At 41.3% G+C, this 72,089-nt stretch overlaps 3 long non-coding RNA genes across 3 annotated transcripts; 1 reads left to right on the forward strand and 2 right to left on the reverse strand.

Annotated features, from left to right (window-relative positions):
* Positions 1 to 5,539: 5,539 nt before the first annotated feature.
* LOC115577873 (uncharacterized) lies at positions 5,540 to 10,951 on the reverse strand. Its single transcript, XR_003983291.1, has 3 exons — positions 10,898 to 10,951; positions 10,467 to 10,592; positions 5,540 to 5,596 (listed from the first exon to the last, which is right to left on the reverse strand). It is a non-coding gene; the product is annotated as an uncharacterized LOC115577873 (long non-coding RNA).
* A 39,629-nt stretch (positions 10,952 to 50,580) lies between these two features.
* LOC115577875 (uncharacterized) lies at positions 50,581 to 52,043 on the forward strand. The gene is made up of 3 exons (XR_003983293.1): positions 50,581 to 50,765; positions 50,871 to 51,087; positions 51,651 to 52,043. It is a non-coding gene; the product is annotated as an uncharacterized LOC115577875 (long non-coding RNA).
* Positions 52,044 to 58,606: 6,563 nt separating this feature from the next.
* On the reverse strand, positions 58,607 to 59,426 carry LOC115577874 (uncharacterized). Its single transcript, XR_003983292.1, has 3 exons — positions 59,363 to 59,426; positions 58,908 to 59,081; positions 58,607 to 58,640 (listed from the first exon to the last, which is right to left on the reverse strand). It is a non-coding gene; the product is annotated as an uncharacterized LOC115577874 (long non-coding RNA).
* Between the last annotated feature and the right edge of the window lie 12,663 nt (positions 59,427 to 72,089).

The raw sequence follows: 72,089 nt of genomic DNA on the forward strand, positions 1-72,089 counted from the left end.
TGTAAATAAATAAACATTTTGAGGACTTCAGAATCTAAGACATGAGACAAAATAGTAGAGAAGTTGACATTGCTTTTTTACCATTATTTTCTTTATCATTATATATTTTTGATAGACATTAATATTCATATAAAATAGAAGAAGCACTAAAGTACAATAAACATAGCTGTGTCTCATTCGTCCAGTTTACTAATACAATCTGCTGCTGGAGTCACTGGGCCCCATGACATGGAAGATATTGAAAGAACTGCAATTATTTTGTATTAATATATTTATGCTAAGTAATTTGATGACAGTCCCTAAATCAGTTTCCAGTGATTCAGTGCCATGTTCTGGGAGGTGAGCTAACCGTCCTCCTGCTACTCACACTGGGTGAACCTCAGTAAAGTCGCGGCTGGACCCGAGTAGAGCTTAGAATCAAGCCCGACCCGAGCCCGTGCACGTTGTGTCTGAGCCCGGCCCGACACATTAAATGTAATTATGAGCCCGAGACTGATTTAAACCCGACAACTGTTTAATACGTGGGCTGTTATAACTGACGTTCTCGACTACAATTGCAAGTTGTTTGAACTACAGAAATCTTAATGAGTAATGCAACAAGTGCCGCACTTAATGCACTCGACAAAGCCGACAAATGTTATCATCACGGTCCACGACTTGTTTAAAATGGGTCCACACCTCCGACTTTCCTCCAAACTTGCTCAAAGTTAATTCTACTGTTTTTATTTATTTCTTTACATCTTCATGCTCCATGTTGCACTTAAGCTACACAATCAGTGATGCCGGTAACGTGTTACTAGTTTTGTCATTTTCCTTAGTAAAAAATATATATTTTTGCTTTCTTCTTGCATTTCGGGGAGTGACGTCACATACGCGAGAAGTCACGTTTTCCAGCATGAGGACACTCACGTGTCAGACCACGCAGACACACAAATGCAAACAACAATGGAGGGAGGAGAGAGATGTGCGTTTTCTAGCTGGAAATACAGTCATTATTTGGAGTGAATAAAAAACAAAACACAAATGTTTGATCAATGGACCGGCCTGGCCGAAGACAGTGGCCTGTTGCAGCCTTTGAACGCAGCATCATTACACAAACTGTCCGCGACTCACAGCGAGAGTGGGTTCACTTGATTACTAACCTGGCATAGCTGGTGTTGCATCAGCGGGCGGAGTTTGCCATCAAATTAATGTAAAATGCACATCGGTATACGCCGGGGTAGATCAATCAAGTGGACCTAACATGTCCCCTGTCCCTAGTGGTATTATGCCTATGACACTGAATATACCGACATGGCCAAAATGACGTCGGTTATCGTCGTAAATTTTGGTATCGGTAAATTTTCGGTTTATCACCCAGGCCTAAGTGAAGGACCGACATGCGCCGATCAGCATTTGTATCACAGGTTGATCTGGACGTCTCACGCTTTGCTGCAGCTGACTGACCTCACGTTGAGTTCGGGCTGAATGTCAATATACTCTGCAGGCTGTATGACAGTTTTCACATCGACTTGCCTTCAGCTTAATAACAATGTATGCGGCTCGGAACGATGGCTTTAAGTAACCATTTGAACGCAGTGTGGAATGAAAGAAATACTCAATGAAAACAGGTGTCACAAGTTAACCTGGACGCTGCGCACTCAACGCCACAGCTAACAGCGTCTCTACGCTGCTCTCAAGCCTCTCGCCGTGAACAAATGCCTCAGATTGTTCCACCCACGAGTTCTTTGTGAGCACAGACATACACGACAAAGATATAAGACTGACAACATGCACTTTCAGACGATTTATAGACAGTTGCGTTTTTTCAGACAGGCATCGACACAGTCACCTACACTGTCACTGTGTGCTCTGTAACGCTCATCTACCAGTGGTTTGCAGGTCGCAGATCCCGGCATCTCCGTGTGGAATAGTAGTGTTCAAGCCACGTCAAAATTAATACACATATACATGACTTGGATCAATAAGCAGGGTGATCGGAATGTTTTTCCTGGTTAGTGGACATGGCCAAGGACCCCTCTCGAGATGGTATTCTCAAACCACACCTCCAGCACACCTGGGACTGTCGCCAGTTAAACTGTCACACTGGAGCGAAATTTCACCCCTCACTACCTCCGAAACATTCTCACGGAGGCGGAGGTGGAGAATTGGCACGGCAGTATGAATGGGGCGACTGACTGTCTGTGGCTGCAGCAGGACTCTACATACCTGAGAGTGTCCAGTCTCCAGCCTGGATCCTCCAGTCGAGCAGATAGCTGCTTCACTCCTGAGTCTCCTGGATGATTGTAGCTCAGGTGCAGCTCTCTCAGATGGGAGGGGTTGGAGTCCAGAGCTGAGACCAGAGAAGTACAGCCTTCCTCTGTGATCAGACAGCCTGACAGCCTGCAGACACACAAAACAACACACATCGCAGATCAGCTGAGAGTCCTGATAATTCAGTGCACATCTGTGTTAAAGGGATTAACGTTTATTATATTCATCATCTTAGTTTTCAATAATTTACTGATCAGCAATGAACACAGAGTCTAACTGGAGCTGATGGAAATGCCATTAGGTTTGCAAATATTTGGTCATGAACCAACGTATTGTACAGATTAAAATGATGATGATGAAAAGTCAGAGGATCACTAAAGTAATTACAGTTCATCCTGAGGGGAGCATGAATGTCAAAACCCACATGACAACCCATTCAGATATGCAAGTCAGGATTAGTGCAGAAGAGACTGACTGACCCACATTTTAAATATACTGTACATAAGGTTCTCTAAAACACAGAATTCATGAACTCAGAGAAGCTGATGTCTGAGTTTATAGAACTATATAAATTATTCACAGAAAGCAGTGATCTGACCTTAAACTTCCCAGATTGCAGTGTGGACTCTTCAGTTCAGCAGAAAGTAGCTTCACTCCTGAATCCTGCAGGTTGTTGTTACTCAGGTCCAGCTCTCTCAGACTAGAGGACTGGGAGCTGAGAACTGAGGACAGAGCTTCACAGCTTCTCTCTGAGAGGTTACAGCCACTCAGTCTGGATAAAGAATAATGAGCAGAACAAGACAGTTATTTCTATTTGGGTCAATAACAGCACATTTACTGCATTCTACAGAAACTTCTCCACACTTACAGAGCTTTGTTGGAGGCTTTGACCACTGGCAGCAGCTTCAGAAGAGCCTCCTCTGAAGCAGAGTATGTTTTCAGGTCAAATACATCCAGATCTTCCTCTGATGACAGTAAGATGAAGACCAGAGCTGACCACTGAGCAGGAGACAGTTTATCTGTGGAGAGACGTCCTGAACTCAGGTGCTGCTGGATCTCCTCCACTAGAGAATGATCATTCAATTCATTCAGACAGTGGAACAGACTGATGCTTTTCTCTGGAGAAAGATTCTGACTGATCTTCTTCTTCATGTACTTGACTGTTTTCTGATTGGTCTCTGAGCAACTTCGTATCTGTGTCTGCAGACCTCGTAGGAGTGTCTGATTGGTCTGCAGTGAAAGACCCAGGAGGAAGCGGAGGAACAAGTCCAGGTGTCCATTTGGACTCTGTAAGGCCTCGTCTACAAAGCTCTGGAGGTACTGTGTCAATGCAACTTCGTTTTTTCTTGCTTCAGACTCCTGGGAGTTGATGAGATGTGTTGGGTCAGGTTTGTATCCAAATAGTTTGGACCACCAGGATGTTGACTGCTTTTCTTCTACCGGCAGATTGACTCTAGAGTTCATGAATGTCAGATGGACATGAAGAGCAGCCAGAAACTCCTGAACACTCAGATGGATGAAGCAGAACACCTTGTCCTGGTACAGTCCTCTCTCCTCTTTAAAGATCTGTGTGAACACTCCTGAGTACACTGAGGCTGCTCTGATATCGATGCCACACTCTGTCAGGTCTGATTCATAGAAGATCAGGTTGCCGCTCTGCAGCTGCTCAAAAGCCAGTTTTCCCAGAGACTCAATCATCTTCCTGCTCTCTGGAGTCCAGTGTGGATCTGTCTCAGCTCCTCCATCATACTTGACCTTCTTCACTTTGGCATGAACCACCAGGAAGTGGATGTACATCTCAGTCAGGGTCTTGGGCAGCTCTCCTCCCTCTCTGGTCTTCAACACATCCTCCAGAACTGTAGCAGTGATCCAGCAGAAGACTGGGATGTGGCACATGATGTGGAGGCTTCGTGATGTCTTGATGTGGAAGATGATTCTGCTGGCCTGCTCCTCACCTCTGAATCTCTTCCTGAAGTACTCCTCCTTCTGTGGGTCAGTGAACCCTCTGACCTCTGTCACCATGTCAACACACCCAGGAGGGATCTGATTGGCTGCTGCAGGTCGTGTGGTTATCCAGAGGCGAGCAGAGGGAAGCAGTTTCCCCCTGATGAGGTTTGTCAGCAGCACATCCACTGAGGTGGACTCTCTAACATCAGTCAGGATCTCAGTGTTGTGGAAGTCCAGAGGAAGTCGACACTCATCCAGACCATCAAAGATGAACACAACCTGGAACTCTTCAAAGCTGCAGATTTCTTTGGTTTCAGTGAAGAAGTGATGAACAAGTTCCACCAAGCTGAACTTCTTCTCTTTCAGCACATTCAGCTCTCTGAAAGTGAATGGAAATGTGAACTGTATGTCCTTGTTGTCTTTGTCTTCAGCCCAGTCCAGAGTGAACTTCTGTGTTAAGACTGTTTTCCCAATGCCAGCCACTCCCTTTGTCATCACTGTTCTGATTGGTTCATCTCTTCCAGGTGAGGCTTTAAAGATGTCTTCTTGTCTGATTGTTGTTTCTGGTCTGTGTGGTTTCCTGGATGCTGTTTCAATCTGTCTGACCTCATGTTCATCATTGACCTCTACAGTCCCTCCCTCTGTGATGTAGAGCTCTGTGTAGATCTGATTCAGAAGGGTTGGGTTTCCTGCTTTAGTGATCCCCTCAAACACACACTGGAACTTCTTCTGAAGGTTAGATTTAAGTTTACGCTGACAAACTGCGGCAAGATTTTCTAAATGAACACAGAACAAAAACGATCAAGACATTTATAAAGAAAATATGACAATTTCCTTCCCCTAAAATAGCACATATAAACATGTTTTCCATGTTTTTCCTCCATCTGTTGAGATATTACAAATTGTCTCATTGATCCATCATGTTAAATCTTTAGAGAAATACTCTTACTGCTCTGCAGACAGTCAGCCAGCTCCTCCTGCTTCATTCTCCTCAGGAAGTGAAGTGTGATCTTCAGAAATGCCTCTCTGCTGCTCCTCCTCTGCTCTTCATCCTTACCATCCAACACCTCCTCATCCTCCCTCTGACTCTCTGAGCATTCTGGGTAATCTGAACTCAGAACCTTCTGGATCTTCTTCAGCTCGTTCTTCACAAAAGTGACAATGTTCTCCTCCAGCAGCTGAAACAGAATATTATGTGAATGACAACATTTAACATCAGATCCATGTTGGACAGATTCACCACTGGTCTGTAAAGTGCAGCATGGAGATTATTGTGAACAGACTGGATGTAAAAGTAGTTGTTGTTCATGTACAGACCATAAATATGGAGTCCAGGTGTGTCTGATGCTGCTGGACAGACGGACCTCTGGGAAACTCTGAGCTCTCCTGGTCGACTCTGTGGAGGAATCATGAAGAATCAGTGACTCTGCGTCTGCAAAACTTTGAATCAGATACCAAAAAACTAAATTACTGGTTTGTTTTTCGTACAAACTTGATTTTGATATTTAATTTGTCTGATTTATGACCCGAAAGTCATTTATTGACTATTTTGTGTGTTGCTTTTGGGTGATTAACCCTCTGGCCTTGTTCGTTTTTACTACCCTCTCAGCTTGTTCTTGGCAAAAAATGGCCACCAACCGATTGAGTCTGTAATTTTTGGGATTTTGTATGTTTTTTGATGCTTTTACTGCATAAAATGTTTAATTAATATCAGTTCTTGTCATAAGTACAAAAAATTAATTCATTTTTAATTTTTTAACCCCTCAAATGCCAATTTGTTTGCACAATGCGCTTGTTGGAAAACTACCACAAAAATGATCACTGCCTATCTTCTTAGTGCTACCGGTTTATCTTGTATTATCAATAACACAGTCTGAGATATGTAACTGATTAACACCAACATTGATTATTATGCATTGTTATTTTTGTGCAGGGAAGGCAAAGTAGAAAAAACTCCCTCTCTGCTTGTTCGTGGCCAAAAGTGACCACCTCTTGTTTACATTTCTAAAATGCTATAAAACTAACATATATATTGAAAAAATTCAATTTTTTTTTACCAGTTTTTTAAATTTGCATCAGTCCTTGTCATGAAAACTAAAATTTCATTCAAATTCAGAATTTTAACCCTTTAAATGCCTATTAGATAACATAATGCTGATGATTTGTAAGGGAGAATAGCATTAAATCAGCATGTTTTTACAAAATAATACATGCTACCTAAATTATTCTTTAACCATCATTGCAGCTTAATGTGTGTCAATAATAAGCAGTATCAATGATTTTTATGCTTCATTAGTTTTTTGTGCAGTGACAGAAAAACATAAAAACTCCCTCTCAGCTTGTTCGTGGCCAAAAGTGTCCACCTCATGTTTACATTTCTAAAATGCTATAAAACTAATACATATATAAAAATAATTCCACTTTTTTTCCCAGTTTTTTTAATTTGCATCAGTCCTGGTCATGAAAACTAAAATTTCATTCAAATTCTGAATTTTAACCCTTTAAATGCCTATAAGATAACATAATGCTGATGATTTATAAGGGATAATAGCATTAAATCACCATGTTTTTGCAAAATAATACATGCTACCTAAATTATTCTTTAACCATCATTGCAGCTTAATGTGTGTCAATAATAAGCAGTATCAATGATTTTTATGCTTCATTAGTTTTTTGTGCAGTGGCAGAAAAACATAAAAACTCCCTCTCAGCTTGTTCGTGGCCAAAAGTGTCCACCTCCTGTTTACATTTCTAAAATGCTATAAAACTAATACATATATAAAAATAATTCCACTTTTTTTTCCCAGTTTTTTTTAATTTGCATCAGTCCTGGTCATGAAAACTAAAATTTCATATAAATTCTGAATTTTAACCCTTTAAATGCCTATAAGATAACATAATGCTGATGATTTATAAGGGAGAATAGCATTAAATCACCATGTTTTTACAAAATAATACATGCTACCTGAATTATTCTTTAACCATCATTGCAGCTAAATGGTCGTCAATAATAAGCAGTATCAATGATTTTTATGCTTCATTAGTTGTTTGTGCAGTGGCAGAAAAAACATAAAACCTCCCTCTTTTAGCTTATGCATGGCCAAAAGTGTCCACCTCCTGTTTGCTTACAAAATGCTATATACAAACACTATATACTGAAAATATTTGCTCCTTTTTTCAAATTTGACATCAGTCCTGATCATGAAATCCAAAATTTTAATCAATTCCAGAATTAACTGGGTCGTTTTCCCATGTAAATCTCCATGCTCCAGGCATAGGAGGTTGCCACATCACAGGTGAACCAGATTTTAATGCCATACTGTGCAGGCTTGTTGGGAATATATTGTAGATGTCAGTGGTGTGCATGGGGGGGTGGGCAGTGGCCTGATTGTTGGAAAATGCACACTAAAGTGCCCTCTTGGGTGCCAAAATGCTTGCAAAGTGCCCTCTTGGGAGCCAAAATGCGCGCTGAAGCACCATCTTGGGAGCCAAAACGCGCGCTGAAGCGCCCTCTTGGGAGCCAAAAAGTGCGTTAAAGTGCCCTCTTGATTGGCAAAACACAACAAACTGCCCCCTTGGCTGGTTAAAACATGATAAACTGCCCTCTTGGGTGACAAAATCAGGCACTAAAGTGCCCTCCTCGGAGCCAAAACGCGCGCTACTGTGCCCTCTTCAGTCGCAAGAACTTGCTGTATGTGCCCTTTTTTTGCCTTTCGCCCCTGCCTTTCAAAAGGTCTGTGCACGCCACTGGTCGAAGTCCACAATGACCTATGAATGCAACATGCTGCTCGTCAACACACACACATCAACCCCTGGATTAAATAAGAGGGGGAGGCAAGCAACCCACTTTTCCCACAGGATGCGAAATGCAGCGAGTTTATCATTCCTGAAGCGTCCTAGGTGGGAGAGCCTGTCATCAAAGCAGATGTTAGCGCTGATCTGAGTGAAGCTGTAGAGGGGCATCATGGCACAAAACGTGGCCCGTCCTGTCTTGGCATCCCACATGCCACGTGTTGCTTCATGTCTTGAGCGGTAGACGCCAGCCAGAATCAGAATCCCAATGTAGACTCTCATCTCCACTTCATCCACATTCTTCCAATCCTCACACCTTCGCCTCCCATGCAGGTTTGTGTTGGTGCACAGCAGCTGAATGATCTCCTCTGTAATAAAATGGTCAAAGGCAGACCTCAGGTTGCTGATATGGGCAACTGCATACAGGGTGGGCCCTGGGGTGAAACCAGTGGATACTGGATTGTGGTGCAGGGTCTCTTCAGCAGTGGGAAACCACATTATTTTCCCATGACGAGAAATCCACTCACCCGCCAGCCCCTCTGTCTCTGCCATCAGCTGATCGGCCTCCATCGCTGTGTCTGTACTGTCCTCTTCCCCTGAGGAAGAGGAACCAGGCACTGGCTGGCAGTTGTCATCAGTGGTGTTGCTGTCATCCACTGAGGAAGGTGTCCCATCATCTTCAGGAGAGGACGTGTCCTCATCTTGGGTAGAAGATTTCTCCTCCTCAACCGCAGAGGATTTCTCTCCATCTTTACTCTCTGAGCCAATCACATACTCACGTGCTTCAGTCAGGGCATATGACCTTCTCGCCATCCTACAGATAAAGAAGGATCTGGGAGCTGATAGGCTCACTTATAGCATTAGTACTGACTGCACCTGCAAAAACTCCAGGACAGATTTATAAACAGTGTCAGACGTTGTTTTTGTTTCCCCAGAAGCCAGAGGTCAAGATGACCTGTGATCCTTTTTTTTGGAAAGCAGCTATTTGAGAATGTAAAGGCTATTGTGTAGTTGTGTGTGGCATTTTTTTATGAAAAGATCAAAGTTACAGGTGTTTTCAACCTGTGCATCACAGCCAGGTTTGCCTTGGAAACTCAAAGCTCAATAACCTGTACCAAGAGTAATTCACCAAAACTTGTATGGTATGATACACTGTAATTTATGTCACTTTATCTTGCTAATACAAAATTTTTTTTTCATGCACAAACACACATCATTACCTGACATCCTTAGGATCACACCTATGTCAAAATTGTGTCATTCATTTGCTCCATTGGAGTGCAGGAAGCCATCATACGCCCCTAGTGGAAACTAAGAATATTAACTGAAATTGCTCCCTTGCCCAAAAATGGACAAATGACACAATCTGGTAAAAAACATTAAAAACTAAAATTTTCAAGTGTTGAGTTTAGAATGAAAGCCATTTTACCTAAATTATATGATTTTATACTGTAAATCACAAGGAATTAAAACATGTGGTTTTAATGGGTTTCAATTGGCCAAAAGTGTCCACGATAGAGCCATAAGGTACAATTGTAGATACACAGTATAATATTGACATATTTAAAGAGCAGGTTTTGAAAATTGAAAGATCAGCCAAAAATCCAGACCCTTGGGAAATATCATTCCATATGCATTAACACAGCTAAAATGATCAACAAAAAGGAAGTGAGGTGGACACAAATGGCCAGCATAGAGTCCAGAGGGTTAATGACACAACCGCCTAAATATAAAGACTCTAATGAATTCATCATTTGTAAATATAAGCAATATTCATGTAGACATGACTTGTAGTAAGAAAAAATACTTAAAGTCTGAGTTTAAAAATGCTCCATGTAACTTTAGACCTGTTTGTATAACTTTATTATTTTTGCATGTATAATAAATATTGTAAAACTGTAAAATGTTCCATCTTCAGTTCATATCTTTGTCTCAAGTGTTTGAACTATATTTAAGAGATCAGAAAATAAGTTATTTGTTTTTTTACATTTTATATCTAATCAGCGGATATATCAGTTATCAGAGTTTTTTACTCCTTAATATGGGTTTTGGTACCAGCCCCATGAAGTCCAGTTGGGTCGGGCCCTTGTAACATCAGATATAACACACAGCCCTTCCTCTCCTCAGCAGCAGGCTCAGATTTCAGCAGGAGGTGAGTCACTGCTGTTTGTCCACAGGAGGAACACTGTCCTGTCAGAGTTGTTTAGGGACGGACATGAAGAAATGTGAACCTGTCCTTTAATACTAATCCTGCTCTGACCTCCATCATCACTCTGAGAACATGAAGACCATCAGGACAACTGGTCAGACTGGATTTAATGAGGACAAACATCAACAGAGAACAACAGGACAACAACTTACTGTCTGTCTGAGGAATGTTCATGTTTGAAATCAATGATCTCATCCATTGATCGGGACAAGCAGGATCTGGTGTGAAAAGCATGAATCAGGTATATTTAAATGTAACAGCTCACCTCTTTACAACAGGAGGTGGTTGTCCTTTAAAAAGAATGAAACAATCATTTGACTGGTCACTCTTGAAGGACACACAGCTGGGCTCAGGTCCAGGTTCCAGTCCAGGTCCAGTAGAGGCTGGTCTCCTGTTGGACAGAGAAGAAGAACACCAGAGATGTTAATTCACTTTCTAGTCTTCAGACACAGAAGCTTCTGTCCATAAAATAGTGGAAAACATCAGGAATAAACCTTCAGAGAATATTGGACCAAACTAATTCAATAAAGTGAAATGAAGAGTTGAAGACTGGTTCTATTGGGCAGCTTTCTAAAGTGAGAATATAAATTAAAGTGAAGAAGAACAAAGCTGAAAATAAATATCAAGTTTCAAAAAACATCTTTCTCCACAGTTAAAACATGAATCAGTCACATATTAATGTTATTAACAGCTCACCTCTTTACAGCAGGAGCTGGTTGTCCTTTAAAATCAATGAAATGATGATTTGACTGGTCACTCTTGAATGAAACACAGCTGGGCTCAGGTCCAGGTCCAGGTTCAGGTCCAGGTCCAGGTTCAGGTCCAGGTCCAGTGGTTTTAGAGGGAGGGCCTCCCTCCTCTCTGTCCTCACACTGATTCATGCTGCTCATCTCTCACACACTTTCATCTGGAGAGGAAACACAAATCATTCATCTGCACATCAACTGAAATCAGCCTTTGGGTCAGAAACACTCTTGAAGGACAAAATGTCTGAAAGTCGACTTCCTCTTCTAACATTTAAACTCAGAGCGCATTATTCCAGAACTCACTGACTCTATTAATACATATTTCACTAAATGGCTGCTACAGGACATCAAACCAAAACTAAATCGTGTCATTAAATCATTTGTATTCTGTTTTGTTTTTTTCACTGTTCTCTACTAATAAAGTCACTCACAGCAGTGACATGAAATCTGGAGACAAATGTGAAAATGTCTTCTGACAGAAAAGAGACAGTGGATTGATCCAGGACCTGTCTTCACTGATCTGCAGGAAGGAAAGTGATGTCATCAGTGTTAGTTTTATTTCAAAATAAAAGACTTTTGTCACATAGTAAGAGAAATTTGTTCACGTCATTTCTACATACATATTATCACATTTTAAAGGGTATAAAAACAGCCACAGTTTTGTCTGTAGAGGCTATGACGTCTCTCACTGACGTCACGTCTCCTGTCAGAACATCAGCTGCTGGACTAGGATCAGTCCACTAGATGACGTCATGACACTGTGGTGGAGTCAACACACACGTTTCTCTGATATCTTTTAATCTAAAAGAGTCAATCTGGTCATCTGTTGTTTATTTAAAACGTTTATCTGCAAAGTAAAAATTAGAATCTCTTCCTCTGAGAAGTAATCAGGAGCAGAAATACTCGAGTAACGTAACAGGCACTTTAAGTACTGACACTGAGAGCCGACGTGTTCCTGCTGACTGTTGCTCAGTGATGAAGTTATATTTGTATTAATCAAATAAAGCTTCAGACTCCTGGATGTGCTCTTACTGCCTCCTCATCAGTCCTGGACTGTAAATACAACCACAGATTATTCACCGACACCAACAGCTGCTCTCCAGCCGCGTTTAGTGCGTCACACAGCGGGAGAGCGGCGGCTCGTCTCGGCCTCCTCCACAGGCTCATTCAGGCAGGTGTGTGTCCGGACGCCCCGAGTTTAAACTTGTGAGTTCTGAGAAATAAACAACCGAGCTTCACTTTTTGTGCTGTTTCCGAAAAGTTGAACTTGTGTTATCGAGTCGAACATGTCAGATTATTTACATTACCTTCAGCTGGAGGTTCAGACGGCCAATACAGAGAAATGAAACTAAACTTTGAGGAAGAAACACCCAGAGAAGCGTGTGACTGACTGGGAGTCACATGCCGAATTTACAAGAAGTCCCAAATAATGAAGAATCAGTCACAAACAGCTTCACAGGGTTTATAAAGTGTCTCCTAACTCAAAAACTCACTAAATGGAGAGATTTCATAAGGGAGTCTGGGGGTTGTCTCTCTCTCTTTGTCTCCTGGATGTTGATGTGATTGTAATATGTTGGTGTTCGTGTTTGTCCTCTGCTGTCGTAAAAAAAACGTTCTCAGATTGTTGTAAATGATTGTTAACAACCACAGGAAGCATCTAAAATGTGTGCGGGACAATCTAACGAGGTTCTGGAGGTCCACATCTCAAATCGACAGGCTACATGTCAGTTCATGTGTTCTGGTTCCTTTTAATACAGCATGAAAACAATATTAATTATTTGCACCTGGACACATATTAGAAGAAGAAATTCATTTGATGACTAATTATAGTAAAAGTACTCGATTACTTTCCACCAGCGCACTGACAGAGACAACATGATGATGATACAAGTAGAATTTTATATTTAGCTACTTTAGCAGAGGAGAAACATTTCAGTGATCGTGTGTCATGTTTTCAGTCATCTCATCTGATCTGATCTTGTGTGTTCTGATCCAATAACAAATCAATAAATTCATATGTGTTGAAGAAACAGGTTTGCTGTTGTACTGACTACTTTACTGCAGCAAAGGATTGTGGGTATTTCTGCCTATGTTTATTCTTACCAAACAGATGTGGGCCAGAATAAGTTTGTCCCTTTTTTATTGTTGTGGACATCAAGTTGATGAATCAGTCTTAAATGAATCACTTACTTTGAGCATTTCACTTTTTTTGACCACAAAATAATTGTGTGAACACCTCAAGGATTTGGACTCAGAACTTTAACAGTGGAAGTGACGTCATCAGATACTCGTCCTTCCTTTCTTACTGGTTCTGACTCCAGGCTTGAACCCACGACCTCAGAACTTCACAGAACTTCTTCAGCTCACTGAGCCGTCGAGTCGGCGGCTTGTTGGTTCTGTGTGGACTATTTGGTCTCCGGCTCTTCGGTCCGTCGCCTGCTGTTGGACTTTAAAACTGGTCTGTAACAAGTGGAGCCACCGGGTCAGACAGAGAAAGACTTTTCTCACAGCTGTTTAGTTTCACGGACGAGATTCGAATCCAACAAACGTCCTGAAAATACAGCCGGACTTCAACAGCCACAAAACACTGAGAGAAACACAATGATTGTCATTAAAATGTGTTTTCTTCTCATATGATAATCACACAGAAATGAACAGATGTTGTGCAGTTTATCACGTCACTACAGACATAATTACATGTGTTAACCAACACCATCAAACTTTTAGTTTCATCATTAGAAACACACGAAACAAGTCAGAGTGTTTCAGGTGGAGTGTCGAGTACATTTGATCAGATTTTACTGTCCATTCACAACTTTGTTCACAATGATTCTTTACAATTAAAGCTGCAGACGAGTCAATGTTTTCTGTTTCTTACATTTCACTAATAGTTCTGGATTTTATTGGAACAAGAGCCAGAATTCAAAACAACACATGACAGAAAGTACAAGTCAACGCAATTTACACAATTCAATGGAAGAAGTTTAAAATGTAAATGAAGAATCTTTTCAATCAGTTTGAATCATTTTGTACAAAGTTGACTGATGAATTTATGACAAGAAGCTGAAAGATTGATGTGACTGTGATCCTGTACAGACTCAACTGTTCAGCACTGACAATGTTTCTGTGACAGGAGGAGACTCTGCACACTAAACACCACACAGACTCACTGAGGAACCAGAACTGGACCAGAGGAGTCCAAATCCAGGATAAAGAGGTTCAGTGAATGTGGTGTTGAAGGTGTGGAGGTGGATCAGTGAGTCAGAGGAGACTCTGTAGAAGGACAGAGTGCCAGCAGGACAGTCCACATACACTGCTACTCTACCAGAGGAGGAGGAGGAGGAGGAGGAGGAGGAGGAGGAGAGGACTGTTCGTCTCTTATTGTGCCAGACAGAGTAACGACCATCAGAGCACCTCAGACGCCAGGACTGATCATTCCGTCCAAACCAACAGTCATTACTGTCTCCTTTCCTTCTGATTCTTCTGTAACTCACTGATATAGAAACATTTCCTCTCCACTCGACCTCCCAGTAACAGCGACCAGTCAGACCAGTTCTACACAGCAGCTAAGGATACTCAAACCTCTCTGGATGATCAGGATATGACTGATCCTCCTCCACACGTGTCATCTTCCTGTTGTTGTCAGACAGTTTGATGTTTCTGCTGACTGTGTTTGTGTCGACTGTGAGCTCACAGGAATCTGATGGAGAGAAAAAGACACAACACAGCTGCAGTTATTAATGTGTCATCAGTGTGATGATGACGTCACAGATGTGAATGAGTGATGTCACAGTGTTTTCAAGAATGAAAGTAAAAAGACACTCACACTTCCTCAGACCTGGTGTCAACCATCGGACTCCAGCAGGCTCCACCCTGAAAGGAGGAGGGGGGTCAGAGCAGCACATCCTCTTTCAGCATGCAAACATGGACATGACATGACTCTCATACACAGAAACACAATCTGTCCATCAGGCTGCTTCTCCCTGTTCTCCCTGAACCTCTTCACCTCTGCCACTCTCCTCACACACTGAGAGTGAGCCACAGGATGTTGGTGTGTGTGAAAGAGGACGACAACATCTGAGAACACACACAAACCTCCTGTTGGATTTATCACTTCATCTTTATTTTATTGGATGTTGTTGCTGTTTCCTGTGGGCGACCTTACGCTTGCTGTTTGATCCAATGTCAACTTGTGCTTATGTTTCTATACTATAGGACTTTTGGATTTGGACGTCAGAACTTTTGAGGTCCGATTCCTGTTTGAAGCTTGGAGGGCTTTTCTGAATCTCAGCTGCACAGTCTGCTTTTTGTTCTTGCTGTGTTTCTGCTGCTTTGTTTTACTGTGCAAAGAAACAAATACAACTTATACGTAATAAATCAATCAGAAAACATTGGACGTTGGTTCCTGACCTCTGCCACAAAACCAAGTGACAGAGACTCCCAGACTGTTTCCCTCCAGAACCTCACAAGTGTCACTGAACCTGTTTGTGATAGAAACAGTTTCATGGTTTCATGTGTTGACATGTTCATGTTACTATAGTTTGGTCCTGGATTGATATCTGATGTATATTAAAGCAGTAATAGTTACTGTGAGGAGAACTTCATGTCATGTTTGATGCCATTAAAAGCAGAATAATGACAGAAAATGTCTCTTAGTCTGAAATCTGCTGTGGTGAACATGATGTGTCCAGTCAGTGTTTCCCACAGGATTTTGTGAGACTGTGGTGGGTGGATGTACGGGGGTCCATGTTCCCCCGGAAGATTTTTTTAACATTTTAAAGTTAAATGCATCAATCTGGTGCACTTTGAAAGCAAAATTAAGAGGCTAGATCTATGAAGAACTGTGTGCTCTTGTACACAATTTAATCACAAACACATTGGTTGTATAGATACAAATGGTGAAAACACAAAATCAACTGTCATAATCACACCTGCTTGTCATCATCAACAGTGTCAACAACAGAGTTTTTGGCCACTAGTGTTGTAGAAGCGTGTGCAGTTGAGAGATGCTTCATTAGATTAGAGTTGCTTAAAACGGACGTGGACAAAGGAGATTAAAGTAGTGTCTGTACTTCCACTTTGAAAACGTAAACTTTCCCTCTGGACTCGCCATTTCTGCAGCTCACCCCTGCTAGTTTGTGTGTGCGAGGCTGTGTGGTTTGTGTGTAAACCGAACACAGCCTGTGATTGGCTTACGAACTCTCACCTCTACCTTAAAGAGCCAATCATCACCTCCGCCTTGTCCCGCCCCTCCCTCCTGCCTCACCGGAGAAAAATAAAGCAGCCCTGCTGCTCCGGTGGCTGAGAGCCGAGTTGGATGACTTCAATGAGAAACTTCAATTTGTAACGCGCTACATTTTATAGTCGGTAACGGTAACGGGCAGAGCCGACTGACCTGGAGTGAGAGATGCTTTGCTGAAGCGCGAAACCCAAGTTACAGATCTTTTATGTTATTATGAGAAGTGTACGAATTTTTTCGGTTCACTCTGAGACTGTGGCGGGACAAATTAGACCATGGCGGGCCGCCACAGTCTAAGTAATTAATGGGAAACACTGCCAGATGTGACCAGAGGAACAATTGAATATGAAGCCAGGAATCTGTCTTTCTTTCTGTCTGTCTGTGGTTCACATGTCTCCAGAACCGTTCATCCAATCTACTTTATACTTGGCAGGTTTGTTGCTGAGGACACAAAGAAGTGCAGTGTTCAACTTGAATTCAATAGTAGAAGTTTTTAGGGCTGCATCAACTAACCCATTAAATCAATTATAAAAATAGTTGCCGACCTGTTTCATCGCGGATTAGTTGGTTTATGTTGTGATGCAGACGCTTTGACACGGAGCGAGCTACTTCACTTCATAGTAGGGCTGGGCGATGAAACAATAACGATATCTATCGCGATAAACAAGTGATCAATATCAATAGAAAATATGTTCGATAGAACGTTCGATAATTTCACTGAACTCCGTTAGAAACAGATGATCTGCGAGCAGCGAAATACAGTGTGAGGCCGGACAAGAGGATTATGCATGCAACTCTCTTTTCTTTCGATGAAAACAAACTTGACAATTTCAGACACAGACCGTGGAACCTCCATATATATATATGGATACGGAGGTTCTACGGTTGAGAAAATGTAGTGCCAAAGGAAAGGGCGGTCTGACGGCGATGTAAAGCGTTGTGAATTTTCTCTATACAACGTACAATGCAATAATATAGACTTTTTTAGGTGGGCCTTGTTTTAGGTGGTTAAAATTCGCTTTGCATCTGGACTCCGTTCACTGCAGCACTGAGCTGAGCGTCTGGGCTGGAGCGGCTCTCTGCTCCTCCAAACTTTGGCTGCGCTGATCGGTGATTACGGAAGGGAACAGATTGACTACAGCTATGTATTTATATGACCCCACTTCAAAAAACCCAAACTATCCCTTTAACATACTGTCAAGCAGCAATGTCAGCTTCTACTCTATTTTGTCGCTTTTTTTTTCTTCAAAAATCTCACCTGTAGTCACCATTTAAGTGTTTATTTTTCAAATTTATCTCATTTGAAATGGGTAAAAAAAAAAAAATTCAATAATTATCGATATCGACTGATATGAAACACTTATATTGTGATACATTTTTCAGCCATTTCGTCCAGCCCCTACGTCATAGTCAAAGACGTGGAGCGGAAAATACATCTGGAAAACAATTCAGTGCTGCAGTTCTTGTCTCCTACATTGGGGAGCAGCAAGCCAGCAATGGCATGCCTCGTGTAGCTCAGGTGATTAAACAGGAAGCTACTCAGAGTTCTGCTGTCTCCTTTCTGAATCGGCTCCGTTCCACATTTGCAACATAGTGGAGGCCACGGAGGAACAAAAACTACAAACATTATAGAAGAGAAAAGTGTACGAACCAAGTCATCAAAAGTGTGGCAGCACTTTATATTAAAGTCTTCAAAGAAAACAGCTACAAGATGTGCAGAGCTGATCTCACATGGCCCGGTAGCACCACATCACTGAGACCTGAAGAGAAAGCAGGTCGGAGCCACTACGGGTGAAGGAGACTAGGCACGGTGACTTAGTAAAGGTTTCAAACCCAGAACCTGTCTACACTGATCTGTAGTGTCTGTCCCTTTAGTCACTTATTGTTCAGAGTTTTAATGAGCAGCAGGATTTGTTTGTTGGACAGGCTGACTGACAAAAGTTTGGACAGAATGAACTTTTGGACCTGATCCACTTCATCCATTAGTAAACCTGTTGTTCCTGCAAACACAAGATTAGGGCCCGGCTACATTACAGGTTTCAATGTAACAACCAACGTTTCAGACAGAAACAGCTTCCGTCTGTGCTCTCAGGTCTGTGATGTTATTTCTTTTTCTAAATTCAAATCCAAATTCAAAATGTCCTTATTGGCACGAAACACGCATCTTCTTGCATTTAACACTTCCTTTAAATACTTCACAATAAAAGTCCTGCATCATGTATTTATTTGAAAACTTTTATTTTGAAGCAGCAAAATCAGGAAACATTGGATTTCCAGCAGCAGAACCTTAACACACCTCCAGAACAGCTGAGAGTGAAACTGAGTCAGCAGCTATGAGCCAGGCTGAAGTAAATGACAAAAGCATTAAACCAGTGGTCCATCAACTACTGTAGAGAGCTGCAGCTCTGCACATATCATGTTAATCAATTGAGCAGATGATTGATCACTGAATGTTTTCTTATGTCTTTTGATTTGTTACAGTCTGTAAATCTTTTCACACTGAGGCACAAATACACTGTCAGTGATGATCTAGAATATAATTACTCCAGTGTTGATAAAGATCCATGTTCAAAGTCAAGAACCTTGGCCAGAACACTGATTCTTCAGTTCAGGGAAAGAGTTTCTAGGACATTCAATGATTAAATTAATGTATGTGTCACAGAAATCTTTTGAATTTGAGGTTCAGTATTTTCTGATCAGACAGCGAGTCTATTGTTATTTGTTATCATAATATCCTAACACCGCAGTGAAGTGGTGGAAATTCGACTTATTGTTAAAGTTTTGATAATCCTTTGCAATCAGTGTGGAGTGTGAAGTAGTTTGGACGAGTGATTCATCAAGCAGCAAAACCAGAGGACAAGAAATTAAACAGGGACATTATGAATGAGCACTCAATTAGTCTGAAAAAAGAGGTGTAACTTTAGTGTTTGCCAAGGCTCTCCTAGCTGCTGACCTTGGTCTCTTCTCTCCTTGTTCCTCTCTTCAATAGTCACTCTTGGCTTTAAGCTATGCTGCCTTTTCTCTTGAACTGAACTGAACAACTGGAGGTACAGTTATTAGATAATAATTAGATAATTACCATCAATAAACTCAATGCTGTCTGATTCTGACTCATGGGAACAGAGGCTGTTTTCTGGGGGAAAGTTCACTGAAGTCTCGGTCTGGAGCAGAGCATGTGAATGGAGCTGAGCAGCGACAATTTCCGCTCCCCGCTAACGTGGGTGTTCGCTCCTTTGCTCCATCACTCAAAGTTATTCCAGACAGCTCCGCTCACCTAAAATTTCATTCAGCTCCAGTGAAATCGCTCCACACTCACTCATATTTAAAAAAGGGAGCAATTTCTGACTTGGTAACCAATATGACCTCTCTGCTTGCTTTTCGAAATATTTTACAAACTCCATCTCTCAACGAATGACCTCTGATGTAGGCTAACCCTTGAAGGCAGACGTGAGTCTGGACTTGTGCATGCCCTCGACTCTTGAAGAGAGGTATCGGAACGGAACTGGAGTGAAACGGAACCATCGCTCTGGCCTTTGGATTAAAACACGCTCTGCGCTCCGACTATTTCGCACACTCTGCTCCCCGCTCGCTCTGCGCTCCGCTCCCATGCCCTGGTCTGGAGGCCTGATTGTCGTGGAGATTTATTTTTCAACACAAACACTTGGTAAGTTTAAGTTGTTGCTTAAAGTTTTTTGTCATTGACAGACGCTGTTTTTCAGGCAGAGATGTGATTTAGAGTCGGAAGGACGAAAGAGACGACAGACGGAAGGACAGATGCTTCTCCACCTATAACTGCAGTATTTATTTCCTCATATAGGCTGCCAAAGACAGTTACAGTTACTACGTTACTTTTGCTTTTTGCTTTGTGAGACATTTCTATTTATTTAGTTGAGTGAAAGACCTGAGTTAGTTGAATGAAGGACTGACATGTGCCGATCAGCGCCGGAGTGAAATTTCACCCCTTGCCGCCTCTGAAAAATACTGCAGAGAATTGGCGCAGCAGTGTGAATGGGGCTACTGACTGTCTGTGGCTGCAGCAGGACTCTACATACCTGAGAGTGTCCAGTCTCCAGCCTGGATCCTTCAGTCGAGCTGACAGCTGCTTCACTCCTGAGTCTCCTGGATGATTGTAGCTCAGGTCCAGCTCTCTCAGATGGGAGGGGTTGGAGTCCAGAGCTGAGACCAGAGAAGTACAGCCTTCCTCTGAGATCAGACAGCCTGACAGCCTGCAGACACACAAAACAACACACATTACAGATCAGCTGAGGGTCCTGATGATTCAGTGCACATCTGTGTTTAAGGGATTCAACGTTTATTATATACATCGTCTTAGTTTTCAAGAATTAATGATTAGCACTGAACACAGAGTATAACTGAAGCTGATGGATATGCCATTAGTTTTGCAAATATCTGGTCATGAACCAACATATTGTACGGATTAAAATGATGTCCTGATGATGGCATCAGATGAAAAGTCAGACGATCACCGAAGCAATTACAGTTCATCCTGAGGGGAGCATGAATGTCAGAATCCACATGACAACCCATCCAACTGTTTTTGATAAATGCAAGTCAGGATTAGTGCAGAAAAGACTGACTGACCGATATTTTAAATATATACATAGATTAGGGGTGTCATTGGTTTTGTTTTCTTACTTTGATGAGTGAGGGATCTGTTAAGTTGTCAGACTGTGAACACTGTCAGAACATCACACTCCTGTCCACACAGATGTCGTCTCACCTCTGTTTCTACCTCTGTTTGAGGGTCAGAGGTGGAATGAAACCGTCCCCCCATTCCACCTTTGTAACTTTCACACCTACAGTGAGTTGGAATATCGAGATATCAAGAATCCTGCCTTGAAGAGGCAGTGTGAATGGGGATTCTATGTCTCTATCTCTCAACCCAACCAGTTGAGACAGATGGCGGACAACCACTAAGTCCGGTTTTGCTCAAGGTTTCTGCCTGTTAAAAGGCAGTACTTTCACAACACTGTGGGGGAAATGTTGGGTCTTTTAAATAAATTGAATTATATTAGGAGTGTGACCAAGACCTGCTCCAATTGTTAAGTTACATAAAATAATGAAATAAAATAAAGAATCCTGACCTGAGAGTTTCAAGGACACAGTGTGGACTCTCCAGTCCAACAGAAAGTAGCTTCACTCCTGAATCCTGCAGGTTGTTGTTACTCAGGTCCAGTTCTCTCAGACTAGAGGACTGGGAGCTGAGAACTGAGGACAGAGCTTCACAGTTTCTCTCTGATACGTTACAGACACTAAGCCTGAAGTGTGAACAGTAAAAAAAGACATTTACATCATTTATAATAACATTGTAGCACATGTGAACTTGCTTTCTGTTTTACTCTAAAATGTCAGAGATATGAAAAATCACCAAGACTAAATCTGGACTAAACAGACATGGAACAATAATAAGCAGCATACTTTCAAAACACAACAGTTCTGACATGAGAGAGAGAATTGAATTCAAACATTAAATAAAAACAAAAATAATCTGAGACAAAATATGGACTATCTGACCTGAGAGTTTCAAGTCCACATTGTGGACTCTCCAGTCCAACAGAAAGTAGCTTCACTCCAGAATCCTGCAGGTTGTTGTTACTCAGGTCCAGTTCTCTCAGACTAGAGGACTGGGAGCTGAGAACTGAGGTCAGAGCTTCACAGCTTCTCTCTGAGAGGTCACAGCCACTCAGTCTGGATAAAGAATAATGAAGTAAATTATTTCTATTTAAGTCAACAACAACACAATAAGTGCATTCTGAAAAAACTTCTCCACACTTACAGAGCTTTGTTGGAGGCTTTGACCACTGGCAGCAGCCTCAGAAGAGCCTCCTCTGAAGCAGAGTATTTCTTCAGGTCAAACACGTCCAGATCTTTTTCTGATGACAGTAAGATGAAGACCAGAGCTGACCACTGAGCAGGAGACAGTTTATCTGTGGAGAGATGTCCTGATCTCAGGTACTGTTGGATCTCCTCCACTAGAGAACGATCGTTCAGTTCATTCAGACAGTGGAACAGATTGATGCTTCTCTCTGGAGACAGATTCTCACTGATCTTCTTCTTCATGTACTTGACTGTTTCCTGATTGTTTTTTGAGCTACTTCCTGTCTGTGTCTGAAGACCTCGGAGGAGATTCTGATTGGTCTGCAGTGAAAGACCGAGGAGGAAGCGGAGGAACAAGTCCAGATGTCCATTTGGACTCTGTAAAGCCTTCTTCACAGCACTCTGGTAGAAACGTGTTGATTTTCCTCCGAACACCTTAGACAACCGGGATGTTGACTGCTCTTCTTCTGCCAGCGGATTGACTCCAGAGTTGATGAATGTCAGATGGACATGAAGAGCAGCCAGAAACTCCTGAACACTCAGATGGATGAAGCAGAACACCTTGTCCTGGTACAGTCCTCTCTCCTCTTTAAAGATCTGTGTGAACACTCCTGAGTACACTGAGGCTGCTCTGATATCAATGCCACACTCTGTCAGGTCTGATTCATAGAAGATCAGGTTTCCTTTCTGCAGCTGATTAAAAGCCAGTTTTCCCAGAGACTCAATCATCTTCCTGCTCTCTGGAGTCCAGTGTGGATCTGTCTCAGCTCCACCATCATACTTGACCTTCTTCACTTTGGACTGAACCACCAGGAAGTGGATGTACATCTCAGTCAGGGTCTTGGGCACATCTCCTCCCTCTCTGGTCTTCAACACATCCTCCAGAACTGTAGCAGTGATCCAGCAGAAGACTGGGATGTGGCACATGATGTGGAGGCTTCGTGATGTCTTGATGTGGGAGATGATTCTGCTGGCCTGCTCCTCATCTCTGAATCTCTTCCTGAAGTACTCCTCCTTCTGTGGGTCAGTGAACCCTCTGACCTCTGTCACCATGTCAACACACTCAGGAGGGATCTGATTGGCTGCTGCAGGTCGTGTGGTTATCCAGAGGCGAGCAGAGGGAAGCAGTTTCCCCCTGATGAGGTTTGTCAGCAGCACATCCACTGAGGTGGACTCTCTAACATCAGTCAGGATCTCAGTGTTGTGGAAGTCCAGAGGAAGTCGACACTCATCCAGACCATCAAAGATGAACACAACCTGGAACTCTTCAAACCGGCAGATTTCTTTGGTTTCAGTGGAGAAGTGATGAACAAGTTCCACCAAGCTGAACTTTTTCTCTTTCAGCACATTCAGCTCTCTGAAAGTGAATGGAAATGTGAACTGTATGTCCTGGTTGGCTTTGTCTTCAGCCCAGTCCAGAGTGAACTTCTGTGTTAAGACTGTTTTCCCGATGCCAGCCACTCCCTTTGTCATCACTGTTCTGATTGGTTCATCTCTTCCAGGTGAGGCTTTAAAGATGTCTTCTTGTCTGATTGTTGTTTCTGGTCTGTGTGGTTTCCTGGATGCTGTTTCAATCTGTCTGACCTCATGTTCATCATTGACCTCTGCAGTCCCTCCCTCTGTGATGTAGAGCTCTGTGTAGATCTGATTCAGAAGGGTTGGGTTTCCTGCTTTAGCGATCCCCTCAAACACACACTGGAACTTCTTCTGAAGGTCAGATTTAAGTTTATGCTGACAAACTGCAGAATGACTTTCTAAATAAACACACAAAAAAAGTTCATTAAATTATTTATAGAGAAAAAAATGTAAATTTCCTTCTCGTAAAGATTGTATATATAAACAGATTAATCATCATCAGACTTCAGTAAATGTCTCATTGATCCATCATGTTAAATCTTTAGAGAAATCCTCTTACTGCTCTGCAGACGGTCACCCAGCTCCTCCTGCTTCATTCTCCTCAGGAAGTGAAGTGTGATCTTCAGAAATGCCTCTCTGCTGCTCCTCCTCTGTTCTTCATCCTCACCATCCAACACCTTCTCATCCTCCCTCTGATTCTCTGAGCATTCTGGGTAATCTGAACTCAGAAGCTTCCAGACCTTGTCAATGTTCTCCTCCAGCAGCTGAAACAGAATATTATGTGAATGACAACATTTAACATCAGATCCATGTTGGAAAGATTCACCACTGGTCTGTAAAGTCCAACATGGAGATTATTATGAAGAGACTGGATGTAAAAGTAGTTGTTGTTCATGTACAGACCATAAATATGGAGTCCAGGTGTGTCTGATGCTGCTGGACAGACGGACCTCTGGGAACCTCTGAGCTCTCCTGGTCGACTCTGTGGAGGAATCATGAAGAATCAGTCACATTGTGTCTGTCCACTCAGAGACAAACACAAGCTGAAGGTCCTTTGAGTTAAAGTGTTGATGACATCATTGAATCAGATGGTTTCCTCTGACATCAAAGTGTTGGTCGTACTGCTGATCTCACTGTGAATCAACAGTCAGTCAGTTTACTGGGTTGGTTCAGCAGCTTGTCTGGTTCAGTCCCTCCAGCTCTTGACCTGTTTAATACTGAGGACAGCAACACATAGCTAACAGAAGCTAGCTGGATGCTAACTGTCCAGTGTAAATTGGTGAAGAGTCTCAATAAACTTGTATTCAATCTAGATTCCAACATTGGAGAATGAAAAAATGATTCATTACATCTTTTTGTTTTCATTTAAATTGTTTCTGCAATAAATTTGAATCTGACAAACTTGATTTTGACTATTTTGTGGGTTGCTTTATGGCGATTAACGACACAATGACCTTATCATAAAGATAATAATGAATTCATAATTTGTAAAAATAAGCTATACTCATGTAGACATGACTTGTAATACTTATGTCTGAGTTTAAAAATGCTCCACGTAACTTTAGACATATTTGTAACAGTTTATTATTTTGGATAACTTATAAATATTGTAAAACAGTAAAATGTTCTGCCTTCATTCATAACTTTTTCTCAACTGTCCAAACTATATTTAAGAGATCAGAAAATGAGTTATTTGTTTTTATATATTTTATATCTAATTAGCCGATGTATCAGTTATCACAGTTTTTTACTCTTCATATGGGTTTTGGTACCGGCCCCATGAAGTCCAGTTGGGTCGGGCCCTTGTAACATCAGATATAACACACAGCCCTTCCTCTCCTCAGCAGCAGGACTCAGATTTCAGCAGGAGGTGAGTCACTGCTGTTTGTCCACAGGAGGAACACTGTCCTGTCAGAGTTGTTTAGGGACGGACATGAAGAAATGTGAACCTGTCCTTTAATACTAATCCTGCTCTGACCTCCATCATCACTCTGAGAACATGAAGACCATCAGGACAACTGGTCAGACTGGATTTAATGAGGACAGACATCAACAGAGAGCAACATGACAACAACTTACTGTCTGTCTGAGGAATGTTCTTGTTTGAATTCAATAATAATGTCCTTTGACCCGTGACTCTTGAAGGAAACACAGCTGGGCTCAGGTCCAGGTCCAGGTCCTGGTTCAGGTCCAGTAGAGGCTGGTCTCCTGTTGGACAGACAAGAATACCACCAGAGATGTTAATTCACTTTCTAGTCTTCAGACACAGAAGCTTCTGTCCATAAAATAGTGGAAAACATCAGGAATAAACCTTCAGAGAATATTGAACCAAACTTATTCAATAAAGTGAAATGAAGAGCTGAAGACTGGTTCTATTGGGCAGCTTTCTAAAGTGAGAAGATACATTTAAGTGAAGAAGAACAAAGCTGAAAATAAACATCAGGTTTCAAAAAACATCTTTCTCCACAGTTAAAACATGAATCAGTGACATATTAATGTAATAATTAACAGCTCACCTCTTTACAGCAGGAGCTGGTTGTCCTTTAAAATCAATGAAACGATCATTCGACAGGTCACTCTTGAAGGACACACAGCTGGGCTCAGGTCCAGGTTCAGGTCCAGGTCCAGTGGTTTTAGAGGGAGGGCCTCCCTCCTCTCTGTCCTCACACTGATTCATGCTGCTCATCTCACACACACTTTCATCTGGAGAGGAAACACAAATCATTTATCTGCACATCAACTGAAATCAGCCTTTGGGTCAGAAACATTCTTGAAGGACAAAATGTCTGAAAGTCGACTTCCTCTTCTAACATTTAAACTCAGAGCACATTATTCCACAACTCACTGACTCTATTAATACATATTTCACTAAATGGCTGCTACAGGACATCAAACCAAAACTAAATCATGTCATTTAATCATTTGTATTCTGTTTTTTACTGTTCTCTACTAATGAAGTCGCTCACAGCAGTGACGTGAAATCTGGAGACAAATGTGAAAATGTCTTCTGACAGAAAAGAGACAGTGGACTGATCCAGGACCTGTCTTCACAGGTCTGCAGGAAGGAAAGTGATGTCATCAGTCTGAGTTGTATTTCAAAATAAAAGACTTTTGTCACATAGTAAGAGAAATTTGTTTACATCATTTCTACATAAACATTATCACATTTTAAAGGTTATAAAAACAGCCACAGTTTTGTCTGTAGAGGCTATGACGTCTCTCACTGACGTCACGTCTCCTGTCAGAACATCAGCTGCTGGACTTGGATCAGTCCACTAGATGACGTCATGACGCTGTGGTGGAGTCAACACACGTTTCTCTGATATCTTTTAGAATCTCTTCCCCTGAGAAGTAATCAGGAGCAGAAATCCTCAAGTAACGTAACGGGCACTTTAAGTACTGACACTGAGAGCCGACGTGTTCCTGCTGACTGTTGCTCAGTGATGAAGTTATATTTGTATTAATTAAATAAAGCTTCAGACTCCTGGATGTCCTCTTACTGCCTCCTCATCAGTCCTGGACTGTAAATACAACCACAGATTATTCACCGACACCAACAGCTGCTCTGCAGCCGCGTTTAGTGCGTCACACAGCGGGAGAGCGGCGGCTCGTCTCGGCCTCCTCCACAGGCTGATTCAGACAGGAGGAGCTGCCTTCAGTCATCAGTAAGTGGAGCTACACAGTAACAACCACTCTGTGTTCAAACACTGACCAACTCACTCCACTTCTACTCTCATGTCACCGGCTACACTCCCACAGCGATCTAATAACGACGCTGCACTCTGACTATTCAAGTTGTGTCGGGCCCCAGTAATGATGCAACACGTCTTCCCCTTGTGTGAATGCAGGTGTAATTATATAAAACTATGATGGAGGTTTTGCTTCGTCCTCTAATCTCAGAGGACGAAGCACCATGACAGTGAGCTGTAAACAGTTCACGTTCATGTTCCAGCCTGCAGCTTCTCTCTCGCACTCCAACTTTATTCTTCCACATTTTGGAGGCAAATATTCTACTTTCTACTCAACTACATCTGTGTGATAACTTTAGTTACATCACAGATGAAATGCTGCATCAGAGCAGACAGGAAGAGGAAGAAGAGAAGAGGAGGCTACGTTCAACAACACCGCCTCAAACCAGCAGCTGGCAGCACACAGAGAATGAAAACTGGTTTTCCTGCATTTCACACCTGATGACAAGTTAACAAACCTTCATCTGAACAAACAGGTTGGGTTGGTTTGTTGGCACCAGTTCAGCTTTAACTTTGGTTGTTTTCACAGTGACGGTCGAATCAAAACACACGAGGACAAACTGATTAAATCACAGTAAACATGGAGAGGCTCAGTGTACGGGGCGCCGACTGTAAAGATGCACATGCTAAAATAAACAGCAACTTTTCACCACATTTAGCGACAAATCACGTTAAAAAACATATGTGATTACTTTTGATCAGATGTACAGCAATATTTGTGAATTTTGTGATATTTACTTCTCTTGTGAAAATAAAATGTCAATTGTTAAATCTAAATCTAAATGTTAAATCTAAATATAAATGTCAAATATAAATATAAATGTTAAATATAAATGTCGCGGGTGAAACTAAATATTTAGCCAATATGTACATTTACACTGCCTGTCGCCTATTTAAAGAAGACACAAGTATTTTGATGCTGCTGTTTAAAATCCATCACACCAGTGTCTAAATGATGCTGTCACATATTTATATGACAGCTGTGTGCAAAGTTTGGATGGAAAGAATCAGTTTTCATGAGAAAGAACCTTTGTGGACTTTAAACAAAATGGCATCCTGCTTTCAGTTTGTGTTCTTTACAGCACATTGAATGGAAAATGATGTAATTTCTCATCAGATTTATGTTCACTTGACCCTTTAAACCACATTAACATGTCCAAACAGCTAATCTGCCATTTTACATCAAATCCTATAAAGTCACAGTCAAAGTTATATGTAAACAGTGTTCATCAGCTAACAACACATGGAGCTGTGCTGTTGATCCATACGAGCTCTTCGTCAAACTCACAGTAAAGTTACATGTTAGTGTTTGTGATTCAGTTCAGGTCCAGTTTGAATGAAGTGAGTTTGACGACGAGTTAACGAGCAGATTAAACTGATCTCAGTTCAGTCAGAGACAGAAAACTGAGTTCAAACTGTGGATTTTTCTGTTTATAATGAAAATAGGAGTCAAAATATTGCCTTTCTTGACATTTAGTGAGTTTATGTTGTTGACTTATTAGACTCAGTAGTGAACTGGCTGCTTTTCCATCTCCAGCTGAAGCTACAGGCTGTCAGACTGTCACCTCTGAGCTACAGAGTGCTGTTAGGAGACAGGACGGACACACAGAGACGTCTTTGACAGGACGTCAACACTGTTGTTCTTCACTCTGCTCAGTATGTTTGCTGGTTAGCTGAATGTTAGCTTGTTAGCTGAATGTTATTGTAAAGTTAAATCATATCTTACCTTTAAAGGACTGAAAGCAGCAGGTGAGAGCAAACACAGTCCGTCCTCAGCTGCTGACGGTCTCTCAGGTGTGCTTCATCACAGGAGGAGGAGCCCAGGTGAGCTCTCACACTCTCAGTAAATCAGGCCTGATTTACTAAGATCCCAGATAAGGGGCGCTAAATTGCTTGCGTGCGCTAAAAGATTGCACGCGCTGTTGGTTTGCGTGTTGTGGGTGATCAACTAAGATTCCTCGCGCAATGAATAACAGGGGCAAACGTGTTGGAAACCGCCCTATTTAAATGAGGTTTTTGCGTGTGTTGCTAGTTTTCACCATGGAGAACGTGGGAGAGAGTGGGCGCAAACGAAAGATGAAATTTGAAGCTATTGAATTGGAGGTGTTAGTGGAGGGGGCAAACAAACATATTCACGAGTTACAACAAAGAATCATTAATATATCCAGGAGAAACGGGAGGAAATATGGGAGGATATCTGTGACAAAGTCAATGCTGTCAGCAAAACAAGAAGAACGGCCGATGAAATTAAGAGGGGATGGCAAGATGTAAAATGGCTTATGATAAAACCTCGGCAAATAAAACAGGTGGTGGACTGACAGAGAACATCCCCTGTCTTCAATTGAGCAGCAGGTACTGCTGACCTTCTCCGATGAACAGATTTGACACCCTTGAGCCAGAAACTGCAGAGCAAGGTATGCCCATAATAGCACAAACACGCATTTCTTTTATTGGATACATTTAATTTATTCAGCTATGAGCCAAAAAAAAGAAAAGAAAAAGAATGTGCTTCCTGTTTTAACGTTGAGTTGAATATGCACTGAAAACGCGTAATTTCATAATTTAGGCTACAAAAGTATTTTTGCTTCTGCATTTCTCAGAGAATTTTATTTTCCAACAGTGACGCAGAAGTGTGTGCGTTTCATTTTACAGCATCACAAGATGTTTTTCCCTAAGATGAAACAGTCTGTAGCACTTGAGGACGCGTTACATGCCATGGCACAGGAGGTGCGAGCTGTGGCCTCTGTGACGCGCGCGCTCAGGCGGGACACTCGTGCCATCGTTACGCACACCAGGCAGCTAGTCAGTGCTGTATCTGGGCTGACGATGGCCATCAATGCCCTGGCAAAGGGGATCGAGGGTGGCGTACAGGGAGCCGGGAGGTCATTAAACATCAGTGGTGTTTCATCTGAGCAGCCGGGAGAGGGAGGGGAGATCGCAGGAGGAGATGGATGCGCGTTAGGCATTAGTGGACACCAGCGCAGCCTGCGAAAACGGAAAGAAAATAGATAATGGCAAATTCAACATTCATTTTGTTTAAATTTAGGCTGGGTCGTCGTTTTTTGGTGGCTGTTATTGTTTGTTTTGTTTGTTAGAGATAGTTCGTTCGTTGTGCCTATGCCTCCTCCTTGCTACAACGACCGCAGCCATGTGTGCGTAAAGCTGTGCCAGTTAATACATGACTTTCAAACGTGCTAAATAAAGACGCAAAATCAGCGAACGCAATTAGTTCTAGGTTTGGTAAATCACATTGCGTGCGCTAAATTAATCTATTTGCATCTACTCCTCCCAATATTTTGCGTGTTCTGGCAGAGACGCCCATATTTACATATTCATTAAGGCAAACACGCTAAATGGATTGCGCGTGCTATTTTGCCCGTTTGAGGGACGCAATCCTCCTTGCGTCCGGTTAGTAGATCAGCTTTAACACGTGTTTGCGCGTGCAATCAAGTTTGCACACGATTTTACACACGCAAACCTTTAGTAAATCAGGCCCTCAGAGTTCTGCCGTCTCCTTTCTGAATCGGCTCCGTTCCACATTTGCAACATAGTGGAGGCCACGGAGGAACAAAAACTACAAACATTATAGAAGAGAAAAGTGTACGAACCAAGTCATCAAAAGCGTGGCAGCACTTTATATTAAAGTCTTCAAAGAAAACAGCTACAAGATGTGCAGAGCTGATCTCACATGGCCCGGTAGCACCAATCACTGAGACCAATACTAGGTTGGCCTAATTAATATTTCATATTGCATTTTATTAAGATGTGGACGCAGCAGTCGGACATGGCAGCAAGTTAGAGCCAAATACAAAAACATCATTCAGAGTGGTATGTAGCCAGCTGCCCATCATTTTGTCAGTGTGGGTTCTTGCTCAGATTTTCTGCATCATCAACTGAATGTAAGTAGGTTCCCGTGGCAAAAAAACGAAGAGCTACACAAACAGTGAGCGCTTCTTCGAGTGGCATTCCTGACACTCTGCTCAATATGTGAGTGTACCGTATTCCCTCGGCTGAAAATCTATATCGCTCATAGAGAATTCATCAGGAAATGCCAGCGGATCAGCGCCGACTCACGTCGCCAGTGCTGCCCGAATTATTCTTGCTCCCAGGTCCACCGGGTTCTCAATGAACGGTGACGCCATCTCCGAATGAGTTACACAGTGAAACAGCGGCGCTTTTATAGCCGATTTTAAGCTGAAACTCTGAACATAACCTGGTCGAGACCAGGTTATGAGCTAAGCATAAGTTACCATGGTGATCTAGCCGGGTTAAAAGAGAGCCACCTTTGTAGTACAGGGAAGCCTGGCTTTAGACTCAACATACCTCGCTAACCCACTAAACTGGCTTCGCAGTACAGGCCTCTGAAGAGAAAGCAGGTCGGAGCCACTACAGGTGAAGGAGACTCGGCACGGTGACTTAGTAAAGGTTTCAAACCCAGAACCTGTCTACACTGATCTGTAGTGTCTGTCCCTTTAGTCACTTATTGTTCAGAGTTTAATGAGCAGCAGGATTTGTTTGTTGGACAGGCTGACTGACAAAAGTTTGGACAGGATGAACTTTTGGACCTGATCCACTTTCATTCTTCCATCCTGAGTATTTTCAAAGTAAAAGTGATCAAACTCTGGTTAAACGTGTCACATCTGTTGTCTGAACGGTAGAAACACTGAAAACAATAAATAACATGAAGTTAACAGCAGAAAAACACCACGTCAGCACAATGAGACAGTTTAATGAATATATACATAATAATACAGACTTGTTTGTTTGTTTTGTATTCTAATCAGCTGTTAATATTCAGTTTTTGTAATAAAACATCCTGACAAACAACCTGTTTTTACATCCATCTGTTTATTATGTCACCATGGAAACCATCAGATGAGTTTATGAACACGATCACAGGTTTGTTTGTTTTTCTTCTCATCATTATAAAAACACATAAAACAACCAGAAACATCAACATCTGAGTGACACACATCTTGTTAAATAAAGCTTCAGAGACGTTTGATTTTACTTCCTGAATGTTTTTCAGGTTAAAGTGTTGAAATATAAAAACTGAAGTTGTATGGAAAGTATGACACGTGTGTTATTTTCAGAACATCAGTAAACGACAGAGTAAAATAAGATATTTAGATGTTCTGTAGATACGGGTCGCTCCACACCGACTGACCCAGGACCTGCCAGCTCATGTCACACATTCTTTTTAAAGACATTTATGTTGAAACTTTGGTTCAACTCATGACAACTTGTAAAATCCAAATAGTTGTTTTGTCTCAAATTTCACCAAAATCCTGAAATTGAGTTTAGAGAGTCAAAGTTCAAAAATCCACAAGTTAAAAAGTATTTGGAGTTCAGCTGCACGATCACATTCAGTTCATTTAAGTTTCTACATGAAGTGTTCTGGAGAAGCGGGAAAAGTTCTGGATTGTGGGTGAGTTGGCTGGTTGGAACGACCCATAATCACTACATGACTCACACACATATTGAACTCACACACATATTGAAGCGTTGAACATATTTGGTGAGAACTTAAAGCGTTGAACAAAAGAAATGAAGAGAAAATGAATGATTGAATGTGAGTGTTAAACAAATGAGTCACATACAGATTGATGAGAGTCGTCAGGACAGAAGATCTCTGAGTCCCACTGATTCTGTGCTGCCACCTGCTTTCATTTCACCATCAATTCATGTCTCATCAATCTTTTACACTCATTCTGTTTTGCTTTCATTATTTATTTGTTCCTTCTCTAAAAGAAAACATGTTTAAGCTTTAAGAATATTAAAAATCTGTTTTAAAAAAACGTCTTTTATCCTGAAACAAGTCAGAATAATAAAATAAAAAGAGGAGTTTAAGTTGTGCTCGCTGTGCTGCAATCACAGAGAATAATACTCGTTTCAGATATTTTCTAAAATCAAGTCAAAGTTTTTGTTCTTCACTCGATTTCTGATGCCAGGAAAGAAAGTTTAAAGGAGCAGTCTGTAGTTTAGTTGAAGAAATAACAAGCAGACAAAGATGCTAACAATGATTGTCATTACAATGTGTTTTCTTCTCATATAGTAATCACACTGAAATGAACAGATGTTGTGCAGTTTATCACGTCACTACAGACATAATTACATGTGTTAACCAACACCATCAAACTTTTAGTTTCATCATTAGAAACACATGAAACAAGTCAGAGTGTTTCAGGTGGAGTGTCGAGTACATTTGATCAGATTTTACCGTCCATTCACAACTTTGTTCACAATGATTCTTTACAATTAAAGCTGCAGACGAGTCAATGTTGTCTGTTTCTTACATTTCACTAATAGTTGTGGATTTTATTGGAACAAGAGCCAGAATTCAAAACAACACATGACAGAAAGTACAAGTCAACACAATTTACACAATTTAATGGAAGAAGTTTAAAATGTAAATGAAGAATCTTTTCAATCAGTTTGAATCATTTTGTACAAAGTTGACTGATGAATTTATTACAAGAAGCTGAAAGATTGATGTGACTGTGATCCTGTACAGACTCAACTGTTCAGCACTGACAATGTTTCTGTGACAGGAGGAGACTCTGCACACTAAACACCACACAGACGCACTGAGGAACCAAAACTGGGCCACAAGAACCCAAATCCAGGATAAAGAGGTTCAGTGAATGTGGTGTTGAAGGTGTGGAGGTGGATCAGTGAGTCAGAGGAGACTCTGTAGAAGGACAGAGTGCCAGCAGGACAGTCCACATACACTGCTACTCTACCGGAGGAGGAGGAGGAGGAGGAGGAGGAGGAGGAGATGTCTGTTAGTCTGTTATTGTGCCTGACATAGTAACGCCCATCATCAGAGCACCACAGACTCCAGGACTGATCATTCAGTCCAAACTCACAGTCTTTAATGTCTCCTTTCCTTCTGATTCTTCTGTAACTCACTGATATGTAAACTCTTCCTCTCCACTCAACCTCCCAGTAACAGCGACCAGTCAGACCAGTTCTACACAGCAGCTGAGGCCACCAGGACTCAAACCTCTCTGGATGATCAGGATATGACTGATCCTCCTCCACATGTGTCATCTTCCTGTTGTTGTCAGACAGTTTGATCTTTCTGTTGACTGTGTTTGTGTCGACTGTGAGCTCACAGGAATCTGATGGAGAGAAAAAGACACAACACAGCTGCAGTTATTAATGTGTCATCAGTGTGATGATGACATCACAGATGTGAATGAGTGATGTCACAGTGTTTCCATGAATGAAAGTAAAAAGACACTCACACTTCCTCAGACCTGGTGTCAACCATCGGACTCCAGCAGGCTCCACCCTGAAAGGAGGAGGGGGGTCAGAGCAGCACATCCTCTTTCAGCATGCAAACATGGACATGACATGACTCTCATACACAGAAACACAATCTGTCCATCAGGCTGCTTCTCCCTGTTCTCCCTGAACCTCTTCACCTCTGCCACTCTCCTCACACACTGAGAGTGAGCCACAGGATGTTGGTGTGTGTGAAAGAGGACCACAACATCTGAGAACACACACAAACCTCCTGTTGGATTTATCACTTCATCTTTATTTTATTGGATGTTGTTGCTGTTTCCTGTGGGTGCCTGAAAATCTAGTCTGAAATCTGCTGTGGTGAACATGATGTGTCCAGATGTGACCAGAGGAACATCTGACTATGAAGCCAGGAATCTGTCTTTCTTTCTGTCTGTCTGTGGTTCACATGTCTCCAGAACCGTTCATCCAATCTATTTTATACTTGGCAGGTTTGTTTTTGAGGACTAAAAGAAGTGCAGTGTTCAATTTCAATTCTTTACGGCTGCGACAACTAATCCATCATATCGATTATAAAATTAGTTGCCGACCAGTTTCATCATGGATTAGCTGGTTTACGTTATGATGCAGGCGCTGTGGCACGGAGCAAGCTGCTTCACTTCATGTAGAGCGGAAGATACGTAAGGAAAACACATTCAGTGCAGCAGTTCTGGTCTCCTACGGTGGGGAGCAGTAAGCCTCGATATAAACTAAAACAACGAGGTGTGTACTGAGTTCACTGAGCTTCATGTGAATTGTGCTACTATGCAAACTAATATTATATAATATTGTGTCTGTTATTTAACAAAGAAACAAGTCAACATGTTGACTACGTTGTGAGGAAGGACGCCCCATGACACCACAGCCAGGAGCTGTTCTGACTGATGGTATCCTCAGTATGCTGCTAACACACATGAGGCCACTATCAATGGTGGAGGATGAAGGAGTGCTATGTGCACTTTAGAAAAGAAAATATATTATACTTTTGCATTCTTCATGTAACAAACATTTTAGAGGTGTGAATCTTCAGTGGCCTCACGATTCCATTACGATTCAGCTGTCAACGATTCTCGATGCATCTCAGTGTTTCGTCATCCTCAGTGATCTATATCACTGCACACAGCTTCTTTTCATCATTTACATTCCCCTTTTATTCTGACAGTCCTTTCAATAATCAGACTACAGCAGTCTACAAAATAAAAGCTGCATCTTTTCAATCATCAAACAAAACCTGTTTCCATCTGCAGTGTCTTTCACGTTTGTCTACAATAATCTAGTTTTCACATGGCAGCTTTAAGATCCAACATTTACTGACTCTGCTGCACACACCTCTCTCAGAGTTGGACAGCAGAGTTGACAGCACCTCCTCAGGTCTCGGCTGATTAGCTGCTGTAACAGTTATTATTTATGGCTGCAGACGTTAGCTTCAGGAGGAAATGACCAACGTGATCAGTGATTGTTGTGAGGCAGAAGTCTCATCCAGTTCGTGCTTCACAGCAAGTTCATAAAATCTGACGTATCTCGAGATGTCCGTTTAAAATAATACTCTGTTTTAATCTCTCTCAGATGATCTCTGCCTTCCTCCAACATCCTCCTACATCAGTAACGTCAGTCAGAAGTCCTCCCACAGATCAAAGCATGGGAGCAACGTCATGATGAACCTTTATCGTCCAGCTGAGGCCGAACAATCAACAATCATCATGAGCTGCAGACTCTTGATTATGTCTAGGACCGCCCCTGCGACTATCCTTGAGTGGGTCCTTATTAAAACATTTTTTATCTTTAAGGGTTGTCGGGGTGGGGAGCGGTCTGCAGTCTGCACATGCAACGCGCACATCATGTCAAGACTGGTAGGACAGAATTGTAACTGGTAAATTTACTAACCAACACTTGCTAGATAACACACATTTAATCACATTCTATTTTTTTATATGGGAAACTGCGACCGCTGCTCCACATAAACACACACATCATAAGTGATGCCAGGAGCTGTCTGTGACTCTGACTCCTCCTCATTATTCTTAGTCTCAGAGTGCAGGATTTCATAATGACAGGTAGGCCTACTGTAAAAAAGCCCACTCAGACCGAGTACAAAACAAGCTTTTCCTTTACATCCAAATTATTTTTATTTCAAATCACTTAATCAAACAGATCAATAAATTGTCAGTTGTGAGTAACGTTCACAGGACAACATGTGTTCTTACAGGCTTGCAGGCGAGTATACATGCTTTGATCTTTTGGTGAATCGATGAGCAGAATCCCATCCCTCCCTCTTCAGGTCCAGACTGCGTGGCATTTATTTTCAGTACTCAGTATGACCAGAAGCCCCGACAGTCTCCCCTGTGCCATGCTGCTTCTAAGATATGTCGTAATTAGCTTAAGTTTTTCGCCGCTTGTGACAGTTACAGGTTGAGTCAGAAATAGTTTAATAGCCGTGGCGACATCAGGCACACTTGGTAATATGGAGTGGTGCTTTATGAATAGAGTGTGTGCCAAATCTTGAACTGAGCCAAGCTTGATTTCTTTTATGGTGGACACGAATGTGCTTCTAAATGAAAGAACTTGTTCTGAAAAATCCGCAGACAAGTCATCTTTGTATTGGTCTGCTAAAGCACTTGCTGATGTAAACAGTTCACCATCGGATTTTAACAAAAGTTCTTGTGGGTGTAGAAACCCAAACCTCTGTGCACCTCTTGCATGCCCTGAAACCTGTGTGTTACCTGCGCAATGGCAGTGTCTAGAGCTGCGTCAAATACTGACACTTTTAAGGGCTCCCAGGGGCGGTTTTTCATATGGGCAGTATGTGTAGCCACCCAGGGTGGCATTCATGGAGGGGCAGCATGAGCGCCAGCAAAAAATAAATAAATAAAAAAAATAAATTATATATATATTATTTTTGTTTGCATTCATGTCCTCCGGTTTTTGTATTGCTAATTTACAGTCAAGTCAATGATGTCTGGCCGCCCTCTGTTTTATCAAGGTGTGTCTGCTGCTGCTGAGAGTCTCACACAGCGTCTGTGGGGAAGGGTAGCGGGGCGGGGACAGGCTCATCTACTGGGGCGGGGGAGCAGGGGATTCATCTAATAGTGCACAACAAATGCAGTGAGTAAGATGAAGTCAATCACATCAGGAATTCCTTCCACATTAAGGACATTTCAGTCATGATAATATTGTGAATAAAAGCCCATAGTTTCACATATGTTTTGGGGGTTTGATTAAATAATGAAATATATTACAAAACGAGGTGAATTGGTTTAGTCTTAACTCTTGGTTGATGGTGCTGGGAGGGGTCACGTGTTGATTCCCAAGTGTCAATTAAACAAATGGATAAGAAGAGGACACAGCCATCAGGTGCCCAGTTCAGGAAAAAGAGAAAAGAAGAAGAGGAGAAACAAGCAATGTCAAATGGAGCCATGGAGCCATGTCAAAAACTCTTCATAAGTGTGACCATGCATGTAATGAGATGAAATGACGTTAATTAGTATAAGTTAGGCTAACTCGTATGTTTGTTTACCCCTTGCTATACTGCTGGCTATAATAGTAGATGAAGACAGCATCCGTTTTCAGTCCAACTGACTAGCAGACATTATATCTAATTCATTTCTCCCTAATAATGTGTATGCAACACAACATGACTAGCTCACATATTGTTTGTTAAACATCACGTTAGGCCCTGTGCTGCTAAGTTAAGTGAATTATCAATTCTGTGAGCTAATTCAAAAGACGTATATTGCATGGATATTTAGTGATGTAGCTTTCTGAGTCATTTAGAGTGTCATGTATATAATTAGCCATCAACCAAGGAGGTTGTGTTTTGTTTTCTATTCATTTGTTTCCTATCCTAAAAGTTGGATACATTATGCTTAATAACAGGTTTATTTAATTGTGCTATTCCTGCATTGATCATTGACGTTGTATTTTAATGCGAATGCAGGGGACTTTTTAAATATTTTGGAGCCCTCTGCCACTAGCTGGGATGAGGAGCCATCTTTCTGCAGCCACACAATGTCTCCACAAATGCTGTCTGATCCTGAGGATGAAGACCCATTTACCTCTACTTCTCCCCAGCAAAACTCAGGTGAGCTTGTGTGCACGTATGTCTGTGAGTGTGTGTGTGTGTGTGTGTGCGTGTGTGTGTGTGTGTGTGCATCCCTGCAAAGCATTTTGCAGACAGTTATAATGTTATTATCACTGGGTATGTGTGATGTTCTGCACTATAAACGCCGTGAATAATGTGTGTATACTAACGCCCTTGTGCTCTCCATTAGAAACGCCTGGAGCAGAATCGTCTTGAGGATGAGTCTCTGTGCACTGATCTGCTAACTGGCCTTCAGTTCTGACTGTGAGAATTCAGACACAACTGGTTTCCAGGGGACCAAGTCAGGTAACATCTGACTTTGTATTGCCCAGAAACGACAGTGACGGAAGAAGTTGCCACCATCTGGAGGTGAGGTTCGCCCAGGGCGTCATGAAAGCTAGGACAGCAACTGAGTGCTCCTACGCATTTGAGCCTTTGATCCTCGCATAACTCATCAAAATGTCTTTTGGTGCGCCTTGCGCGTTTTTGTGGAAATTATTGACTGAGCAAGATTTTGGGCAGTTTCTTTAAGGCACTGAAACTCTCCTCTGAGTGACACAAGGGTCTCAGATGCACTGGCTCCATATTTGCTTGCCTGCAAAATATCAATGTTCTGTTTTTGGAGACTTTGTGAAACAGTGTTGATAGTTTCCAGAATTTCACCCTGTATCACTGTCTGAAGTACAAATTCAAAATGTTCCCTCGGCCTTAGCACGCTCATCTGGCTTTTTAGATAACAGACCCATTTTCGTAAGTGCTTTCATCACAATTGGGTAACGAAAGTGGAGTGAGCGCACAGCATCATTTCTGGATGCCCAGCGCGTTTGGCACAGCTGTTGAAGTGTTGGTTGCCCTGTCACTTTGAACTGTGACTCACCAAGTTGCCGTCTTTTAACACTACCACTGAAAGAAGCATAATATTTTTGTTCAGTATCATAGTATTCTTTGACTTTTAAAACATTGTGGCATGCATCGTTCAGGACCAGCTTTAGACTGTAAATATAGATGGCATTGGGTTCCCTGTCCGCAATTCGTTTTTGCAACCCAGAGTATGCACCAGTCATTGTTGCTGCCCCATCGTGACCCTGTCCTCGGCATTTATTTAGAGATGTTCCCTTCTTCTCTAAAAGTCCAACAATCTCTTTCTCCAAACCAGATGTGCTTTGTCTTGTTGTCTATTAATTTTCCCATAGAACGGGTCACCTTAGTCATCATCAGAACAGTTGCCCCCCCCTGAGAAATTTGTCCGGATTTGTTCAGTGATTAAATTCATTTATGTATCACAGTAATCTTTTAAATTTGAGGTTCAGTATTTTCTGATCAGACATCTGACACAGAGGGTCTGTTGTTATTATTAATATCATAACACAACAGTGACGTGGTGGAAATAGGATTTAATGTTCATGTTTTGATAACCCTCTTTCATCAAGCAGCAAAACCAGAGGCCAAGAAATCAGACAAGCACATTTTGAACAGGCACTAAACTAGTCTGAAGAAAGAGGTATAACTTTAGTGTTTGTGCCAAGACTCTCCTGGTCGCTGATCTTCATCTCTTCTTCTTACCTTCCTCTTTTCACTTGTATCTATTGGCTTAGTGCCATGCTGCCTTTCTCCTGAACTGTACTGAACATCTGGAGATGGAGTAAATAAAGCCGACCTCCCGACACTGAACCATCTGCAATCGAGATACAGAGTCTCTCACTGACAGTCTGTGGCTGCAGCAGGACTCATCATACCTGAGAGTGTCAAGTCTCCAGCCCGGATCCTCCAGTCGAGCAGACAGCTGCTTCACTCCTGAGTCTCCTGGATGATTGTAGCTCAGGTCCAGCTCTCCCAGATGGGAGGGGTTGGAGTCCAGAGCTAAGGCCAGAGAAGTACAGCCTTCCACTGTGATCAGACAGCCTGACAGCCTGCAATCACACAAAACAACACACATTACAGATCATCTGAGGGTCATGATGACTCAGTGCACATCGTAGTTTAAGGGTTTAACGTTTATTAAATTCATCATCTTAGTTTTCACTAATTCATTAATCAGCACTAATATAGAGTGTAACTGAAGCTGATGGAAATGCCATTAGTTTTGCAAATATTTGGTCATAAACCAACATATTGTACAGATTAAAATGATGACCTGATGATGGAGCTAAAAAAAAAGAAAAGAAAAAGAAGAAAAGTCAGAGGATCACCAAAGCAATTAAAGTTTATCCTGAGGGGAGCATGAATGTCTGAAGAAACCTCATGACAATCCATCCAGTGGTTGTTGAGATTAGTAAATTGGGATCAAAGTGCAGAATAGACTGACTGAATGCATTCATGCTTCCATCAGGATGAGATGTAATTATTTTGGTGATCTTCTGACATATGATATATATTCTTTAATGTATGTTTTACCATGTCTGGTTTAGACCTGCTCCAATTGTACAGTTACATGAAATAATGAAATAAAATAATGAATCCTGACCTGAGAGTTTCAAGGACACAGTGTCGACTCGTCAATTCAGCAGAAAGTAGCTTCACTCCTGAATCCTGCAGATTGTTGTTACTCAGGTCCAGCTCTCTCAGACTAGAGGACTGGGAGCTGAGAACTGAGGACAGAGCTTCACAGCTTCTCTCTGAGAGGTTACAGCCGCTCAGTCTGGAGAAAGAATAATGAGCAGGACAAGAAAATGAAATTTCTATTTGGGTCGATAATAGCACATTTACTGCATTCTGAAAAAACTTCTCCACACTTACAGAGCTTTATTGGAGGCTTTGACCACTGGCAGCAGCCTCAGAAGAGCCTCCTCTGAAGCAGAGTATTTCTTCAGATCAAACACGTCCAGATCTTTTTCTGATGTCAGTAAGATGAAGACCAGAGCTGACCACTGAGCAGGAGACAGTTTATCTGTGGAGAGACTTCCTGAACTCAGGTACAGTTGGATCTCCTTCACTAGAGAACGATCATTCAGTTCATTCAGACAGTGGAACAGATTGATGCTTCTTTCTGCAGAGAGAGTCTTTTCAAACTTATTCTTGATGTACTGGACTATGTTCTGATTTGTCTGCGAGATACTTTCTGTGTGTGTTTGCAAACCTTGCAGGAGAAACTGATTGGTCTGCAGTGAAAGGCCCAGGATGAAGCGGAGGAACAAGTCCAGGTGTCCACTTGGACTCTGTAAGGCCTCGTCCACAGCACTCTGGTAGAGATGTGTCTCTGCAGATTGATGGTCTGTTGTTTTTTCTTCTACCAGCAGATTGACTCCAGAGTTGATGAATGTCAGATGGACATGAAGAGCAGCCAGAAACTCTTGAACACTCAGATGGATGAAGCAGAACACCTTGTCCTGGTACAGTCCTCTCTCCTCTTTAAAGATCTGTGTGAACACTCCTGAGTACACTGAGGCTGCTGTGATATCAATGCCACACTCTGTCAGGTCTGATTCATAGAAGATCAGGTTTCCTTTCTGCAGCTGCTCAAAAGCCAGTTTTCCCAGAGACTCAATCATCTTCCTGCTCTCTGGAGTCCAGTGTGGATCCGTCTCAGCTCCTCCATCATACTTGACCTTCTTCACTTTGGCATGAACCACCACGAAGTGGATGTACATCTCAGTCAGGGTCTTGGGCAGCTCTTCTCCCTCTCTGGTCTTCAACACATCCTCCAGAACTGTAGCAGTGATCCAGCAGAAGACTGGGATATGGCACATGATGTGGAGGCTTCGTGATGTCTTGATGTGGGAGATGATTCTGCTGGCCTGCTTCTTGTCTCTGAATCTCTTCCTGAAGTACTCCTCCTTCTGTGGGTCAGTGAACCCTCTGACCTCTGTCACCATGTCAACACACTCAGGAGGGATCTGACTGGCTGCGGCAGGTCGTGTGGTTATCCAGAGGCGAGCAGAGGGAAGAAGCTTCCCCATGATGAGGTTTGTCAGCAGCACATCCACTGAGGTGGACTCTCTAACATCAGTCAGGATCTCAGTGTTGTGGAAGTCCAGAGGAAGTCGACACTCATCCAGACCGTCAAAGATGAACACAACCTGGAACTCTTCAAACCTGCAGATTTCTTTGGTTTCAGTGAAGAAGTGATGAACAAGTTCCACCAAGCTGAACTTTTTCTCTTTCAGCACATTCAGCTCTCTGAAAGTGAATGGAAATATGAACTGTATGTCCTTGTTGGCTTTGTCTTCAGCCCAGTCCAGAGTGAACTTCTGTGTTAAGACTGTTTTCCCGATGCCAGCCACTCCCTTTGTCATCACTGTTCTGATTGGTTCGTCTCTTTCAGGTGAGACTTTAAAGATGTCTTCTTGTCTGACTGTTGTTTCTGGTCTGTGCAGTTTCCTGGATGCTGTTTCAATCTGTCTGACCTCATGTTCATCATTGACCTCTGCAGTCCCTCCCTCTGTGATGTAGAGCTCTGTGTAGATCTGATTCAGAAGGGTTGGGTTTCCTGCTTTAGCGATCCCCTCAAACACACACTGGAACGTCTTCTGAAGGTTAGATTTAAGTTTACGCTGATTAACTCCAGAATGACTTTCTAAATAAACACACAACAAACAAGATCATTAAGTTATGTATAAAGACATTAACACAATATAAAGATTGTATATATAAACAGATTCATCATCATCAGACATCAGTAAATGTCTCATTGATCCAGGATGTTAAATCATTAGAGAAATCCTCTTACTGCTCTGCAAACGGTCAGCCAGCTCCTCCTGCTTCATTCTCCTCAGGAAGTGAAGTGTGATCTTCAGAAATGCCTCTCTGCTGCTCCTCTGCTCTTCATCCTCACCGTCCAACACCTCCTCATCCTCCCTCTGACTCTCTGAGCATTCTGGGTAATCTGAACTCAGAACCTTCCGGACCTTCTTCAGCTCGTTCTTCAAAAAAGTGACAATGTTCTCCTCCAGCAGCTGAAACAGAATATTATGTGGATGACAACATTTAACATCAGATCCATGTTGGACAGATTCACCACTGGTCTGTAAAGTGCAGAATGGAGATTACTGTGAACAGACTGGATGTAAAAGTAGTTGTTGTTCATGTACAGACCATAAATATGGAGTCCAGGTGTGTCTGATGCTGCTGGACAGACGGACCTCTGGGAACCTCTGAGCTCTCCTGGTCGACTCTGTGGAGGAATCATGAAGAATCAGTCACATTGTGTCCGTCCACTTAGAGACAAACACAAGCTGAAGGTCCTTTGAGTTAAAGTGTTGATGACATCATTTAATCAGATGGTTTCCTCTGACATCAAAGTGTTGGTCATACTGCTGATCCCACTGTGAATCAACAGTCAGTAAGTTTACTGGGTTGGTTCAGCAGCTTGTCTGGTTTTGTCCCTCCAGCTCTTGACCCGTTTAATACTGAGGACAGCTACACAGAGCTACCACAAGCTAGCTGGATGCTAACTGTCGAGTGCAAATTGGTGGAGAGTCTCAATAAACTTGTTTTCAATTCAGATTCCAACAGTGGAGAATAAAAAAATGATTCATCATGTCTTTTTGTTTTCGTTTATGTTATTTCTGTAATATCTCTATCTGACGCTAAAAAACTAAAATACTGGTTTGGTTTTCATACAAACTTGATTTTGATATTTAATTTGTCTGATTTCTGACCTGAAAGTCATTTATTGACTTTTTTGTGTGTTTCTTTTGGGTGATTAACAACACAACGGCCTAAATACAAAGATCATAATGAATTCCTCATTTGTAAGCTATATTAATGTAGACAGGACTTTAAATGATTAACGTCCGAGTTTCAAAATGCTCCACGTAACTTTAGACGTATTTCTAACACTTCATTATTTTTGCATATTTAATAAATATTGTAAAACAGTAAAATGTTCTGCCTTTCAGTTCATATCTTTGTCTCAAGTGTTTAAACTGTATTTAAGAGATCAGAAAATAAGTTATTTGTTTTGACATATTCTATATCTAATCGGCCGATATATCAGTTATCAGAGTTTTCTACTCCTTAATATGAGTTTCGGTACTGGCCCCATGAGGTCCGGATGGGTCGGGCCCTTGTAACATCAGATATAACACTAACGCTCTGAGAACATGAAGACCATCAGGACAGCTGGTCAGACTGGATTTAATGAGGACAAACATCAACAGAGAGCGACATGACAACAACTTACTGTCTGTCTGAGGAATGTTCTTGTTTGAAATCAGTGATCTCATCCATTGACCAGTCACTTCTGAAGGACACACAGCTGGGCTCAGGTCCAGGTCCAGCTCCAGGTCCAGTAGAGGCTAGTCTCCTGTTGGACAGAGAAGAAGACCACCAGAGATGTTAATTCACTTTCTAGTCTGCAGACACAGACGCTTCTGTCCATAAAATAGTGGAAACATCAGGAATAAACCTTCAGAGAATATTGGACCAAACTAATACAATAAAGTGAAATGAAGAGTTGAAGACTGGTTCTATTGGGCAGCTTTCTGAAGTGAGAATATAAATTTAAGTGAAGAAGAACGAAGCTGAAAATAAACATCAGGTTTCAGAAAACATCTTTCTCCACAGTTAAAACATGAATCCGTCACATATTAATGTTATTAACAGCTCACCTCTTTACAGCAGGAGGTGGTTGTCCTTTAAAATGAATGGGACGACCTTTTGACCGATCACTTTTGAAGGACACACAGCTGGGCTCAGGTTCAGGTCCAGGTCCAGGTTCAGGTCCAGGTCCAGTGGTTTTAGAGGGAGGGCCTCCCTCCTCTCTGTCCTCACACTGATTCATGCTGCTCAACTCACACACACTTTCATCTGGAGAGGAAACACAAATCATTCACCTGCACATCAACTGAAATCAGCCTTTGGGTCAGAAACACTCTTGAAGGACAAAATGTCTGAAAGTCGACTTCCTCTTCTAACATTTAAACTCAGAGCACATTATTCCAGAACTCACCGACTCTATTAATACATATTTCACTAAATGGCTGCAACAGGACATCAAACCAAAACTAAATCATGTAATTTAATCATTTGTATTCTGGTTTTTACTGTTCTCTACTAATAAAGTCGCTCACAGCAGTGACGTGAAATCTGGAGACAAATGTGAAAATGTCTTCTGACAGAAAAGGGCCGGGGACTGATCCAGGACCTGTCTTCACTGATCTGCAGGAAGGTGAGTGATGTCATCAGTGTGAGTTGTATTTCAAAATAAAATACTTTTGTCACAAAGTAACACCAGTGACTCCAGAGGACGATCTCTCATTATATGTTTTATAATATTTACTTTGAATTTTATTTATGTCATTTCTACGTAAACATTATGACATTTTAAAGGGTATAAAAACAGTCACTTTCCTTCTGTACATGACTGTGGAGACTTTCTGTGGAGCTTGGAGTGTTAAATAACTGATTAAAAACAAATACTGACAAGTTGATTTAACCAGGAGGCAGAAATTGTTCTAATAACCTGTTGTGTTATTATAAAATATGAAAGTCTCAGGTGTGTTCAGGTGTGTTTTGTCTTTAGAGGCTATGACGTCTCTCACTGACGTCACGTCTCCTGTCAGAACATCAGCTGCTGGACTTGGATCAGTCCACTAGATGACGTCATGACGCTGTGGTGGAGTCAACACACACGTTTCTCTGATATTTAATCTAAAAGAGTCAATCTGGTCATCTGTTGTTTATTTAAAACATTTATCTGCAGAGTAAAAATTAGAATCTCTTCCTCTGAGAAGTAATCAGGAGCAGAAATACTCAAGTAACGTAACGGGAACTTTAAGTACTGACACTGAGAGCCGACGTGTTCCTGCTGACTGTTGCTCAGTGATGAAGTTATATTTGTATTAATTAAATAAACCTTCAGACTCCTGGATGTCCTCTTACTGCCTCCTCATCAGTCCTGGACTGTAAATACAACCACAGATTATTCACCGACACCAACAGCTGCTCTCCAGCCGCGTTTAGTGCGTCACACAGCGGGAGAGCGGCGGCTCGTCTCGGCCTCCTCCACAGGCTGATTCAGACAGATGTGTGTCCGGACGCTCCGAGTATAAACTCGTGAGTTTGGAGAAATAAACAACCGAGCTTAACTTTTTGTGCTGTTTCCGGCGTAACACTGAAAAGTAGAAATTGTCTTATCGAGTCTAACATGTCAGATTCATTACATTACCTTCAGCTGGAGGTTCAGACGGCCAATACAGAGAAATGAAACTAAACTTTGAGGAAGAAACACCCAGAGAGGCGTGTGACTGACTGAGAGTCACATGCCGAATTTACAAGAAGTCCCAAATAATGAAGAATCAGTCACAAACAGCTTCACAGAGTTTATTAAGTGTCTCCTTACTCAAAAACTCACTAAATGGAGAGATTTCATAAGGGAGTCTGGGGTTGTCTTTCCCTCTTTGCCTCCAGGATGTTGATGTGACTTGTAATATGTTGGTGTTCGTGTTTCTCCTCTGCTGTCATAAAAAAAACGTTCTCAGATTGTTGTAAATGATTGTTAACAACCACAGGAAGCATCTAAAATGTGTGCGGGACAATCTAACGAGGTTCTGGAGGTCCACATCTTAAATCAACAGACTACATGTCAGTTCATGTGTTCTGGTTCCTTTTAATATAACATGAAAACAATATTAATTATTTCTACTTTCTCTTTCACCTGGACACATATTAGAAGATTTTTAAAAATACAGAAATTCATTTGGTGACTAATTGTAGTAAAAGTACTCGATTATTTTCCACCAGCGCACTGACAGAGAAGACATGATGATACAAGTAGAATTTTATATTCAGCTACTTTAGCAGAGGAGAAACATTTCAGTGATCGTGTGTCGTGTTTTCAATCATCTCATCTGATCTGACGTGTGCTGATCCAATAACAAATCAATACATTCATACGTGTTGAAGAAACAGGTTTGCTGAAGTTGTGCTGTTGTACTGACTACTTTACTGCAGCAAAGGATTGTGGGTATTTCTACGCCTGTTTATTCTTAACAAACAGATGTGGGTCTGAATAAGTTTGTCCCTTTTTTTATTCTTGTGGACATCAGGTTAAAAATCAGTTGAACTACCCAGGGATTGAACCCACAACCTCCAGACTTCACAGCATCACTTCACCATCCTGAGCTGATGAATCAGTCTTAAATGAATCACTTTCTTTGAGCATTTCACTTCTTCTAACCACAAAATAATTTTGTGAAAACCTCGAGGATTTCGACTCAGAACTTTAACAGTGGAAGCGACGTCATCAGATACTCGTCCTTCCTTTCTTACAGGTTCTGACTCCAGGCTTGAACCCACGACCTCAGAACTTCACAGAACTTCTTCAGCTCACTGAGCCGTCGAGTCGGCAGCTTGTCGGTTCTGTGTGGACTATTTGGTCTCCGGCTCTTCGGTCCGTCGCCTGCTGTTGGACTTTAAAACTAGTCTGTAACAAGTGGAGCCACCGGGTCAGACAGAGAAAGACTTTTCTCACAGCTGTTTAGTTTCTTGAACGAGATTCAAATCCAACAAACGTCCTGAAAATACAGCCGGACTTCAACAGCCACAAAACACTGAGAGAAACACAATGATTGTCATTAAAATGTGTTTTCTTCTCATAGAATAATCACACAGAAATGAACAGATGTTGTGCAGTTGATGACGTCACTACGGACATAATTACATGTGTTAACCAACACCATCAAACTTTTAGTTTCATCATTAGAAACACATGAAACAAGTCAGAGTGTTTCAGGTGGAGTGTCGAGTACATTTGATCATATTTTACTGTCCATTCACAACTTTGTTCACAATGATTCTTTACAATTAAAGCTACAGACGAGTCAATGTTTTCTGTTTCTTACATTTCACTAATAGTTGTGGATTTTATTGGAACAAGAGCCACAATTCAAAACAGCATATGACAGAAAGTACAAGTCAACGCAATTTACACAATTTAATGGAAGAAGTTTAAAATGTAAATGAAGAATCTTTTCAATCAGTTTGAATCATTTTGTACAAAGTTGACTGATGAATTTATTACAAGAAGCTGAAAGATTGATGTGACTGTGATCCTGTACAGACTCAACTGTTCAGCACTGACAATGTTTCTGTGACAGGAGGAGACTCTGCACACTAAACACCACACAGACACACTGAGGAGGAACCAGAACTGGGCCAGAAGAACCCAAATCCAGGATAAAGAGATTCAGCGAATGTGGTGTTGAAGGTGTGGAGGTGGATCAGTGAGTCAGAGGAGACTCTGTAGAAGGACAGAGTGCCAGCAGGACAGTCCACATACACTGCTACTCTACCAGAGGAGGAGGAGGAGGAGGAGGAGGAGGGGGAGGAGGAGGAGATGTATGTTTCTCTGTCATTGTGACGGACATAGTAATGATCATCAGAGCACCACAGACGCCAGGACTGATCATTGTATCCAAACACACAGTCTTCTCTGTCTCCTTTCCTTCTGATTCTTCTGTAACTCACTGATATAGAAACTCTTCCTCTCCACTCGACCTCCCAGTAACAGCGACCAGTCAGACCAGTTCTACACAGCAGCTGAGGCCATGACCCGGTCTCAAACCTCTCTGGATGATCAGGATATGACTGATCCTCCTCCACATGTGTCATCTTCCTGTTGTTGTCAGACAGTTTGATGTTTCTGTCGACTGTGTTTGTGTCGACTGTGAGCTCACAGGAATCTGATGGAGAGAAAAAGACACAACACAGCTGCAGTTATTAATGTGTCATCAGTGTGATGATGACATCACAGATGTGAATGAGTGATGTCACAGTGTTTTCATGAATGAAAGTAAAAAGACACTCACATCTCCACGGACCTGGTGTCAACCATCGGACTCCAGCAGGCTCCACCCTGAAAGGAGGAGGGGGGTCAGAGCAGCACATCCTCTTTCAGCATGCAAACATGGACATGACATGACTCTCATACACAGAAACACAATCTGTCCATCAGGCTGCTTCTCCCTGTTCTCCCTGAACCTCTTCACCTCTGCCACTCTCCTCACACACTGAGAGTGAGCCACAGGATGTTGGTGTGTGTGAAAGAGGACCACAACATCTGAGAACACACACAAACCTCCTGTTGGATTTATCACTTCATCTTTATTTTATTGGATGTTGTTGCTGTTTCCTGTGGGCGACCTTACGCTTGCTGTTTGATCCAATGTCAACTTGTGCTTATGTTTCTATATTATAGGACTTTTGTATTTGGACGTCAGAACTTTTGAGGTCCGATTCCTGTTTGAAGCTTGGAGGGCTTTTCTGAATCTCAGCTGCACAGTCTGCTTTTTGTTCTTGCTGTGTTTCTGCTGCTTTGTTTTACTGTGCAAAGAAACAAATACAATTTATACGTAATAAATCAATCAGAAAACATTGGACGTTGGTTCCCGACCTCTGCCACAAAACCAAGTGACAGAGACTCCCAGACTGTTTCCCTCCAGAACCTCACAAGTGTCACTGAAGCTGTTTGTGATAGAAACAGTTTCATGGTTTCATGTGTTGACATGTTCATGTTATAGTTTGGTGCTGGATTGATATCTGATGTATATTACAGCAGTAATAGTTACTGTGAGGAGAACTTCATGTCATGTTTGATGCCATTAAAAGCAGAAACAATGACAGAAAATGTCTCTTAGTCTGAAATCTGCTGTGGTGAACATGATGTGTCCAGATGTGACCAGAGGAACATCTGACTATGAAGCCAGGAATCTGTCTTTCTTTCTGTCTGTCTGTGGTTCACATGTCTCCAGACATGTTAGCTAACGTTAGCTAGCTAGCTAAAAGTTCAAATGAAGCAGGACTCACGTGACTAACGGCTGTTAGCTAACGTTCGCTAACGTTAGCTACGTTAGTGGCCGTTAGCGCGCTAGCTATCGATAGCGACCGTTAGCTAGCGCGCTAACGGCCGCTAATGTTAGCTGGCTAGCGAACATCAGTCACATGAGTCCTTCATTCGAACTTCTAGCTAGCCAGCTAACGTTAGCGTTAGCTAACGAGGCAGGACTCAAGTGACTAACGGCTGTTAGCTAGCTAGCTACTTCAGAACCACTCACACATTTTGTTACACTTTGAGACACCAAAAATGAGCGCAGGTGTATTTTGTTTATTTTCGTTTACATGTGATGTGTTTACAACTTGTTTGGAGTCCTGTTGTGGTAAATTCGGTGGGACATATTTTCCAGAAATTCCATCACTCTTTGCAGCTGTGAAGACCTTCATTTCAGATAAGGTCACAGAGAGCTCAGGCTATGAAGGTGAAAGTGAATATGAGGCCAGTGTTGCTCTACAATCACCACCTCCTTAACCCACATCTCCCAAACCAACATCAGTAAGTACATTTTTGTAAAGATCAATTAAAAACATAAAACATTCTGTCACTGGTGATTTTCTTTGTTTTTATTCCTGTGTTTCTTTCCTTCCTACAATTAATTAGGTGCAACTAGTGAATGAGACTCCACCGGAGTGTCTACTCATTGTTGGGAGACTGCAAAAGCACAACCCACAGTGAAAGGAAAGGCCCGCACCCTTCTGCTGGGCCTGTTCAGCACTGATGTCCTACTGAAGTCCAACCTGACGGGAGGGTCAACAAGGTCGGTCCATCTGCAGAGAGACGCAGCCTCTGGACCCCAAGAAGCTTAAAGCTTTACTCAGTAACACAGTAAAAAAAATGTTTAATGGATTAATATATTTTGCTTAAGTTACTGTAAATGGTAAAGGGTAACAAACACCTTAGGACTGAAATGTACACAACTAATAGCAAAACAGATGGATGAATAAAAAGCTTTAACAGCTTTGATATTCTTTTAGATATAAAGCAATTTCTCTATCTAGTTAGAATCCATCAAATATCTTATCAGCATTAAAATGGATCCCCTGTAGTACCTTTAAAATCCCAGCACCAATTCACCTCCCATAGGCAGACGCTTGGCTATAGCAAAGTACAGCTGCTCTCACTGACCACAATGCTTCCTGGAAAACTTAAAGTGGATACAGAAGTATAACCTCCTCGCTCTAAAAGCCCCTTGGAGAACTTTGGTTCCTTGAGAAGCCAGTTCTGATTTCAGACTGAACTATTTACAGGTAACCGACTGAGGAGCGAGGACTCGGCATACAAGAAAAATATTACCAGTATTGGTATCCACCTCATCTTTACTTTTGCAACAATCAGAGGCTAACATTGTGGATGTCTCTCTTATTTTATTATCTTTTTCAGATGCAGTTGTTCAACAACACCCAGGGAAGAAGATTCCAGACATACGGACGTCCATAAACAAAAGGATCTGTGAGTTAAGACACTAAGAGAAGAAAAAGTCCAAGGACAACTGTGAAGGACTGGCCAAGGCTGGCCAATCAGAGCGGGTCTTGATGTTAGCATGTGTCCATGACACTGCACTAAAGGACTGTTGTCCTGTTTTTTCCACTGATGACTGTTTTATTATAATGGACAGTTGTCCTATTGCAAATGTTATTGGAAGTGTTTTTGTTAATTTATTGTTGTGTTGCCATCGATTGGATCTCATTCAAATATAATATGTTTAAAAAAAATGATTTTATTGCCTGGAACTATGATATGATATTCTGTGTGTTCTCGAGGAAATGTCCTTTCAGCTGCTGCTTTTGAAATAAACTTCATTCAGTTAATGTAAACTATATTGATGTATTATTCAATATATTATTTTCATTTTAAAATATATGATAGACATTGTACATGAGATTATTTCATATTTACCATGTATAAAGTATATAATATAATTATGTATATATTTAATGTAAATCAATATATTTTTCAACACATTTAAGACATGTTCCCATATAGATCTGATTATATTATCTTGTACATTGAGGTATATTATCTCATATAATTGTACATATATATTTACATATATTTACGATGTCTCTTCCAATATATAATCTCATATCTAATTTGGGACATATTTCAATATATATAACAATATATTATATAGTATAACTATGTATTTATTCAATATGTGGAAACGGCAATAATTGCAGTATTTTCCCATAAATTGCAATATATGAATTACATATATATAATATATTATTATATAATATGCTGTGGTATATTAATATCTAAATTTCACAATATATGAATACACATGAAATATACTGTCAGATAATATATTGAGAAATATATTTTTGTTGCGTAAGGGGCATGATGACTACGTTGTGAGGAAGGACGCCCCGTGACACCACAGCCAGCAGCTGTTCTGACTGATGGTATCCTCAGTATGATGCTAACACACATGAGGCCACTATCAATGGTGGAGGATGAAGGAGTGCTATGTGCACTTTAGAAAAAACACTATATCTAACTTCATGTAACAAACAGTTTGGAGGCGTGAATCTTCAGTGGCCTCAAGATTCCATTACGATTCAGCTGTCGATGATTCTCGATGCATCTCATTGTTCCTCATCCTCAATAGAGCCCAACCAATTTATCAGCGGGCAGATATTATCGGCCGATATTGGGCATTTTCCAAACTATCGGTTTTGGCATTTATAATGGCAGATAAATTAATATTTGAAAAATAAAATATAAACGGATGAAACACCCTCCAACCATGTAATGAGTGTTAACATCCACCAGAGGGCGCTCTACAACAGGTCGAGTCTTTGCCACCTGATTGACGTACAGGACGGCCAATCTGAGATCTCTTCTTGTAGGGTCACGCGTCATGGGTCATGGGTCACTATGTATATGCAAATGAGCTAGCTACTGCAAAACACAAGCGAGCTAAGTGTCCTGGTTAGCGGCTTGAACTGATATCAACAAAGGAAGGGATATAAAAAAATGCGCATTTGTCAAACTACCATCGCTATTCTGAAGGAGGAGAATGTTGAGAGGCACTTTCGAACCATTAAAAAGTACGACACTGACTCTCCGCTGATTAGCCATTAGCCTTGTCGATCAGCTGTTAGCATAGCATAGAGTCTACAGACACCAGCGATACAGCCCAGATGTGCATTTTTATTGGGATGATGTTTACAGATATGACTGTAAAAGAGGAGATGTTAACATTACTGCTCATGAAAGAACACACGTGGGGAGAGGACATTTTTCAGTCATTCAAAGACTTTGAGGAGAAAACCAGCAGCAGCTCCTGGTGTGTAAACTGTGCAGTATTGACGGCTGTTTGTCACCTATGTGCATTACTGCTGTCAATGTTTATGTGCAGCACCAAGGGTTACATTACTCTCTCAATATCAGTTATGCATTGTGTTATATAAAGTATACTCAGTGTATGTATAAATAAAGAGATGTTTAGTATTTTTTATGTAGGTAGATCATTTCAACCTGGTCATTTTGAAAGTAGCTCACAAACTAAAACAGTGTGTGCACCCTGCTCTACAACACCACAAACCCTATGATATATTTTGATGGTCCTCTGTTCTGTTGTGACAATAAAACAAACAAGTTTATTTTTAAACTGCATTATCATATTATTTCAGTGAGGACTCATAAGTAACTACAAATAACTAATGTTACAGAAATGTGTTTATGTTTTGTGACGTGTTTCTGGATTTTTAAAAAATATAAATATATATATGTTGGCCGATATATTGGAATATCGGATTTTTAAATCACCAAATATTTGTATCGGTATCGGCCTTAAAAATCCTTTATCTGTCGGGCTCTAAACCTTAATGATCTTTTATTCTGAAAGTCCTTCCAATAATCAGACTACAGCAGTCTACAAAATAAAAGCTGCATCTCTTCAATCAAACCTGTATCCATCTGCAGCGTCTTTCACGTTTGTCTGCAATAATCTAGTTTTCACATGGCAGCTTTAAGATACAACACTGGGGCCGAACAATCAACAATCAACATGAGCTGCAGACTCTTGATGATGCTCTGTCTCTGCATCGTGATGCATCTTATAATGGAGACATTTCATCACCTCTAATACATTTATGTTGCTTTTATAATTTGTAAGTTGTTAGAAAGTGAACTGAACAAGACTAAAGAGGAAAATGTAACAGCAATGTTTTATTCTTTTAATAAAATGCTGGACATGTAAACAAAAAACATCTGCTTTTGTGATTTTATGTGATTAATGGGTTATGAAAATAGTTGTTAGTTGCAGCTCTATAACTTGTGACAACAAACACTACTCTGTGTTGTGTTGGTAGGGAGTGAGTCTCTCTGGTATGTGACAGAGCTACGAGCACGTTGCTGCAGTCACAGTAAAGTGCTGCTGTTATTACTGTAGTCGGACATAAAGTGTGTGGATAGACTCAGTTAGTGACTGAAACCATGTGTTGTTTGCTGCCACAGAAGAGAAATTAAAAGTCCATTCATGCAACGTTGTCACGCCATCTTCCTGCATTCAACACTTCCTATAAATCTTTCAAAATGAAGGTCCTGCATTATGTAGTTATTTGAAAGCTTTTATTTTGAAGCAGCAAATTTAGGAAACATTGGATTTCCACCAGCTGCACTTTAACAGACTCCAGAACAGCTGAGAGTGAAACTGAGTCAGCAGCTACGAGCCAGGCTGAAGTAAATTACAACAGCATTAAACCAGAAGTCCACCAACTACTGTAGAGAGCTGCAGCTCTGCACAGGTCACATATCATGTTAATCAATGGAGCAGATGATTGATCACTGAATGTCTTCTTCTGTCATTTGATTTAGCTGGTGGTGCAAAACACTGAAACTTTCCTGCCCCTGCAGGCTGTTATAATGATAACTACCCAAACGCAGCAGCGGTTCACCAATTCTCTGCCGTTGGTCGCTCACACAGAGTGAAGCAGCTCCGCCTTGATTACAAACTGACGTGTAATTCACAAAGAAAGCCGACGCTGCGGCTCCTATAGAGGCGTGACCTACACATCATGATGATGACGTCTGTGTGTTTTTAAGGTGTTTCCCCGTTTTCATTGTCAATCTAAACCCACGAATACTTTATAATCATTTATACCATGGTCTGGGGGAATACTCGATTCTGATTGGCTGCAGGGTGTCCATTAACCCCTGATATATGGACACCTACTAAGTAGTTCCAGTCAATTTGACTGTTCACCACTGCAAATGAATGCGCTAGCTGGCGTACCAAATCTGAATATTTTATTTCCAGCACTGAGTTCAGTGTATCAGTCCTTCAGTATCCTCTGAACACCACAGGGTGGCGACTGTAACACACAAGCTGCAGAAAGTACACTTCCCCTTTAAACTTACTGATACGCGAATAATCCCATATCCCGTTCACTGTTCAGCTCTCTGCTCCAGGCTGCGGCCACAGTAATGTTACACACGGCCGTCATTGTTTGTGAAAATCTTGCTATTGATTTGGGGACAATGACATGACTGGTTAGCGAGCTAATCGTGTTAGCTAGCATACTGTCAAATTATATTTACTGTTTGTCAACCGTATGCAATGTTATTGACTTTGAATCTTGCTAGCATAGCATTAGCTTTCTGGCTCATCGCTGAGCGGACTAGAATATCTCCTGTTGCCAAGTCGTATTTATGATCCGTCCTATTTACTGGAGGAGTGAACAACGTCTCCGTTGCATAAGAACCTTACGGGAGAGTAATGACTGTTCCAGGTATTAGTCAAACCCTCAGGCGTTACCAGGGAAACTAAGTTATGGCTTGTGAAAACTTTATATTTTGATTGTAAAACGCATGAAAATGTAAATTAATGGTCCGAATTTCTTTTCTTTGGCAAGTGACCATGGTATAAGTGGCATAATGCTCTTTGAGGTGTCCATAAACAGGAGTTAATGGGCCTCTGCGTCGTCCATTAACTCCTGTTTATGGATGCCTCGTTGGGCATTATCCCTTACATGGATGCTGTTATAATGTGTAGTGATTTAGAGCTAAAAACCTAACTTTGTCACTCTCAAGGATGTTTGGTGGGTCAGGATCTAAATTACATAAGTAAATAATTTCCATCAGTAAACTCCACACTGTCTGACTCACTAACGGGGACGGAGGCTGTTTTCTGGGGGAAAATTCACTGAAGTCACGTGTATCTGCTGTATTTTCTTGCTCAGCTTTTGTTTGGTCGTGTAACTTTGGTTTGTGGGACATTTCTCTTTACTTAGTTGAGTGAAGGACCTGTGTTGTTATCAGACTGTCAGACCGACAGTCCCTTGATATGCACAGCTGGCTTATTCATTCACACTGGTTCAGTCCGTCAATAATGCGCCCCTGATACTACCTCCAGAGGCGGATCAGCGTCGGAGCGAAATTTCACCCCTCGCCGCCTCCGAAAAATTCACACAGATGCGGAGAATTGGCAGTGTGCAGTGTGAATGTGGCTACTGACTGTCTGTGGCTGCAGCAGGACTCTACATACCTGAGAGTGTCCAGTCTCCAGCCTGGATCCTCCAGTCGAGCGGAAAGCTGCTTCACTCCTGAGTCTCCTGGATGATTGTAGCTCAGGTCCAGCTCTCTCAGATGGGAGGGGTTGGAGTCCAGAGCTGAGGCCAGAGAAGTACAGCCTTCCTCTGTGATCAGACAGCCTGACAGCCTGCAGACACACAAAACAACACACATCACACATCAGCTGACGGTCCTGATAATTCAGTGCACATCTGTGTTTAAGGGATTAACATTTATCATATTCATTATCTTAGTTTTCAATAATCAGCACTAAACGTTGAGTATAACTGAAGTCGATGGAAATGCCATTAGTTTTGCAAATATTTGGCCATGAACCAACATATTGTACAGATTAAAATGATTACCTGATGATGGCAAGAAAAGAAATTACAGTTCATCCTGAGGAAAGCATATATCTTAATATATATATTATAGTTTTAGGAGGTTCAGAGGTGGAATGAAACTGTTCCCCCATTCCACCTTTGTAACTTTCACATCTACAGTGAGGTGGAATGAAGAGACAGTGTGAATGGGGCTTCTGTGTCTGTCTCAACCCAACCAGTTGAGACAGATGGCGTCTCACTATTTAGTCCGGCTGTGCTTGAGATTTCTGCCTGTTAAAAGTCAGTTTTTTCATTCCACTGTAACAACTGCTTGCTCATAAGGAAAATGTTGGGTCTCTTAAATAAATTGAATTATATTAGGAGTATGATCAAGACCTGCTCCAATTGTAAAGTTAAATGAACTAATGACATAAAAAAAAGAATCCTGACCTGAGAGTTTCAAGGACACAGTGTGGACTCTTCAGTTCAGCAGAAAGTAGCTTCACTCCTGAATCCTGCAGGTTGTTGTTATTCAGGTCCAGTTCTCTCAGACTAGAGGACTGGGAGCTGAGAACTGAGGACAGAGCTTCACAGCTTCTCTCTGAGAGGTTACAGACACCAAGTCTGGAGCGTGAACAGTAAAAAAGACATTTACAGTATCGATAATATCATTGTAGAACATGTGAACTTGCTTTCTGATTTACTCTAATATGTCAGAGAAATTAATAATCAAGAAAAGGACATCTGGAATAAACAGACATTTAACAAAAATAAGTAGTATGGCTTCAAAACATAGTTCTAACACAAGGCAGAGAGAGAGAACATTGAATTCAAATGTTAAAGAAATAACAATAGTAGTTTGAGACAAACTATGAACTATCTGACCTTAGAGTTTTAAGTTTACACTGTGGACCCTCCAATCCAACAGACAGATGCTTCACTCCAGAATCCTGCAGGTTGTTGTTACTCAGGTCCAGTTCTCTCAGACTAGAGGACGGGGAGCTGATAACTGAGGACAGAGCTTCACAGCTTCTCCCTGAGAGGTTACAGCTACTCAGCCTGGAGCATGAACATTGAAGAAGACATTAGGCGATGCAATATTCATAATATCATTGTAGCACATGTAGACTTTCTTTCTGTTTTACGCGAATATGTCAGATATGAAAAATCATTAATACTAAATCTGGATTCAACAGACATTAAACAATAATAAGTAGCATGGTTTCTCTCTGAGAGGTTACAGACACTCAGTCTTGACAAAGAATGATGAAGAAAATTAATTTTTATTTGGGTCAATAACAGCACATTCAAAATAAAGTAAAATAAGTAGTTTGAGACAAACTATGAACTACCTGACCTTAGAGTTTTAAGTTTACACTGTGGACTCTCCAATCCAACAGACAGATGCTTCACTCCAGAATCCTGCAGGTTGTTGTTACTCAGGTCCAGTTCTCTCAGACTAGAGGACTGGGAGCTGAGAACTGAGGACAGAGCTTCACAGCTTCTCTCTGAGAGGTTACAGACACCTAGCCTGGAGCGTGAACAGTAAAAAAGACATTAGATGATGCAGTATTCATGATACCATTGGAGCACATGTGACCTTGCTTTCTGTTTTACTCTAATATGTTGGGAGATATGAAAAATCAACAAAACTAAATCTGGATTGAACAGACATTTAACAAAAATAATTAGTATGGTTTCAAAACATAAGAATTCTGACGTGAGAGAGAGAGAACATTGAATTCAAATGTTAAAGAAATAACAAAAATAATTTGAGACAAACTATGAACTACCTGACCTTAGAGTTTCAAGTTTACACTGTGGACTCTCCAGTCCAACAGACAGATGCTTCACTCCAGAATCCTGCAGATTGTTGTTACTCAGGTCCAGCTCTCTCAGACTAGAGGACTGGGAGCTGATAACTGAGGACAGAGCTTCACAGCTTCTCTCCGAGAGGTCACAGCTACTCAGTCTGGAGCGTGAACAGTGAAGAAGACATTAGGCGATGCAGTATTCATAATATCATTGTAGCACATGTAGACTTTCTTTCTGTTTTACGCGAATATGTCAGAGATATGAAAAATCATTAATACTAAATCTGGATTCAACAGACATTAAACAATAATAAGTAGCATGGTTTCTCTCTGAGAGGTTACAGACACTCAGTCTTGACAAAGAATGATGAAGAAAAATTAATTTTTATTTGGGTCAATAACAGCACATTCAAAATAAAGTAAAATAATGAATCCTGACCTGAGAGTTTCAAGGACACAGTGTGGACTCTTCAGTTCAGCAGAAAGTAGCTTCACTCCTGAATCCTGCAGGTTGTTGTTACTCAGGTCCAGTTCTCTCAGACTAGAGGACTGGGAGCTGAAAACTGAGGACAGAGCTTCACAGCTTCTCTCTGAGAGGTCACAGTCACTCAGTCTGGATAAAGAATAATGAGCAGAATAAGAAAATTATTTCTATTAGGATCAATAACAGCACATTTACTGCATTATGAAAAAACTTCTCCACACTTACAGAGCTTTGTTGGAGGCTTTGACCACTGGCAGCAGCCTCAGAAGAGCCTCCTCTGAAGCAGAGTATTTCTTCAGGTCAAACATGTCCAGATCTTTTTCTGATGACAGTAAGATGAAGACCAGAGCTGACCACTGAGCAGGAGACAGTTTATCTGTGGAGAGACGTCCTGATCTCAGGTACTGTTGGATCTCCTCTACTAGAGAACGATCGTTCAGTTCATTCAGACAGTGGAACAGATTGATGCTTCTCTCTGGAGACAGATTCTCACTGATCTTCTTCTTCATGTACTCGACTGTTTCCTGATTGGTTTTTGAGCTTCTACCTGTCTGTGTCTGCAGACCTCGGAGGAGAGTCTGATTGGTCTGCAGTGAAAGACCGAGGAGGAAGCGGAGGAACATGTCCAGATGTCCATTTGGACTCTGTAAGGCCTTGTCCACAGCACTCTGGTAGAAACGTGTTGATTTGCCTCCAAAGACGTCAGACAACCAGGATGTCGACTGCTCTTGTTCTGACAACAGATTGACTCCAGAGTTTATGAATGTCAGATGGACATGAAGAGCAGCCAGAAACTCCTGAACACTCAGATGGACGAAGCAGAACACCTTGTCCTGGTACAGTCCTCTCTCCTCTTTAAAGATCTGTGTGAACACTCCTGAGTACACTGAGGCTGCTCTGATATCGATGCTGCAATCTTTCAGGTCTGATTCATAGAAGATCAGATTTCCATTCTGCAGCTGATCAAAAGCCAGTTTTCCCAGAGACTTAATCATCTTCTTGCTCTCTGGAGTCCAGTGTGGATCTGTCTCAGCTCCTCCATCATACTTGACCTTCTTCACTTTGGCCTGAACCACCAGGAAGTGGATGTACATCTCAGTCAGGGTCTTGGGCAGCTCTCCTCCCTCTCTGGTCTTCAACACATCCTCCAGAACTGTAGCAGTGATCCAGCAGAAGACTGGGATGTGGCACATGATGTGGAGGCTTCGTGATGTCTTGATGTGGGAGATGATTCTGCTGGCCTGCTCCTCATCTCTGAATCTCTTCCTGAAGTACTCCTCCTTCTGTGGGTCAGTGAACCCTCTGACCTCTGTCACCATGTCAACACACCCAGGAGGGATCTGATTGGCTGCTGCAGGTCGTGTGGTTATCCAGAGGCGAGCAGAGGGAAGCAGTTTCCCCCTGATGAGGTTTGTTAGCAGCACATCCACTGAGGTGGACTCTGTAACATCAGTCAGGATCTCAGTGTTGTGGAAGTCCAGAGGAAGTCGACACTCATCCAGACCGTCAAAGATGAACACAACCTGGAACTCCTCAAAGCTGCAGATTTCTTTGGTTTCAGTGAAGAAGTGATGAACAAGTTCCACCAAGCTGAACTTTTTCTCTTTCAGCACATTCAGCTCTCTGAAAGTGAATGGAAATGTGAACTGTATGTCCTGGTTGTCTTTGTCTTCAGCCCAGTCCAGAGTGAACTTCTGTGTTAAGACTGTTTTCCCGATGCCAGCCACTCCCTTTGTCATCACTGTTCTGATTGGTTCGTCTCTTCCAGGTGAGGCTTTAAAGATGTCTTCTTGTCTGACTGTTGTTTCTGGTCTGTGTGGTTTCCTGGATGCTGTTTCAATCTGTCTGACCTCATGTTCATCATTGACCTCTGCAGTCCCTCCCTCTGTGATGTAGAGCTCTGTGTAGATCTGATTCAGAAGGGTTGGGTTTCCTGCTTTAGCGATCCCCTCAAACACACACTGGAACTTCTTCTGAAGGTTAGATTTGAGTTTAAGTTGACAAATTCCAGAATAACTTCCTAAATAAACACAACAGAAAGTTCAGTAAGTTATCTATGAAGAACATATGACAATTTCCTTCCCCTAAAGTAGCACATATAAACATGTTTTCCATGTTTTTCCTCCATCTGTTGAGACAAACTGTCTCAACACGTTAAATCTTTAGAGAAATCCTCTTACTGCTCTGCAGACAGTCAGCCAGCTCCTCCTGCTTCATTCTCCTCAGGAAGTGAAGTGTGATCTTCAGAAATGCCTCTCTGCTGCTCCTCCTCTGCTCTTCATCCTCACCGTCCAACACCTCTTCATCCTCCCTCCGACTTTCTGAGCATTCTGGGTAATCTGAACTCAGAACCTTCCGGACCTTCTTCAGCTCGTTCTTCACAAAAGTGACAATGTTCTCCTCCAGCAGCTGAAACAGAATATTATGTGAATGACAACATTTAACATCAGATCCATGTTGGACAGATTCACCACTGGTCTGTAAAGTGCAGCATGGAGATTTTTGTGAACAGACTGGATGTAAAAGTAGTTGTTGTTCATGTACAGACCATAAATATGGAGTCCAGGTGTGTCTGATGCTGCTGGACAGACGGACCTCTGGGAACCTCTGAGCTCTCCTGGTCGACTCTGTGGAGGAATCATGAAGAATCAGTTACATTGTGTCTGCAGAACTTTGAATCCGATACCAAAAAACTAAATTAGTGGTTTGTTTTTTGTAGAAACTTGATTTTGATATTTAATTTGTCTGATTTGTGACATGAAATAAATGTATTGACTTCTGTGTGATTAATGACACAACTGGTCAGACTGGATTTAATGAGGACAAACATCAACAGAGAGCAACAGGACAACAACTTACTGTCTGTCTGAGGAATGTTCTTGTTTGAATTCAATGATCTCATCCATTGATCGGGACAAGCAGGATCTGGTGTAAAAAGCATGAATCAGTTATATTTAAATGTAACAGCTCACCTCTTTACAGCAGGAGGTTGTTGTCCTTTAAAATGAATGAAGCAATCTATTGACTCGTCACTCTTGAAGGACACACAGCTGGGCTCAGGTCCATGTTCCTGTTCAGGTCCAGGTCCAGGTCCAGGTCCAGTAGAGGCTGGTCTCCTGTTGGACAGAGAAGAAGACCACCTGAGATGTTAATTCACTTTCTAGTCTTCAGACACAGAAGCTTCTGACCATAAAATAGTGGAAACATCAGGAATAAACCTTTAGAGAATATTGGACCAAACTAATTCAATAAAGTGAAATGAAGAGTTGAAGACTGGTTCTATTGGGCAGCTTTCTAAAGTGAGAATATAAATTTAAGTGAAGAAGAAAGAAGCTGAAAATAAACATCAGGTTTCAAAAAAACATCTTTCTCCACAGTTAAAACATGAATCAGTCACATATTAATGTTATTAACAGCTCACCTCTTTACAGGAGGAGCTGGTTGTCCTTTAAAATTATTGAAAAGATCTAATGACTGGTCACTCTTGAAGGACACACAGCTGGGCTCAGGTCCAGGTCCAGGTCCAGGTCCAGGTTCAGGTCCAGGTCCAGGTCCAGGTCCAGGTCCAGTGGTTTTAGAGGGAGGGCCTCCCTCCTCTCTGTCCTCACACTGATTCATGCTGCTCAACTCACACACACTTTCATCTGGAGAGGAAACACAAATCATTCATCTGCACATCAACTGAACATTAATTGACTATTATTCATTTCAACCATGAAAATTTAAACATAAAACAATTATTTCACAACAAGAAGTATAAAGTGACCTTTGAAAAAGAGAGAAAGGACAAAATGTTTGAAACATTCAACAAATAAAATGAAAACATTAAAGACTAAGATGAGCTGCAGAATAACACAGTGCAGCTCAAAGATTACACAGCAACACACACACACCAACAGTGACTAAAGACAAATACAGTCAGCTGACAGTTTCTACAAACTGTGGCTGAAATTATTATTCTAAACAACGTTTGGCTCTAAGAAACTGTCAAGTGTTCTCCACAACTTTTGACATCTTAAAGACCAAACGACACAGAGTCTTCATTTAGGCTCTAATATTTCTTTTTATGCAACTTTATATTTCTACTCCACGACATTTTAAAGGCAAATATTTGTCTGACAGACTTCAATTAATAGTCTGTCAGACAAATATTTGCCTTTAAAATGTCGTGGAGTAGAAATATAAAGTTGCATAAAAAGAAATATTAGAGCCTAAATACAGTATTTGAGTAAATGTACTAAGTTTCAATCCACCTCTGTTGATAATAATCATTTAAAACTCTAATAGTTTCTATTTATTAACATATTTACTGTTGTCTGAGTTTGTTCATAAATATTTCACCTGAATGTATTTAATGTCAGAAAAACATCAAGAAAAATAAAGACACTGATGTATTATTATTATTATTATTATTATTATTATTATTATTATTGTTGTTGTTGTTAATAGACAACCAACACTTTGCTAGTGTGCTTCTGTTATTACATCTAACATGATTTTACCTGCATGTGATAAATTAACTGCATTCATTTTGAGTTCAGGGAGAAAAATGTCTCGATATCGAGCCTAAAACTTATTTCTTGTTTATGTGAAAATATATTACATATATTCATATATATGTGATCAATAAAATATTAATGCTTGTAAGAAAAGAGTTTTCCAACATGTTTTTTATGTAGTGAAACTTTTACAGATTCTGCTCGTCATCTTACTCTGATACAAAGAGCAGCGATCTGAGTTTAACCTCATGTGTGACAACTAAATGTGTTACAAGCTCAACAATATAATATATATAATATAGACCTATGTCACGAACAGTGTTGGGAAGATTACTTTGGAAATGTAGTTGGTTACAATTACAAGTTACCCTGTTGAAAATGTAATAGTAGTGTAACTATTTCAATTACTTTCTCAAAGTAATGTAACTAATTACATTTGATTACATTTTGATTACTTTTCTTAATTTTGAATGAAATCTCTCAACTGTTAACCATTTTCACATTTTAAGACCTATAGTGTGATAAACCTTTCAGTTCAAAGGTTTAACCATATATTATGAGTCTGACCTTCGGCCTGTACTGCGAAGGAGGCTCACTTCCTCACTAAATGGAGCGACAACGGGCTGATTTCAGCCAAGAGGAGCAGGTTGTTTTAATGGAGAGAGTATGAGCGATACAAAAAAGCCTGATCACAGCCTGAAGCAACAGTGTTGCTGCAAATATGACAAGAGGAGGCTGATTTTAATTTCTGACAGCTCTACATTGAGCTGCTTTTAAATATGAAGCTTTAGAGCAACAACAACTGTTGTTTTGAACTGTGTTTTATATTGTTTTCATATATTTCACTGATCGCAATTATAAAATGCCAGTGTGTGTTTTATTGAAAGCGAGGCTGGTGTGCGTATGAAAATAGGTTACAGTGGGTTTTTTAGGTGCTGTAGCTACAAGCAAATCTCATGTTGTCTCTGTACAAAGACCTTTTTAAATGTGAGAAAACACAGTAGACCTACTCAAGATTTGCGTTTGGGCAACACATAACAGGCGAAACAATTAATTTATTCATCGCCACGACATTAAGTTAAAGTATCTGTCCTGCTGCGAGCGCACAACTTCTTTCAGTGGTGACTGACTGTATATAAAAGTAAATAAATGACCTCCTGACGCGAGTCGGATCATCAGCTGAGCAGCGTATCCCCTCAGCTGAACATCTGTAGGCGGAGACGCTCAGAGAGAAAGCAAACAGCAGCGGATCAGCGCGATCTCTCCCTCCGTACAAATGCTCCGTTCTGATCCCGCTCCACTGGACTTTCAAAGTAAAGGTGACGTCAGCTGTAAATGAGTTGAATAGTGAAATAGCGGCGCTTTTATAACCGATTTTATGATTAAACTCTGAACAGAACCTGGTCGGGACCAGGTTATGAGCTAAGCATAAGTTACCATGGTGATCTAGTCGGGTTAAAAGAGAGCCAGCTTTGTATACAGGGAAGCCTGGCTTCTGTCTGTATTAAGTGTTTTTTGTATTTCCAGCCCAGGAACATCTTGTGCGCCGCCGACACTGTTGCTGCTGAGTCTGACTGCCGCCGTACGGTTTGTCGGTTGAGTCGAATAGCACATGACCAGAGAGAGCCAATCACAAGCGTCAGTTTTGGAAGGAGGATGTTGATATGAAAAAAACTAAAAACAAACATGAATCCAGGGGGCGAAAAACTATTTAATAAATCCGAGCTTTGGCGGCGATTTTTCAAATGTAACTTAAGTCGTAATCATTGAAATTTCCAAAAGCAACTGTAATTTAATTACATATTTTCTCCCAGTAATGGGATTACGGATTACAATTACGTACATTTTGTAATTAAATTACGTAACGTCGTTACATGTAATTCGTTACTCCCCAACACTGGTCACGAACATAACACTTGTTTACTTTATGGTTGCGAGTGTGCGTCACCTGTGTGACGTAGCTGAGGTCTGAGGTCACATGACGTAACACACCGCGGAGTAATAATATGAATAATGAGAAGAAGTTAAGCTTCTACAGTGAAACTCTAAATACTCAAAGATGTTTAACCAAGGTAGTTAAACTGTCGTCAGTCTGTGTTGGCTGTGTTTCAGTAAGTAAGCAAGTATCAGCACACAATGGTGGATATTCTTATCGGCAGTTGTTTCTCCTCCGTCGTCCCGAGTTTAAACTTAAACGAGTTCGTCGAGAAATAAACAACGAGCTTCACTTTTTGTGCCGTTTCCGGTGTAACAATGAAAAGTAGAGCTTGTGTTAGCGAGTCGAACATGTCAGATTCATTACATTACCTTCAGCTGGAGGTTCAGACGGAGAAAACTATCTGCAACACACCTGTCAGAGAAAGTGAAAGTAAACTGTGAGGAGGAAACAGCCAGAGAGGCGTGTGACTGACTGGGAGTCTTCCTGTTAGACTGAGAGCTGCAGCACGACCCACAACGAGCTAACACATGCCGAATTTACAAGAAGGCCCAAATAATGAAGAATCAGTCACAAACAGCGTTTCAGGAGGTTATAAAGTGTCTCCTAGCTGAAAAACTCACTAAATGGAGAGATTTCATAAGGGAGTCTGGGGGTTGACATGTTCAGACTGTTAGTGACGTCACCACAGAGGATTTCTGGGTATTGAAGTTCCAATCAAGAGTAGAATGTGTTGGTCAGAATGTTTTCACAGCTGATGTGGACACCATTCATTATTAAATACGGCACATTTCAATGAATATCCTTGAATATAATTTTGACAAATCCTTAATCACTGGTGACTTCTTGTAAATTCGGCTTTAAAATGCAAAACATTAGGATGTTTATTTCCTTGTAAAACGTGTCAGTTTGCACCAGCCTACATTAAACAGTAACTACTGTAATATGAGCTACTTCTTAGTCATGTTGAATATAAAAGCAGCTTTGTTATAAGATCAGTTCAGGGCTGGATGAAGAGTCAGAGCTGTCAGACTGAGAGCGCAGGACACGAGATTCACCACAAGAGGGAGCTAAAGGGCAGCAGAGCAGAGGAGAAGCACCACAAGACACAAAAACATACTTTTTTAATTCTTTACAAAAAACAAAGGACAGAGAAAAGAAACAAAAAAACAAAAAAAAACAAAAACCTACATACAAAATGGACACACAACACCTGACATTGTTACCCTGAGAGGAAAATCAAAGCTTTGGTCAGTACAGAAACAATACAGGAAACTGAATGAATTACAAATACCACATAGCAGCCTGATTCATATTATTGGTCATTTAGGTCTCATCAAGTAAGGCCAAAAATGGTTTCCATGTTTTCTCATAATGCTTAGGTGCATTCCCTCTACTAAGGCGAATCTGTTCCATCCTTGAAACAAAAACCATTTCGTTAAGCCACCTCTTAAAGCAAGGGGATGATGGAGATTTCCAGTTAAGTCAAATTAATTTTTTGGCTGCTACCATGCCTGTTTTGAGAGCCTGCTTACAATGGGAAGGGAGGGACGATGTCCTTTCAGAGGAACCAAAAATAGCAAGGTTACAGTCTGGTTGAATAATTATTTTATATTGCTTAGAGAACCAATTGAATATGTCGCTCCAAAAGCTGTCCAGCACTGGGCAATACCAAAATAAATGTGAGAGTGAACCTTCGGCTCTGTTACATCTATCACACATGGGAGACACTGATTCAAATATTCTATTAAGTTTAGTTTTGGAGTAATGCAGTCTATGTACGACTTTAAATTGAATTGGGCGATATCTTGAGTTTATAGAACACTTCTGTATACTGGACAGGCCCTCCTCCCATAGTTCCTCTGACAGTGGAACTCCCAGTTCTTTTGACCATATATCCCTGAGATGACTGGTACTCACTGGCATCTCAAAAGCAGTAACAAAGCGGGAAATCAAATGCCTGGAGTTTGGTTGTAAGAGAAATGTATCATAAAAATTATAATTATGTGGTCTTAATGGGAAATCCGAAACATGTTCTCTTACAAAATGTCTGACCTGTAAATATCGATAAAAATGTGACTGAGGGAGGTGATATCTAGCCTGGAGCAGAGGGAAAGAAGCAAAATTGTTATCTATGTAAAAATCAGAAATGCAACGTAGGCCTCTCTTTCTCCAGTCCAGAAACACCCCATCCGTCAAGCCTGGTTTAAACAAATGATTACCCGCTATTGGTGCATTTAATGAAACATTTGGTAATCCAAGGGCTTTTCTTATTTGACTCAATATCTTCAAAGAATTGCTAAGAACAAAATTGTTACCAAATAACTTGTGGGATGGCTGTGCAATTGAAAAGAGCAACGCTGGGAGCGAAGTTTGTGATACAGACATGGATTCAATTTTTAACCAGAGCGGAGAGGAACAGTCATCATGAGGAGAACCCCCCTGCCAGAAAATGAGAGCCCTTGCATTTGCAGCCCAGTAATAATGCCTAAAAATCGGGAGACCAAGACCCCCGCTTTTTACGTTCTTCTGCAGATGGGCTTTAGAAATGCGAGGGGGTTTATCTGCCCAAACAAATGACAGGACAACTGAATCTAGTTGTTTAAAAAAATGTAACGGCAAATAAATAGGGAGGTTTTGAAAAAGATACAAGAACCTTGGAAGTGCAACCATTTTAATGGCATTTATACGGCCAATCATTGAGAGAGGGAGCAGTTTCCAGTTCTTAATATTAGCTTTTAGTTTATCCACCATATCCAAAAAATTCAATTTCAGTAAGAGTTTGGGGTTTCTGGAAATCTTAAGGCCAAGGTAATTAATATGGGTAGTAACCAATTTAAATGGCAAAGATTTCACGAAAATAGGGCACATGTTAGTCAATGGCATGAACTCACATTTGTCCCAGTTAATTGTGTACCCAGACAATTTACCAAATGATTCTATATAATTCAGGAGGTTGGGAACTGAGACCACTGGGTCTGATAAACAGATCAATAAATCATCAGCATACAGATTAACAAGGCTTTGGACATTACCAAACTTTACACCATGAATATCTGGGTGACCCCTTATACCTATTGCAAGTGGTTCCAAGGTAATATCAAAGAGAAGAGGAGAAAGAGGGTCGCCCTGCCTTACACCCCGCTGTAACTCAAAGGGTTGGGACCTATCTGAATTAGTGAGAATAGAGGATACTGGTTTAAGATAAATCATTTTCACCCATTCAATAAAACTTTCCCCAAATCCAAATTGCTTTAGAGTCTTCAGCATGTAAGGCCATTCGATCTGATCGAATGCCTTCTGGGCATCAAGAGATAAAATAGCAGCCTGTGTATTTTCCCCATGTACTGAATATATTGTATTTAAAAGCAGACGGACGTTACTAAAAGAAAACCGACCTGGGATAAATCCAGTCTGATTAGAGTGTATAATTGTGGAAATATGCCTACCTAATTTTGTAGCCAAAACTTTAGTTATTATTTTCAGATCACAATTTAAGAGAGCAACCGGTCTGTAACTTGCAGGATCCACCGCTTCCCTTCCCCCTTTCAAAAGCAAGGAGATATTTGCCTCATATAATGAACTGGGGAGCGTCTTATTTCTCATAGAATCTTTCACCATTCTCTGCATGAGTGGAACTATTTTGTCACGAAATGGTTTATAAAATTCACAGCCAAAGCCATCTGGGCCGGATGTTTTTCCAGAGGGGAAGGCTCGAATAGCATTCAAGAGGTCAGTTTCAGAAAATGGGGCATCTAAGTCATCTCTCGCCGCACTATCTAATTGGGGAACATTTAAATTAGCAAAAAAGTTACAGAAATCTGCTTCAGTGGCCTTTACTTTACTAGAACAGCTGTTTATGGAAGCGAACATGGCAACGGCAACCGGTAAGGGTTACACCCCGCCTTTCCGAAACCCCGCTGTTCCGAACATAGACTTAAATTCATCGTAATGGCGGTGTTTCCCTTTTTTCAAAGACCCCGCCACACTCCAAACGGACTCATTCAGAAAGGAAACGGAGGCTGCGCATTTATCCTTTTTTCCTTTGTGGGTTCGAACTGATCATGTGGCTGATTAACCGCAAAACAAGCCTACTTCATATTAATGACATAACGCTCATTATGCTTCAGCTGGACAAATGGCTATGTTGAATTGAAATTACTTTATCATGCTAAATATCCGAAATTGTATGAAAATTGCTCCAATGCGTTATACCGATCTTCGGACATATTCAGACACAGCCTGATATGTTCTGAGCAAAGGAATGTCTGTTTTCTCCCCCGGTCTGTTGTCAGCAGGAGCGGGGGCTGCAGGCTCGCGCCTGGGTGAAGTGGGCTCAGGCCAGAGTTCAGCCGAGAGAGAAAAAAGGTGTATTTCTTTTGCTCTGTGGGAGATCTCCCACAACAGAGTGGATGAGAAAGCAAGGGGGACAGATCTGCCCAGCAAACATCAGAACACAGAGTGCAGCTTTGTCTGTCACCTGGTTCAGCACCCTGGACAGCTGCCTGCGTAACTGGATGTGGGAATTTGATGCATTTGAAGCCGCGACATTTGGTCAGAAACGTCATATATAATAACATTGTTTCGAGTCGTAAACAGTTCTGTAAGTGTAAGAAATAACAATCAATAAGGCTATTAGTGTTAGTCCTTCCTCATATAAAGTTGTGTTACAGTCGCACAGCTGGAGACCGCTAACAAAGTTAGAGACAAGAGAGACAATGTATGATATCCCGCGAAATTATGTGCGGTCAATATGACCGCTTATGGCTGAAATAGGTAAAACAAATCACATTTTCTTTTCCTTTTGTGTAATTTATATAAAAACTATTCTCAATTAAAAAACAGACACTTTTAGAAAAATGGTTAGAAGTCTGTAATGTTTGCATTTTGTTTATATCGCAGATTGATAACTTAATTGTGATAATGTTCAAAGTTACCATTATTATTATTATTTTTATTATTATTATTATTGTTATTGTTATTGTTATTATTATTATTATTATTATTATTTACTGTGCTAGGTATACTTTTCGTGGTTCTTGGTGCTTGGAGCAATATTGTTGTTGTGGCATTCATGCCAATAAAGCGAATTTGAAATGAATTGAATTAATAAACCTTTAGATTCTAAGTGCTGTGTTTACAAATGAGCAAAACATCCAGATTTCTTGAGATTTGTACTGTCAAGGGGAATTTAAATTTAAATGTCAGGCGATGTTTTCTTCATGGAAATTATTTTTCGGGCAAGAGAGAGGGAGCGCGGACGGGGATCCGTTGTGTGACAGCGGAGCGGAGGGTCAGCAGTTGGATTTTGCACACGGTCAGTATTATTATTAGGTGTTTGAGGTTTATTACGTTTGCGGACATTATTACATTCAATGTAATTATGTAACAGCCTTTGCGCCCTTGCCTTTCGGCGCCTTTGCGTGCGCACAGTTTGCGTGTGTAGGCCCGTGGTCATGATCAACCGTCTATGGCTTTAAGAGATGGATACACAATCAATTTCATGTTTATTGAATCAAAAATACATAGGTATATTCCCCGGCAGATCGCACCCATGGGCCACAGTTTATTTCAGAATTGTGCGAGTGCGGCTGGAAGTGGGGATTCCAGCACCACAGATAGTGCGTGTAAAAAGATCAGACAAACGATTAAATGTGTTTGCTGCAAGCGAAAATATACTTCATAATAAATGAAGATAGTGACATAGGCCTATTAGCAATAAAAAGCAATGAGTTGTGTGAGTGCGGCCGGTGTGCGGACGGCAGTCTCTGATGTAGGAAGTAATCAACTTTATTTGTCATTCATTTACAAAACAGTGCAGCGCGGGTCAGAATGACGTCAAAGTCGCATTAAATGCGACCTGGCTGTTCAGATTGCGGTCGCATTCAAAAAAATCCGATACGTATCCGATTCAGTACCACATTTAAATGTGGCCTGAATCTGATTAGAATATATCAGATTCAATGTGACTTGTGCTGTTCACACTGTCAAAAGCAAATCAGATATGGGTCACATATGAGCGAAAAAATCGGATTCAGGTCACTTGTAACTGCAGTGTGAACGCAGCCTAAGTCAGTGTTGATAAAAGTCATTGCCTCACTCGGTGTTCTGAAGACCTTGAACCGCTCCTTGTGCTTTATCCGGAGCCTCGCTGGGAAAAGTAGGCTGTGCTCCACCTTTAGCTCCCGTAGCATCCGCTGGGCCTCGGTGTACTCACGCCGCTGCCGCATCACCTCAGGCGTGTAAT

Source organism: Sparus aurata, unplaced genomic scaffold (genome assembly GCF_900880675.1).
Source record: "Sparus aurata unplaced genomic scaffold, fSpaAur1.1, whole genome shotgun sequence".
Taxonomy (NCBI): domain Eukaryota; kingdom Metazoa; phylum Chordata; class Actinopteri; order Spariformes; family Sparidae; genus Sparus; species Sparus aurata.